This window comes from Hevea brasiliensis, chromosome 1, assembly GCF_030052815.1.
Source record: "Hevea brasiliensis isolate MT/VB/25A 57/8 chromosome 1, ASM3005281v1, whole genome shotgun sequence".
NCBI classification, from domain to species: Eukaryota; Viridiplantae; Streptophyta; class Magnoliopsida; order Malpighiales; family Euphorbiaceae; genus Hevea; species Hevea brasiliensis.
Window position 1 is genome coordinate 20028799 of NC_079493.1, and position 72089 is coordinate 20100887.

Consider the following 72089-nt stretch of genomic DNA (forward strand, 5'->3'; position numbering starts at 1 on the left):
CTATATTACACTTTAGTCCCTGTAATTTTAATATATAGAATAATTTAGCCATTCTATCAATAGATGAAATTGTTATAAATATTAAAATTACAGGGATTAAATTATTCTATATATTAAAATTAAAGGATTAAATAATTTGTAACACCCCAAAAATTTTAAAATTTATTATTTTATGAGTAATATTGGTATTTTAATTATTTAAATTTTAAGAAAATTATTTGAGATTTTTCAGATTTTAAAAATCGGGTTCGATTTTTCGAAAATATAAACTTTGACGATTTTTAAAAATTAATTTAAAGACCACGTGGTAAAACTAAAAATATATTTGGAGTCTACGAATTTTTCTGAGCTTTCTGAAATTTTTTCAGAATTTTTGGACCTCGTTTTCGGTCTCGAGGCAGAGTAAAAATTCAAAATTTTGTATTCTGAATTGAACCGGCTTTCTTCTTCCTTTTTCTTCCTCTCTCGCGCGCGTTTCTCTTCTTCCCTTTCTCTCTCTTTTTCTCTCTCCTCCCTCCTCCCCTTGCCACGCCGCCATCTCCCCTGCCACCCCAGCTCGCCGGCGCGCCGCCTCACCCCTCCTCCACGGCCGGTCGCCGCCTGGAACGCCGGAAAACGGCTCCTGAAGCGACGCGCACGCGACTCTTCGACTTCCCGGCCAAAATTCGGTCGATCCGACCACCAATCGGACCAGGTCTTGTGTCTAAACTCATCTACTCGTCGAGAGCTTTCCATAAACACCAAGAACACCGAAATCCATCGAGCGGTTTGTCCAATTTTTGCTCTGGAAGTTTTAGCCCATTTTGACTTTCGGGCTAGATTTCTCGCAAACCGTGAATCCCACGAGAAAACCAAGAGTACCAGAGCGCTCTACTCGTCGAGAGCTTCGCGGCGACATAAATTTCGAATTTTTCCGACACCGTTTTTCGGTGGGTCCCACGGAACTTCGCAGTATTTTTCCGAGCATTAAATGAGCTTAGAAAATTCTGAAAAATTTATGTGCTAACCCCCGTGTTATGGGCTTCGTGTAGGTATCCTCAATTCGTGGAAATTCGACAGTTGTCCGAGTCTGTGAATTTCCGGCTAGACAAACCCGTTACCGGAAAAGTCTCCGAATTGGATCGAGGTTTTGGCTACCCCCCATTGTCAGACGTCCGAGCGCGTCCTCGAAGTTGGAATCGGCAAAGGTAAACCCGAACCTTGCTTTTTCGTAATTTTCTAGTGCTTAAATAGGATTAAAAATTCATAAAATATTCGTGGTAGCTTAGAAATTTATGATTCTTTTTGCAATAGTTTAGTAATATTGCTAAGGACCGCGGGGCAAAGTTTAAAAATTTTTAGAGCTTATTTGGGAAATTTTTACAAAAATGATCAATTATAAGGACTAAATTGAAATTTTACATATTGTGATGGATGACTGATTTGATGGGCCCAGGAGGGGCTGTGTGATGTGATTGAGTTGTGGATATATGGATTTTGAGTATAGAAGTGTGTTTTGAGCCCTTTTGCAGGTTGGGTAGGTCCTAGGTATAGGGGAGACTCTGCCGGATTTTCGGCACGACTTAGGATGTATTTGGTCTTTTTCTTTGTTTGTATTGAGTCAAATTTATTAAATGATTGTAATAAAATTGTCAGGTGAGCCGGGACAGCCTTCTTCCTCCGCCCAAGACCTCGGTGACCAAGTCAGTGCGTGAATAAAATATTAATTTTAATTGTAATTTCGATATTATTATATGTTCAAGCATGCCCATGCATCACTTATATGCATATATTTATGTAGTTAAACTCTAGGCACGATTTATGTTGCATTCATAACTATTAACGTGCCATGGATGTTGTTGTGGTAATTTGGAGCAGTGTGCGTGCGTTGGCGTGCGTGTGATGTGGTGTGGACTATGGACAGGACGGGTAGTCACGGCTTGAGTTCTTCGCTGGGACCCGATCCTTCGGGGGTAGTCACGGCTTGAGTTCTTCGCTAGGACCCCGATTTGGTTTATTAAGCAAAAGTCCGGCTTGAGTTCTTCGCTGGCACCAGGTTGGATTTAAAAAGGCTGTATAGGGGATCAACTCCCATATATTATGATTGATGTTACAGGTGCGTGAGTGCTCCAAATTACCTTTTTGATGTTGTGATGTGAATCTATTGCTGATGTTACATTTCACTCTATAGGGTGCATTAGTTTTAAATAGTTACAGAGATTATGGTTAAAATTGATATTTTACTCTTTGAGTCGAACGCTCACTCCTGTTCAATATTTTTTTCAGGCTACAGGAAGATTTTATTGTGGTTAACCTGCTTTTCTCCTTCGCAGGTTATTTATCAATATTTGTGTAATTTTATTAACTCCTAGAATTTTCGCAAGTGTTAGGAGTATTTATTTGATTTTGGTCTGTAATATTATTATTATGTTGGACCTGTAAACGTGTAATGATATGCATGTTTGATGGACTGGATGAGGGAGCTGAGCTCCCATATATTTTTATGCTGATATGAGTATGTGGAGGGTGAGCTGAGCTCCCCAATTGATGATATATTTTGTTTACAGGTCGGGTGAGTCAAAAACTCCCCGTTGAAAGGTCCACTTTATGGCCGGACTTTGTCCGGTTGATTTCTTGAAATTGGGCCCAAATGGGCCTTAGAGTTGGGTTAAGGAATAGTTAGGCTTACTACGGGCCTCGGGGGCTTTAGGCTGGCCCAGGTCCTAGTGCCGGTCCGGCCCATAGGTTGGGTCGTGACATAATTGATTTCTAAAAATTCATAGATTAAAGTGTAATATAATACAAAATTCATAAACTAAATAATTAATTGTCCGAAATTCAAGTACTAAAATGTAATATAGGGCAAAGCCTATGAACCAAATTATAAATTCCCTTTCATTTATTAAACAATTATTAATTATTTTTTCCTAAACATTATTTCATAAGAATGCAATAATATAATATCCTCTCAGTAGCCATTATATCAGATGCCACAAAATTGACGATTTTACTAAAAACAAATAGGAATAACTTCGCATTTTATTACAACTATTTATATAATTCTTACTTTTAATGATTGTCTTGTAATAAACTATATTAGAAAATTTTCAAATTTGAGAGTTATGTATTTTAAAAATTTGAAGATAGAAAAAATTTTAAAATAATTTGATTATAAATTAATTTTAAAATTGCATGCCATTTGATGATTTTTTATTAAGTTATATGGCTTAATTTTGTAAACCATTTTTTAAGTTTGTGTCACCTGGTGTTTTTTAAGCATCATTATTAAGCTAGGTGCTTTAATTTTATAAGGCATTTTATATAAGGTAAAGTACATTTTAATACCATGTATTTAGTCTTTTTAGCATTAAGGATATGTATTTTGTTTTATTATAATTAAGGAAAGAAGTTTGACACCATTTGCACTATAAGAATAAATTGTTAATGTTATTAAATAATGTTGACGTGGCATCATGTATGATATGGTGTTGATGTGTGCCATGTATGATTTAACATTGATGTGACATGTTGAAATCAATGTCATGCCATTAATTTTTATGCAATCATTAATTTTGTCACTTAAGTGTAAAAAAGTAAAGTACATGTTCTAAATTGCATAAAAAAAAAAAACTAAAGTTCAAAGGGGTGGTATTGGAGATGGAGAGTGGGTATATATAGATGGAGAGAGAGGCATAGAGAGAGAAATAATGACAAATGTGGAGAGAGATAAAGATAGGTGACTCTCACATGTCTCTTTTCATCTCTTCCTTTCCCTATGTCTCCCTCTCTCTCTCTCCCCTCTGCCTCTCTCTCTCTTCCTATTTGTGTGTGTCTTTCTCTCTCTCTATCTCACTATTTAAAACTTTTGGCCTTTTAAACGTGCATGCAAAAAATAAGAATGGGGGAGAGAGTAATAGAATATGAGACAAAGAGGAAAAAAGAGAGAGAAAAGCATTGGGGGGGGGGGGTTGTGGGGGAGAGAGAGAGAGATATTGACTCTCCCGTGTCTCTCTCTTCATCTCTCACTTGTCTCCCTACCTCTCCATATCTCTCATGTTCCTCTTTCTCTCACTTGTCTCCCTACCTCTCCATATCTCTCCTGTTAATATTAGTACATCACGTTAGCTTCATTTAATATTATTAGTAATTTATTATTATGATGTAAATAAATTCTTAATTATAACAAAATAAAGTATACGTTCTCAATGTTAAAAAGGCTAAAATATAAGGTATTAAAGTATACTTTTCCTTTTTATAAATTTTAATTTTCATAATAATAATAATAATAATAATAATGTAACATATTATTTTTTATTTTTTAAATTTGGTTCAATTTTTAACCAATAATGAGAGATAACCTGAATGGTCCTTTTTTTATATTATAATAAAAAAGGTTTATACTACCTCAACTCGTCAGCTGTTATACATACACTTATTGCATTATTTGCAAATGCATTTTGTACCATTTATCTAATTGAACCGGACAGATTGACTAGCTGAACCGTGATCCAGTCATGAGACCGGTTCGATCTCCGTTCTGGTTTTAAAAAACATTGGTCTGGCGTGCGTTTACGCTCTTAAATGATTCCCTCCTGTGCGTTTACACTCTAGATTCTCACTCTAGCGTCCAGGGCACACCAACAACGGGGAACAAACCCAAACGGCAAGTATTAACTGCTTTTCTTCTTTGTTTCTCTCAGAGGCGCACACGGACCAACATTTCGTTCTGGTCCAATCGAAACGTTTTTATACCTGCAAAGGGCATAGCCAGTCTGGTTTCTTTTTTTTTTTTTTTTTCTAAGTTATAATTTCTTTTTTTTTTTTTATAGTTTCTTACTGTAATTGATATCTTTCTTTCATTATTATCTACAAATTGTTGTGACAATAATTCATTTTTAATTCCCCGTCCAGATTGTTCTTGCACTCGAAATTTCTTGGGAACTGTGTACAAAGTTCTGTCAGAGATGGTAAGTTTTATTTATTTATCTATTTTAATTTTTTCTTGATAAATTGCTGTTTGGGTAAGGGGAAATTGTGGGGGAAAAAAATCAAATGGAAGAAAACGGTAATAAAGGAGTATACTTGCCGATTCAAATTGTTACTATTTTGTTTGATACTGGGTCAGTTGCCTGGTGTGGTAGTTGATTACTCATCGGATGGTGAAGGCTCTCAGGGGTAAGCCCCTGCTTGTCTCCCTTACTTAAGCAAACAGAAAATGAGCAAAACAAATTCACTATTTGTTTAGTTCTTAGGGAAATGAGCTAAAGGGAAGACAAAGCCTTTAAACACATTTGTATTGGCATGCGTATGTTTGAACAACCAAATGGAGGGTTAAGGTTTTATTTGGGTTTTAAATTATTCAACTTTGTAATTGGTACATTGGTTTTTTTTTTTTTTCCCTTCCTTTTGGATTTTAGCAACGAGATATTAGGAAATGGTTAATGAAGGCCCATGACAAAGGAAATAGCAATGCTGCAAAGCCTGCACAACCTGCCCCAACAAATACAGAAAAGAAACCTCCTCTGGCTGAGTTAAAGCCTGAGACACCTGTGAGTACATTGCTCTCAATTTGCATGTGTCTTATGTGTTTAAATTATGGTTGAAATTCATGTTTGGCATCAGGCTTTTGGGGTATGAGGTTCAAAGATGGGATTAAATGTTAGCATCTGCATGCATATGTTGTAATATTAAAAAATTTACTGTAATGTATGTGTTTTGTGATGAGTACTTCCAGTTCTCAATACAAGCAATGAAGCAGCTTTATCAGGTTAAAGTTAGGCCATAGTTTTCTTATTTGAATTCCTTACGCTCTCTGTAACTGGAAAAAGGGAAATAAAACCTTTGATGTTAAGATTTATTCTCTTCTTTCATAAGCAACTGCAATATGAAGAATAAGGCTTTTTGTGAGAACTCTTGAGAAAAGGGGCATTCATAGTTGATTATTGGATTACTACTCTCTGCCAAATGGATGGGAGTGTGGGATGCTTTAGGGACTTAGTATCATCCTTTGAATGTGGTCTCTTGTTGCTTAGACAAACAACTGCCTTTGCTAAGAATAAAGAAACAGTGCATGATCACATGTAAAATTCTATCTCTTGCTCCATATGTAAATATAGTATAATTTATATGATTTTGGAACAAATTCAGATTCAAGGAGACCAAGAAAATTCTGGCAGAAGGAAAACTAGCAAGTATTTTGCCAAGGACAAACAAAAACCAAAAGATGAGAAAGAACTTGAGGAACTTCCAACAAAGAGAAAAACTAAAAAAGATGACCAATCAGTGAAACCGCCACCTTCAAAGAAAGTTCACAAAGTTGATGATAGTGAAGATGATGATGACTTTGTTTTGCTTGATAAGAAGAAGAATTCTGTAGATGTCACTCCCAGTAAGAAATTGAAGACTGGTTCAGGTAGAGCAGTTGCTCAGAAACCTGTAGGTAATGATGCAAGTGATGAAGATGATGTTAAGGATGCTGAATCTCCTCTCAAGTCAAGTGGAAGAGGTCGTGGTGGTAGGGGAGGATCATCAGCATCAGCTGGGAGAAGGGGTGGATCAGCAACACTGGCTGGTGGGAGGGGCAGAGGTAGCGGACGGGGTGGATTTATGAATTTTGGTGAAAGGAAAGATCCTCCGCACAAAGGAGAAAAGGTCATAGACAAATAGTAAATGCCTGATACATTTAGTTAAGAATGATCATATTATTCTGTGTTAACATCGTCTCTCTCTTCTTTTCTTTTTTATTTTTTCCATGTCAGGAAGTTCCTGAAGGAGCTCCTGATTGTTTAGCTGGTTTGACTTTTGTAATTAGCGGAACGCTTGACAGGTATTTTATTTCCTCTTCTTTTTGCTGTCTCAAGCTTTGATTACTTGGCTGTGTATATAAGCACCATTCTATATTCTTCTCGTAGGCATACATTATTTTGTGCTATAGAACATAATAAATTAGCATACTTTCTGGCTTGTACATGTTATGATAATACTTTCTGCTTGTACGTGTTATTATAATTTGGAGATTGTATTAAATGTTTGATGGCTGAGCACCTCTGATAGCGTCCTTTGAAGTGTCTTTAGCATTGGATCATACCAGCTTTATTTTGATTTTCGATCATGCTTGCAGTTTAGAAAGAGAAGAAGCTGAGGATTTGATTAAACGACATGGGGGTCGTGTTACTGGATCTGTTAGCAAGAAAACTGTAATTTCATGCATCTATCTTGTATTTTGCTTGGTTTATTTGGCATTGGTAACATGTTATTAACACCATCTGTATGCAGAATTATCTTTTATGCGATGAGGATATTGAGGGAAGAAAATCTAGCAAAGCAAAAGAGCTTGGGTAGGTTATCTCAAAACCATCCACACACTTCCTGTTCCAGCTTTTATCGCTGATACTGCATTCCTAATTTCATTTTTATTGTTCCTAATTTTATTTTTACCGTGTAGTACTCCCTTCCTTACTGAGGATGGATTGTTTGACATGATACGGTCATCAAATGCAAAAGCCCTTGCACGTGGTGAGGCAACGGACCATGTGAAGAAAGTTGCTTTGGTGCCAAAAAAAAGCCCTCAGAAAGCAGAGGGTAAGATTATGAGTATGTTACAAAAGAATAAGTGTTTTTTTGAAGCATTTTGACTAATTTATTGGTTTCTGACGGGTTTATTGTTTATGTATTTATGAATATGTATTTTTTTTAACTGGTTGGAATAATTAATTAGTTTCTGATTTTTATAAAAAGCTTTTATATGACGATTTTACCCTATGTATATATTTTTCTTGAGTGATATTCGTTATTTTAGTATCGGGCAAAAGCAATAATAGTAGCATAGTAGAAGGGGAATGTTGCATTTCCCCCTCTACATGTAGACATAGCTGGAGATTATGATATATTAAATGTTAATGATGAGAAAAATCCAAATCTGAGGACCATGGAGATCATGATATATTCTGAACATTCCACGTTGGATGCCTATGTTCCTTATTTAAATGTCATTTGATATATCAATTATACTGTAAAAGTTAATAATTATATTTAAACTTGAAAGAAAGAAACACTCATTTCGCCATGTGTGTCTGTCTCTCTCTCTCTCTCTCTCTCTCTCTCTGTGTCTCTCTCTCTCCCCTTTCCCAAATCAAATTTCAGCAAACCTTGAAAACCTAACATTAGGAATCAGATAATGCCAAATCCACCATTATTAATACAATCCATGGTTTCAAATAACGACTGTTACGTTATTTATAGGTTTTTGAAGGCTTTGTTACTCGTTCCTCCGTAATTTATAGGCGAATTTTGAGTTGTATGTGTAATGGCCATTACAACTGTTATGTAATAGTAACGGCCATTACGACCGTTATTTAATGGTAATGACCATTATGTACCGTTACATAACAATAACGGCAGTTGCTTTAATTATGCATCTACTATGAATTGCATGGAAACAATAATTTTTTTCCTTCTCTTTTCATTATCTATGTGCTTTTCTCTTCACAACTGCTGTTTCTTTCCTATTCTCTAAAAATTTTCACTCAAATTTCTCCTTTCTTCTTCAAATCTCTCCCTTATTGTTTTCTAAGCTAAGATCGTCATTAAATATCTCTTCCCTCCAAAGCTACTTCTTACAAAAAGGTGTGTTATTGCCTTTTTTTTTTGCTATTTCTTTTCATTATGTATTATTTTGGTGGTAGTAAGGTTAATTTTGTTACTATATCTACATAATTATTTTAGTTATAAATTGCTTAATGCTAATGATGTAAAAAAATTGATAGATTTAATGTTTTTATTCGATATATTGATGCTTGTTATATAGTAGTATATCTTAATTTTACTTGTATCTACCTATATCTAGTCATTTTTTGAACTTTGCAAATTTTTCAAAAAAATTTGCATAGTGCTAGGCCGTTACCATTATGTTACTGCTATTGCAAACCTATTTCCGTTACTCGCGACTGTGACCGCGAATGCAATCACGACCGCGATTTGAAACCATGATACAATCACTACAGCAACCACCAAACCTAAGCCTGGAAAAGAGATTAGAGAAGATAAGAGAACACATAATATCAGGCAATGTTGAATACACTGGAGCTCAGGTTGCCCTATTATCAAGCTCAAAGAGGTAATCATCACTGCCTACCACTGGCAAGGAAGATGAAGATCCCATTTTCTATTTGGGTGGTCTCTTTTTTTTTTTGAAGAAAATTTATTTTAAGTTGAAATGATTTTCGTTCTCTCTTACTTAAATTTGAGTTACGAAGAGTGCCAAGTGTGTTATTGGCGCACAAGCTTGGCCTATGAAGCTGTTGGATGTAGGTTAAAGGGTAGAAATTGTATATGTATGTGAAGAAAATCAAGAGGAAAAATATGTTCATTGAAGATAAAGAATTATATGTGAAGAAAACCCATAGGAGTGTCTACTCTTGGGCTTCTCGTAACTTTGCTTCCATGAGTTTAAGAGCATGACTGAATATGTACTGATAGCTACTAGAAGTCAAACGATATCCATTCCACTGAATTTTCTTAATTTGATTTGAGAGAGGTGATAACTGATGTAGAACATGCATATTTTTGTTTTCTTTGTTCTTTTAAATTTTTAGAATATATTAATAGTTTCAAGTGGGATCATTCAATTCAAATTTGCTGAATAGCATCTAACGTGGAATTCTTTGGATTGCAACATGAATTATATGGGGGCCTGGTGCAAGCCTGTTCAAATCACAGAAGTGTTAACATTGACCATAACTGAAAATTCAACCAAGTCTTTGGCTTTTCTAGGTCTTTAGGCCTATATTTGATTATGGGTCAATATGGTGTTATTTGCATGTCAGAAGGGAAATCTTATAGTTGTAGCTTTTGTTAATTTGCTATACTTTTGTTGGACTAATGATTTATTCTGTTATCAATTCCTTGACCAAGTGGATGGAGATGCTAAGTATTATAACTTGTGTTGTCTATACCATGGTTTTAAATAACGGCCGTTATGTAACATAATGGCTGTTATTCAAAGGTTTTTTGGCTTACTGCTACCTTTGTTATTTAATTGATTTTTAAATTTGTAACTGTATAGGCCATTATGACCGTTATTTAAAGGTAACTGCTGTTACCGACCGTTATATAACTGTTGCAATGGCCATTATTTTCCGGCTTAGAATTCTTAGTTTTTTTACCTCTTTCATGTGAAATGCAATAGAGGGAACCTTGTTTTGGGCAAAAAAAAAAAAAAAAAAATTATTTGGGTCATTCATTTTAGCACCTTTTCATTCTCTCTAGGCAACTAAGTTATTTTCTCTCAACTTTCTCTCAATTTTCTCTACAACCAACTCAAGTGAAATCATTCATTTCTTTTCAAATTTTTAACTCAAGAGAATAGATCATCAAATAGACAAGGTAGTTTTGAAGTGACGGAGATTGAAGGGTTTGTTATTGTTTTTTTTGCCCTAATTTTTAGCTATTTTTGAATTATTTTTAGGTAAATATATAAATAATTAGAAAATAATATCAAAGAAACTTTTAAGCATTAATAATATTTGCTAAGTGTAAATTTAGATTTTGGCAAGATAAAATTTTAAAAAAATAAATAATCATGAAATTAACTTTTGAAATTGATTTTCTAAATTAAATAATGAGTTTACAACCTAAGCTTATGATGTCCTAGGATCAAAGTCAAGATAATCAAGATCTCCTAGACACTCATTTTGGTAGTAATAAGGTTAGTTATTTATAATCTTCTTAGTTTTTTTAGTTTTAAATCGATTATTACTAATGATGTATAAGAATGGTGGATCTAATATCTTTATTTTGATATATTTGTGCTTATTATTTAGTTGTATATCGTAGTTTTAATTATATTTTTGAATATTTATTCATTTCATGAACTTTGCAAATTTTTCAATAAAATTTGAGTAGCGACAGGCCGTTACTGTTGCGTTACGGCCGTTATGAGCTTGTTTCCGCGACCATGATTTAAAACCATGGTCTATTCTAGTTGTATCTTAATTCCATAATATTTTTTTTTACATTTACTTGATTGGGAATATTTGGCAAAGTTGGAATTGCTGATACTAACATCCTTGTATTGAGTTGTTTATATGGAGGCAATAATTGATCGCCTTTGCCATTTGGACTGTGGATGCTAGCAACTTACCTATATAACTTGGTTTTGCTCTTCTTATGTATTACGTGGTTAAATCTTTTTTTTTTTTTTTTTTTGAAGTTCTTAATTCTCTTGTAAATTTTATAAAGTTGTTTTATGTTTAGGCAACTCTTTAAAAACAAATGTGAATCGGAAAGATTCAACCACTGGTGCCTCTCCTCTGAAGCAGAAAGAACAAACTATCAAGCATTCTTCTCTTCCATGGACCGAAAAATATAGGCCAAAAGCTCCAACTGATATCATTGGGAATCAATCACTGGTATGTTATTTAGTCATTATATTCCCTTGCTTTCTCTAGCTACTTAAATTTTTATCTTTATTATATTAATCATTAGAAGTAGTGTAATAAACTCTCCATGCGATTATATGTAGGTTAACCAACTTCATAGTTGGTTGAAAAATTGGAATCAGCAGTTCCTTGATGCTGGAAATAAGGGAAAGAGCAAGAAACAAAATGATTCTAGTGCCAAGAAAGCTGTGCTATTAAGTGGGACACCAGGTATAGGGAAAACCACATCGGCAAAGCTGGTCAGTCAAATGCTCGGTTTCCAGGCAATTGAGGTTGGCATATTTTACACAAATTGTGTTGAATTATTATTATTATTTTTTAACTAGTTCATTGCGAATTATACTGCTTAATGCTTCTAGCTTTTCTCTTGATACTTTTTTTATGCTTTATGCGTCATCAGGTAAATGCCAGTGACAGTCGGGGAAAAGCAGATGCCAAGATTAGTAAGGGAATTGGTGGAAGTAATGCAAATTGTATAAAGGAACTTGTCAGCAATGAAGCTTTGGCTGTTAACATGGATAGGTTGATTATGCAATTTAATTCTCTACTTTTCAGATGTTTAAAATTTGTAAGATCTATTTTTATAGGTGTATATTTGAAATGAAGGTGGTGGATATGGATTTGTGTTTCAAGTGAAAAATCCTAAAATTCTGAAACCAAATAATGTCAAATTGAACTACACCTTAATGTTTTGGAAAAAAAAAAAAAAACCCCTTAATTTCAAATTCTCATCTATCTAAATGGACCCATAGGATTTTTCCCCATGCAGAATTTGATTATTATGAAATTTTAGGTCGAAGCATCCAAAAACAGTTTTAATCATGGATGAGGTAGATGGGATGTCTGCTGGGGATAGAGGTGGAGTTGCTGATCTTATTGCTAGCATAAAGATGTCCAAAATTCCCATTGTCTGCATTTGTAATGATCGTTATAGTCAGAAACTAAAAAGTCTAGTGAACTACTGCTTGCTTCTCAGTTTCCGGAAACCTACAAAGCAACAGGTTCATATCTTTTTTCCCCTTTACATGGATATATTTCATTTTGATTGGTCAAATCTTTTCTTTTAGTTTTATTATATTTTTCATAGTGGGAACATGTTATTTTTGGAGACTTTGGTGCACTAATGAATATGCTATTATCTTGAACTTTTTCCATCTTTCAACCTTGTATGCTAGCTTCACTAGATTTGCAAATGGAGAAAGTACACTTAGGTGCACAGTTCAAGATTTTAGATTTGGATTTCAGGGCTAGTTAATTCTATTTATTGCTAAAACGCTTCTGCCTGGCTTCGGTTCCACCTAAATATGGCTTTAGGATGGATGTTGGCTAGATGTACTCCTTTGCGTTGTTATGCTATGGGGAATAATGTTGAATAAAAATGAGTTGCTGCAACTCATTTGTGTAGTTGGAGATTTAGAGGGTGTTTGGTTTGGTTACTTTTAACTTGACTTAAAATTTATTTTTTAACTTGTAAGTTAGTTTTAAAATAAGTAGTTAATTGTTTGATAAAATTACTTAAAAGTTATTTTTAAGTAGTTTAAGTGTTTGGTTAAAATGTACTTAAAAGTAATTTGACTTGTCAAAATGACTAAAAAAGATATGTAATTGAGTGTTTTAGTTGTTAAAATAAGGATAGTGTTAATATTTTTAAAGTTATTAGGATAATATAGTGTTTTGCTTGGTCAAATAGTAGTTTTAAAATAAATATATAAGTTATAAGTAAATGGTACCTTAAGACTTTTGACTTATTTTAAGTAGTTTTTTTAACTTATAAATGAAACCAAACACTAATCTGCGTATGACTTCCTACTTATAAGTAGGTTTGCCCAACTCATAAGCCAAACTAAACACTCTCATATTGAGCAGTTAATAAGCCTTTGTATTAATGATGAAAAAAAATCTTTCTAAGTTGTGTTTGTTTCCATTTTATTCTTAAGGCAATGCTATTACTTTAGATCTTTTTAATTAAGAAATTCTGATTTATTGAGTAGTTTGTGTTAAGTAATTCTGATTTTCTGAATATATATATAAAGGTGAAGCCTGTGCTGGGAATGTTTTTTGGAACCCAAAATATATTTGCAACTGGATAGTTTTTTTGAGATTTTGCCACAACTAGGTTAGGATAATTGAGGGAGCTCTTTGAAAGTTGAATGGAACTTTAATCATATTTTGATTAGTTTTAAATTTTACCTTGGAATATATTAAAAAAAGTTATTAAAATTTTGAATTTGGTAAAATTGTAAAATCAAGAGCTGAATAATTCAGTCTGGGTGATGATAGTTGTGCTAGTGCTACGCTAAGTTGCATAGTGAGTCATAAACAGGGAAATGGATGGGTTAGCAAAGGTGATGGCAGCATTGATTTTGGTGGTTGGGCTGATATGTTTAATTGTTTATGGTGGTGGTAATAATTATGACTAGTACGGGTTCTAGTAGGTATTGGTTTTAGATATAGCTACAACAATGGTGGCAGTGATGATAGTGTATGATAGCCATGGTAGTAGTGGTGATGGCATCAATGTATGATGAGAACATGGTGGTAGTGGCAGTGGATGATGGCTGTAGTAGTGACAGTGGTGCTGGTTAGAATGATGATTGTGGGTGATGGCTGTAATGATTCTAGTTTTAGTGGGCTTAATGGTAATTACAGGATGGAGGTGGTCCTGATGGTAGTATTACCATAGTTATTATAGGCTCAAGGTGTACTAAGACGCCAAAGGGTCCTAGAGCCTAGTCGTAAGGCTTAGGCACGCGCCTGAGCGAGATGAGGCGCAAAAATAAAAAATCATAAAAGTTAAATAAATGTCTATATTCCATCAAATTTCAAATAACATAAAACTAAAATAATAATAACTGATAAGCATTCAAGTGCTAATATATTAAAACTTGAATAGTCCTTTTATGTTTCAAAACTAAAGTCAAGCAATTATAAAACAGTTACTCTTCAATCTTCATCAAGAGTAGCATCATAATCTTTTTTCATCTTCTTCTATATCTTCATCCTCTTGATACTCATCTTCAAATTCAATATGTTCATCATCTTCCTTATTTTTAAGAACTAAATATGTATTATTTAGTTCTCAAGTTAGCGGATGATGTTTTTTCTTTTGGCATAGATTTTGAAATAGGTGTAGATGCAATATTTTTTTTTTATTGAAAAAGATAATAAGAGAGTGTTAGTATTGAAAATGGAAATGTGGGAGGTTTGTGATCTTGGATGTGGTGGTTTGATGAGATTTTGGTGACTAGTTATCACTAGCGATACTAATTTCGAAAACTTCTTAGTGTGTCAATATCAGATTTTGATAGATCAATAAATTTCAAGTTGAGTGGTAGTGCTTTTTGTCAATGGAAGTTCTGGCTGAAGGTGAAATAAAGAAGGCGTGCCTTTCTAGAGCCTTGCGCCTAGAACAAGATGCATGCCTAGGCGCATAAGGTGAGGGCCAGTGAATGTCGCCTGCCTTTCTCTTATAGAGGCACTAGGAATGGAGCCAAAGAGAGTCTTGGCATGCCTTTAATAACTATGAGTATTACTAGATTAAAACCATGTTAAAGTTTCTCAGTTATTGGGATTGAGAACTTATTCTTTATGGTTAAATGATTGAAGCGTTGTAGTCTATGCACATCCTCTAGAGTTGATCCTTCTGTTATACCATAATAACATGGCTTGCAAAAGGGTTGTGGCTAGCGCTAATTACCCTATAATCCAACATATCTTGTGTCAATGTTTTGATAACGTCCTTCTACAGTGATGGGTAACGATGAGGGCATATGTTGACAGGTTGAGCCCCATTCTTCAATTTGATCATTTGATTGTGACTTCTTTTGGAGGCAATCCCACTGGCTCACAAGGCACCTATTCATAGTTTTATTGGTGTTTGTTTAACTCCAACCATAATTGTCCCTATTCCATGGAGAAGGAATTCAACTCACCCTTGCCAATTGTCAAATAAGAATTTGTAGAAACTAACAATTGTAGTGAAGCCAACTGACAGGTTTTTGCCATTAGGGAATTCAATTGGCTGTTGTTTGCCACTCCCATATTTTTAGGATCACCCAAATCATTCCACCCTTCCCCGTCCAATGGATGTTCAGTCCCTGCTACCTTAAATCCCATCTTCATCATTTGAAAGTTCCATGTAATCTCCTTGAGAGTGGCTAGGCATTGAATGCTTGAAATTAGATCATAATTCTCCAAGGTTAGAAGTAAGACATTGGCAGTGAAAGATTGCCCTTGCATACCCCCTGAAAACCCTTGCACGCATACCCACAACGTAGTGCTTGACTATTTGCTATTTCAAATAAAATCCCAGAATCCTTCAACAACTCACATCTATTTGTTTGATTATGAAATTGTGACAACTCCTTGTATCAATCAATAATTGCAACTCACATTTCCTTACACAATCCTATCAGCCACATTGTCTGGGTACCCATAATGCCCTAAATAGCATTTAAGGATAATTTAAATCCCTCCAACAATACTTCATCCATATACTCCATCTCAGTCTCCCCTTTATCCCCTGCTCCCACCTTCAATTCCATCATCTATGACCTGCTGTAAATTTTTCATCTCGCCACAAACAGAGCCTTTTAGCATGCTTCTCATTCAACTCCTTGCTGGTCAGGGCCCTACTGGGTTTTAAAGGTGGGTTAGGCAGTTTCAGAACATTGGGTAAAGGTAATAGGCCCTTTGGAAGGGTTAGTTTTTGTGTTTGAAATGTGAGGATGTGTTTGGGTAATTCTCTGGCCAAGGGTTGAGGATGAAGAGCTGTTTGTGGGTAATTTGGTGAATGGTTTAGGCTGATTCTGTAAGGCCACTATAGTCACCTCCTGCAAATGCGGCAGTAAGCCTCTGCCACTGACTTCAGCTTAAATATCCTTATGGGGCATTTTAAGTTCATCTACCAGCCCTGAAAGAAAGAACCCTAAGGCTTGGTCTTCCTTAATTTCAGCCTTAGGATATTAATTGTCATAAGCAACAAGGCAAGTTGTAAAGAGCTTACCAGCTTCAAATTGTGAAAATCAGACAGGGGGTCCTTATATGCATGCTTCCCAAATCAGGAATTTAGGGCTTGAACATACTCAGGCCAACTTGTATATGCTTCCGCTCCTTTGATATTGACAAAGCTTTGATGCCACTATATTGCTTTTCGCTCTAGATGGCATATTTGTTAAAGGCTCAAGACGCACTAAGAAGCCAAGAGGTCTTTGAGTCTAGGCGCAAGGCGCAAGGTGCAGGTGCGCCCCTAAGCGAGCTGAGGAGCAAAAATATAAAAAATTTAATTAAAAATAAAATAAATTTAATATAAGAATATTGGATATTTCATCACTTATTTTTTACTTTATTGTATCACTGTCATGGTGAATTATACGACATATATGAGTAAAAGTTATCATGTTTTAATTTTATTTTTCAATTAAAATGATAATATTAATTTTCTATTACATTATAATTTTATGAACATTAACTTAAAATGATTTGAATTAAATTCTATAAACTCATAAGCAATAACTATGAATTCAGTATAAAGATAATTTACATTTATTTTTAACATGCAAAATAGTTTCTAAACAAAAAACTTAAGCAAAATAGTAATGAAACAGTGTAAAAAAAAATCAGCTATATAACGGCTGATTTTATAACCAAAGTGAATGAAGAATCAGCTCATGGAAGGAAAAGAAAGAGCATGAGGTCAGAAAAGAATAGCTGGTTTTATAACCAAAATAAGGAAGAATCAACTCAGCCACATGAAGGAAAAGAAAGAATAGAAGCATCAATCTGAAATACTGAATGGAGAAAAGAAAACCAAGTGGGTGGGAGAGAGAGCTGAATAAAGAAAAGAAAACCCAAGTTGGGGGGAGAGAGAGGAGGAAGAAGGAAAGAAAAAAAAAACATAAATACCTGTAATTGGACTGGAAGACAAGGAGGAGTGGAGATGGAGGCATGGAGCACTGTACAGCAGCCCAGGTGACTCCTCTTCTTCTTATGATGCCTTGCTGGGTCCCTGTGAATCTCTTCTTCTTCTTCTTCTTCCCTTGACTTTCTTGGGGTTAGCGCAAATTTCTTTTTCTTTTTTCTTTTCTTGTGGGTTTATAAGGCTGAGTGGGCTTGCATGCAGGAAGTGCGCCTGGGGGCGCATTACGACTTGGTGTGCCTCGCGTCGCCTCATGTTGCCTTAGGAAGGTCTCTCGCCTGAAGTGCTCCTAGGCGCTGTGCCAATTGACTCCCTCGCCTTGCGCTTCAGGCGCGCCTTTAATAACACTGCTAGATAGAGGACAACTACTTTACTCAATTTTCAGGCACAGCACCTCTTACTTCGAAAAAATATTCAGCCCTTAATAACCAGCTTTCAAGCCCATCCACATTGAACTTGGGAAATTATAGTTCTGTTGAATGTCCCCAAGTTGGAGCTGCTGTCATTCCTACCGTCTCTACTTGCCTTTCTATCTCTGGTGGGTTCGGAGCATTAGCGACTCCTATGCTGTTTATACTCAATGCCCCTATGAGGTTATGAACCTCTTCCAGCATTTGGTGGTTAAGTTGTTCAGAGGTGGGCAACAGAGCTTTTCCTTCTTCAGATCTTGCGATCTTGTTCCTTTTGCCATGGCTGAGAGTTGGTGGCTCTGATACCAACTGTTGCAGATTTAGGATTTAGAAGTAGGATTAGGATGGAATGATTAATGAGAGGAACACGGAGGAAGAAATCAGAGTAAGAATTTCAGGAGAATTGGAGAGGAAGGCAAAGATAATTCATTACAGTAGCAAAAAAATGCAGGATCAATCGTCGACAACTGTTCTTTGTACAATGGGCCAACTAGGAAAGAGAAGAACCATAACTAGCTAGCAATAATTACGCAACAGTTATAATAGCAGCCTACACTATCCCTTCATAACAAAATGCATATTCCCTGACACCCGTCCCTCCTTCTGCTATAATTGTTTCTCGCTTAGCTTCAGAAAGGCATCATATCTCCCTCCACTTCTACGACACTGTTTGCTCACAAATTCTGGCAGCCTAACGAATTTATTTTTTTAATAATATTTTGTGCAATGTTGAATATCATAGGCTTTTTAACATTACCTTTTTAAACTAAAGAGCAAAGCCAAAATACCCATCACAAATATAGAAGAAAGAAATGAATTTTAAAGGGGCATGCTCTTGCGCCTTGCGCTTCAAAAGAGGCATGTGCTTAAGCGGTTAAAGCAAATGCCCTGTTAAAGTTGCCTTGCCTTAAGTGTCCTAAATTGCTGGACCCATATGTCACTTCACTTTTGCTTCTAGCTGAGTGCTTTGTTCACTTTGAATATACTGGTTAGGGCTGAACAAAAATTTACTAAACTGGATCATTTCAACCCAATCTAAACAAAAAGCTATGGTTTTATGACTTTTATGGTCGATTTTGGTTCTTGGATTATCTATGCTGGATTATTTTGGCTTGAAGATATGGAAATCCAGTAGAACCAAGCCAAAACTATAAAGCTATGCGCTAAATGTCATTCTTTTGGGGCTTTTGTCTTGTTAATTTAATCCATGATATATGAAGTTAACATACAAGGTCATGTTATGATAATATGTTATTACAAAGTTTTAAATGTTAACTAAAAAGCAGTAATGCTCTTGTGATATGTTAGTTTCATTTTATTTAAATTTCCTTATCAATTTCTTTACAAATCATTTTTACCTTGGTAGCTGTTGCACTGTTTTTCAAAAAATAAAGAGTGATCGTGCAATAGTTTTAACTTTGAGAGAGTTGTAATGTGGTGGAGTTTACTTTATGGTACAAACCAACTAATCTGATTGTCCAAATTGAAATTAGATGGCCTTGGTTTGGATTTTCTCAGTCTTGCTTGGTCTGGATACTTTTGGATTATTTAAAAATCGATTTGATCAGTTTGATTTGAAATTATCTACTTCGAACCAACTAAATGAACCATGAATACCTCTGTGTATGCTCACAAAAATATTTGTCAATTATAGTTTAAGCTTGTGAGACAGCTATACAACATTATTGATGCTGAATTTCATTGATGGCAGATGGCAAAGAGGTTAATGCAAGTAGCAAATGCAGAAGGCCTTCAAGTTAACGAGGTAAATACTCCTTTCAAGTTTTAGTATTTCTTAATTTGGGTTTTGTTTTTATCTTGTGAATGTTCTCTGTTAATGAACTGATATTGTACTCTTCTTGCAGCATTACCTCCAAATTTTATTATCTTGTTCCTTTGCAAGAATTTGGTTCTTAATGGCAACCTGTAAGCTGGTCCCATGAGTGCTATGTTAAAAGAAAATTATAAATACATTGAAATTCTAAATGAGATCTGTGGGACTTCTTGGACCCCAGTTTTAATTTCATGGCATTGGTTTAAAGTTCTGGATTATGTTAATTCTGTATTTTAAGATTGTTGAGAATTTGGAATTAATTAAGTTGAAAATTGAGGCTTTTTTTCCCCTTTTATTTTTAAGTGTTCTCTCCTATTCATTAAATTTACTATGTGGATCATTAATAGGTAGTTTTATTGTAACTTTTCCAATTGCTTATGCTTTTCTGGTCTGTCTGCTGTTCATCTTGTTCTGCTGGTTTGTAGGTCACATGTTTCTTATGATTGCATTTTTGTTGAATGTTTATTAACTAATAGCATGAGTTGGTCTTTTTACTTTTTCTTTTTTTGGTTCTGCCTCCAATTTTCTAGCTTGCTTTAGAGGAACTTGCAGAACGAGTGAATGGAGATATGCGCATGGCACTAAATCAATTGCAATATATGAGTCTCTCCATGTCAGTCATTAAGTATGATGATGTCAGACAACGCCTTCTTAGCAGTGCAAAGGATGAAGATATTTCTCCATTCACAGCTGTTGATAAGTATGATTTTGATGATCCCATTTTTTTATATCTACAACTGGATTCTCTTTCTTTCCATTTTATGATGTCATGTAGTTTGTTGAATAGGATCCAATTCCAATATCTTCAGAATAGTAACTAGTTGCATAAGGCATAACATGGATTTATTGTTTGATTATGCAAAAGGACTACATATCCTTGATCAGGCGAAAAGGAGGGGATAAATTATTATTGTGACTTGCATTAGTATCATACCAAAGTTGCATTATCATATACATTATTGGCCGTCATATCTATGCTGAATGATCATTTTTTTTTTATTCATTTTTTATTTTTTTTATATATATTTCTTTTGTCATTTGTATTTTCTTTTGTCTCTTCCTATGGTTCGAAACACCAGGATCTTATGATAGTGACCTTGGTCTCTTTTTTGTCATTTTTCCTTTTCTGCTTTTATAATAAGAATGATAAAGTAATCAATTATCGCTCATTTTATATTTGATGAAGCTCATGAACTTGCCTGAATGTGAAATATTTGAAATTATTCTAAGAGGATATCTCGTACTCACTCATCCTTTGTGTTTTAGGCTTTTTGGCTTTAATGGAGGTAAGCTGAGAATGGATGAGCGGATTGACCTTAGCATGAGTGATCCTGATTTGGTTCCTCTTCTTATTCAGGTTTTTTTTCTTGTTTACCTATATTTATCGCCCTTAACAAAATGTCTCAAAAATTTTAGGCTGTGGTGGTTAAACTTTCTGGGTTGATCATTTTCAACAAAGAGCATAACAACTCTATGATTTGACCATTATTTTAACGTGATATGGAGACAAAAGTTCATGCACTATGAAAGTTGTTAAGGATGACATGGACTTTAGCCTTTTTCAGTAGACACTACAAATCCCTTCAACCTAGTACAGTGTTATTAAGGCGAAAGGCGACACTAAGGCGATAGAGTGTCCTATGGCCTTAAGCGAGAGGCAAGGTAAGGGCCTTTTTGAAGCAAGGCGTCATAACCTTAATTGCCTAAATTATATATATATATATATGTGTGTGTGTGTAATTATAAAATAAAAATTCATACTTTTAAATAGATGATAAATAACAGTAAATTAATAATTCCTATATAAAATAAATAACTAATTAACAAGATAAAAAGCAAAACTAATTAAATTAACAAGAATAACAATTAAAAAGTAAACTAATTACAAATAAATTAACAATACTTATATTAATTAATTAATAAGAACAAAAAGTTAAATTATCAAATTAACAATAAAATAATAATTACTATGTAAAATAAATAACTAATGAGAACTAATGTCTAATTAACAAGATAAAAAGTAAAACTAATCAAACTAACAATAATAAAAAGTAAAAGATAAATTAATTACCATTAAATTAACAATACCTATATTAAATAATCAACCAATCAATAAGTAAAATAATTAATTTAACAGTACCCATGTTAAATAATCAACTAATTAACAAGTAAAATAATTAATTCAATAATATCCATAAATTTAAATAATTAATTAATAAAAATTAAAGGTAAAACAATTAAATTAATAGCAAATAATTAACTAATTAATAAAACCCAACCAAAGTACCAAACCAAGAGAAGGAAAGGAAAAAAAAAATGCAAAATTGCTGCAAGTCTGTAAGTCTGTAACTGAGTACCGACAGCATAACAGGGCAAATAGAGGAGGAAGAAGCCAACCAGGGAGGAGGAGAAGAAGGAAAATGAAAGGGAAAAAAAAAAAAACTGCTGCAGTGCTGCTGCGTTCCAAAGAAAAGAGTGGGAGAGGAGGAAGAAGATAACAGAGGAGGAAGAAAATAACAGAAACAGGGAGGAGGAAGAAGAAGATGAGAGAGAAAGAGAGAGAGACATACCTGGACTGGACAGACTCGACACAGTTCCTCGAGTTGATGCAGCTCTATTTATTTTTTTTGTCGGCAACAGGTAAATCTTTAGGGTTTTATATTTTTGTTTTAAAAAATAAAAAAAGGGGTTCTGCTGCGCTTGAAAGAGGCGACGCCTCTCGCCTGCCTCGTGCCTCGCCAACCTAAGGCGTCGACTCTTCTGGTGCCAAGAGGGGCAACCCAGTCAAGGCGGCAGAGGGGCAACTCGCCTCGCCTGGCACCTCGCCTGGGCGCCTCTCACGCCTTTAATAACACTGACCTAGTACCTTGGAACTTGGCTTCAAAAGATAAGCATTCTCAATTGAATTGAAATTTATGGCGTATCATATAGAAATAAACAATGCATAACAATACATCAAAGTTCGTAATTTCCCTGTAGATCTACTGGGCAGCTTATTTAGTTTATTTGGCTTCCTTCCGACTATAGATTTACAGTTCTGTGCGTCATCCTTTCAACTGCTCTGCCTCTGTCCCTCTCCCTTTTCACATGCTATCTAAAAAAAGACGCGGTTTCTTTCCTTTGTGTGCCTTTTTGCACTGCTCTTTATCTGCATGGATATTCGGCTATTTTGCCAAATGTAGAGAGATGAATTATCCACAGATGAAACTAACAAATCATGTGAAAAGGAGAAAGAAAATTAATTAAGAGAATTAAAGAAATTTAAGACCATGAACAAAAAACAAAGAACTTTCATTTGTATTTGTATGTATTGATTCATCAACACATAATCACCCAAAAAGAATCAAAACCAAAAAAAAAAAAAAAAAATTAAGACTTTAAGAGAACAAGTAAATCAAATTGCAATCGCAGAATCTCACATTTCATCAAATCATCACAGAATAGGACCAAAAATGGTCGATAACGCTTGATTGAAACTGTAGGCTATTTAAATTTAAGGAAGATGGTTGATGGTACTGGGAAAAGGAAGGAGGAAGATGGTTACGACTATTTAGTTTTGGGAAATCAAGGAACGAGGAGGATAAGATGGTTTACGGTACTGGCTCGGAAAAAGGAAGGAGAAGAAATAGGTTGCAGAAACAAGAAGGGAGAAGAGAAAAAGGGCTTTTACCTTATAAGGACCTAGGGCTTTAGGAAGTATTTATAAAATGGGCTTAAAGTTTATATGAAGCTGGTCCTATTTACTTTAAAACATGGGCTGGACAGAAGTGAACAATATTGCCAATGGTACTAAAGTACTAATTGTTATATGATTGAATAATTATCTCATAGTAAAAAAAAAATAATTTAAATTCTTATTTTTCTCTTTTCATCTTATAAAAATAAAAAATCCACGAAAAATGATTCAAAAAGTTCTTCCAGTTAATAAATATGATAATCTCTTTCTATCTTTATTAATTATGATTAAAATTTTTTAAAAAGCACTTGAGAAATAATAATAATAATAATAATAGTAATAATAATAATGGATGCATTGGACTTATGTGAAAAAGGGCACTCTTAAAATCTTCCAATCAAAATAAAATTTGATAAAATGCATTGTGTTAATTTCTTTATTAAATTGAAATTTATATGGAAAGGATATCATCATTTCATTGTTGAGATTTTCATTTTTTAGCATCATATAGAATATGCAACATGCTGAATCTTAAATAAGAGAATATCACCCTCATGTTTTAAAAATTAATAGAATGTTTTGTATATTTACAATAGCGCTTCCATATACGGTCAGTCGTTTACAAGCATGAAAGTTATATGAAATGCACATTTTTAATGATTGGGATTATGCAATCATTAGAGGACAATTGTAACTTTTATTATTACTTGGTTTTAAATAAAATAATTTATTTTATATATAATTTAAAGTTTATGAAATTTATATATTTTATTTCATATTTTTTATGTGAAATAATATTTAATTTTTATAAATAAATAATTAATAAAAATATGTTAAAATAATAAAAATAATGATATATATTCTTAAATTATATAAATATAATATCTTTATAAATTAACATAATAGCATTATAGTGAAACAACTACAGGACTAAAACGATTTAGAATGAAAGAGAAGATCTGCAGAAAGAAAGTCTCAAAAACTTTGGTCTTGACTCTCTTCAACTATAAGCTCACCATTTTTAATCCTATTGTGCTGCTGCTGCGGCAACGCGCAGGCCCCTTTCTAGCGAAGTTACTATAACTGTAAATCATGAGAAAAATCCTCTTGTTGGAATGATAATTTTGACTCTAGCACCAGCATCATACACCTAGTATATTTTTTTTTTACGGCATGACAGTTATTTTAGGAGTTCAAGTGGTGTTTAAAAATATATTATGTGCCATAAAATCTTACCTATCCTGCATAGGTATTGAAATCTTAGCTTAACATCTGCCCACATAAATGATCCAAAGGAGTCTACCACATTATCCCATGGTTTATACCAAGTGATGTTCAATGTAGTGTTCTCAATTGTAGCTAATTGCAAAATCTGGAAATCATATATCATGGAATTGATAATTGGTAGTTAACCTTCAAAAATGAAAAGCTCCAAGTTTATATGGAAATGCCTTTCAGCTGGAAATTGTTTACCTCAGGGACAGCTTAATAGACAAATTTTCTGGGAACCTCTGAGAGTCCTCTTTTAAATTAACAACAATAATAAAGGGCTGATGGTCAAAATAGTGAAAATCAACAATAACAACATGGCCTAAACCAACAGTTTTTTTTTTTTTTTGGTCATGTAATCCATACATGGATTTTATTTCATAATTTGCAGGAAAATTATATTAATTATAGGCCAAGTTCAATTGGTAAGGATGAGAGTGGGATGAAAAGGATGAGCATGATTGCCCGTGCTGCTGAGTCTATTGCCGATGGAGATATAATAAATGTACAGATTCGAAGATATCGACAGTGGCAACTCTCTCAAACTGGTTCCCTTGCTTCCTGTATTATTCCGTATGTATTCCCTTGCACTCCTGAAATGCCAAGAGTTCTTTGCATGACTTTTTTATCTTACACTCTTGTGATATTCTCTGATTTTTGTTGTTTGAATCAGTGCTGCATTGTTGCATGGACAAAGGGAGACACTTGAGCAGGTAATAAATTTGTGTCTTGCATCTCTAATGTGCCCACACCTGCCATCCTTTGTGTCGTTTCATCAAAAGGAAGTTGATGTAGGAAATCCTAGAGATTTTACGACTACCTATTTTAGGAATAATTATAGAAAATAGTTTATTTTATTTCATTTCAGTAGTTTATATTTATTTAGTATTCATAATTAGTGTTGAATTAGGGTTAATGTAATTGGGATTTCTAACTCTATAAATAAGGCTTAGTTTCTATGTTTTATTTACAGAATTATTATGACATTGATTATTGATTTGAGCAATAAAATTGAGAATTAGTTTCTCTTGATGATGTGTGCTTATCTGGAAAAAAAAATCCATGATAAATGAGGACAGTAATGTATGTAATAGGTTCCATAAAGAGCATGAAAATGGGCCCCTCGCAAGACTCATTTTTTCCAATGTACTAGTGATAAATCATCTTAGAACAAAGATTATGTTGATAAATTCACTTACACTACTAATTTTAAAGCAAGAATCATGATTACCTACGACTATATTTGTAGGATAATTTTACTTTAGCATGCCTGTCTAATTACCTGAAAAAACCTTGTATGAAAAGACTTCATACTAGTTAATAATTTGAACTACATTTGTTGGTTACTTGACTTCAGTGTCATCATTTAGCTGAGTCATGTCTATCAATGAAACCATCATGTATTTTTTAATCCATTCATGTCATTATAATTTTGCTGTTTTGACACACGCGACCACTCGTCTTCTTTGGTATTGTTTTTATTTTTCTGCAAATGAGTTAAATCATTTTTCTTATTTTGTCTACTTCTCGTATTTACAATCATCATAACTTCATTTGTGAATCATTACATTTCTCTATATGCAATTGCACCTGTCTACATTTGGTTTTGTAATCATATTTTGCCTCATGGCCTTCAAATGAAATATCCCTTTGTGGAATTCATTCAGAAAGTAAAAAGTGCATTTCAAATATTTTGGTTGAATCCTGCTTAAACTAAAATGTTTAGAAACTGAAGGTGCATGTCTAATTGAAAAGTATTGTGTACTCCCTTTTGTAGTCAAAAGTCATAACTACGAGTAGGAAATGGAACACTCTGTGTAAAATATTCTTGATTATTGTTAATACATTTGTTCTTATCCTTTGCCAGGAACCACTATGCTAGAAGTGAGAGATACCATATACATCTTTAACCCTTTAATCCCCATGCCATTGTGAGAGATGGGTTAATGTTGAGACTTTATGTCTGCCTTAGAAATGAAATTCCCTTCTCTTACTTTTTCTTTTTCTAGTTTTTGCTTCACATATATCTTGTTGACCATGCCAATATATCTGATCAATATTCCTTTTGTTTTGAAAAACAGTTATCGCCAATTATACGTACTTTGGTTATTCTCCCCATAACTTTTAAAGGGTGTGGTGGGTCTCAGTATTCACCAATATGATAGAAGTTTCACCTTTAAGGTCAGAATCATGAAAGGGGAGGGTTACACCCTATTGTGTTAGCCCATGTTGTCTTAACGGCTCATTGGGCCCTCCCTCTAAAGAAGGGAGAAAAAAAGAAGAAAATAGTTGTGAATTTGTTATTTTCTGCTGGACCTTAATATTTGCTCTTGAAGATTGAGAACTTGAGATTTCTTTTCCCCACTTCTTAAACCATTATCATTTCCTCACAACTTTTCTTCACTCATTCAAAGTTGGTAAATCATGAGCTCAATTGATGAGTTGGTGACTTGGTTTGTACAATGAAGTTTTATTTTTATTTTGTTGACGTGTACTTTTCCTAAATTGATATCTTATTTTTGGCTTTATACATGTTTGGTACAAGTTCCTTGAGAACATATAATTCCTCCTTTTGATACTTTGACTTGATTTTTATAGTGCAATTGATTTGAATTGAGTCAAATATAGTGTACTACTCAAATTTGAGTGAAGCATGAGCTCAAATCGACTTAATCAACATAAAAAATATTGATAAATTTATTTACTAATTTTGAGTTAAAGCTTGAATGAACTTGAGTGACTTCGCATTCAAGCTCCAAGTCATATATTATTTAAATATTATATAACTGAAAATATAGTTAAAATTATATAAAAATAAATGCTCAGCTAGAATTTTGAGTCACTTAATCAAGCATTATTTACTTGAACTCAGCTCAAGTCACTACTTGAGTTACTCTAGTCCAAGCTTGACTTGATTAAACCCAAGTTGAATTTGAATAGTTTCAAATCAAATCCAAGTACCTCATGAATAGTTTGGCTTATTTAAATCCCAATCTATGACATTGCTATTTTATCTCACTGCTGTATAGCTTATTAAACGTACTCACATTTTCAGGGAGAAAGGAACTTTAACAGGTTTGGTGGGTGGCTGGGAAAGAATTCGACTATGGGCAAAAATTTGAGGCTTTTGGAGGATTTGCATGTTCATCTTCTTGCTTCTCGTGAGTTTATTTCATGCAGGTAACTGCTTTATACTTGAACTTATAATTATAGATATAAAGCATATCAAGCACATTTAAATGCTTTAATATCTTCCACAGACAGTAAATGTGAAAGCACGCTGGCAAAACTTGTATTTTTTTTCTTTGGTGTTCTGGTCGTATTGGTTCACAAGGGTATAGGATTAGATGGCTCTCTCCCTGCATGGTTGCTGCTTTCTCTATCCATGAAGTGTGACAGGAAGGACCAGGGCTCAAAGTAGTATCCCACTTGGCTTATTGAATGACACTGATAGTATGAATCTTCCTAACTCTTGTGATTTATGGGGGGCTGATGCTGGTGAGCCATTTTGTTAGCCCTAGAATTGTCAAGATGTCGCATGATATTTTAAAGCCAGTTTTAGGTTGGACAATGCTCATAAAGTAGCCAAACCCCAGCCACTACTGAATTTATGATAGCATTCTTGGCCTAGCTGTCAAGCACTGTAAGATGAGTGGACAGTGTGACATGGGTGTAGGGAGAGGTTTTCAATGTGGTAAACTGTCAAGATCCATATTTGATTAAGCATGTTGGAATAATTTTGAACTGCATCTTGTGAAATTTAACATATTGACATGGTTGATGGTGCTATCATACAAAAACTTGGTTGAGAACCATAACAATCTGCATTGTAAGGGACATGATAAAAGTTTAATAATGTGATACAGTTGTAATGTTTGAAATATGTTATATGGAAACTGGATGTAGTAAATAATGCTTTGGGCTCTCTCCCTCTAATGGCTAGCTTTTAGAAGCAATTTCTTTTGACACACTTTTCCTAATGATTTGTGCAACTATCTTGCAATGTTGGGTAACTAAGATACCTTTCCTTAGTGTGATGACTATATGAAGATCTTTTTTTTTTTAAATGTGATGAATTTTTGCTAAAAGAGAGGGGACTGGTAGAAAAAGAACAAATATAGTGCATGATTGTGTACATGAGCACATGAACTTTGTCAAACCTCATTGATTTCTCGCTTTTTGAAGAACTAGTGGGAAATAAGTGATAGAGACATCTATTTTGATCTGTTGGTGTTATGGCCTACTTCTTACATTACCAATTTGAATTATGGAATTTCAATAGGTTTCTTCAATGCTTTTCCTTGAAGCTACTTAGCCTTCTCTTGTTGTAAATCTTACAGGGAGACTCTTCGACTTGAATATCTTACTATTCTTTTAAAACAATTGACTGATCCTCTTCGGCTGCTGCCTAAGGTTTGAAATATACTGTATTCTCCTACTTTTGTTTGTGTTGGAATAGAGTTATTGATGACTATGATGTATATCATTCACATATTCAAACCATACAGAAAATCTTTCATTTTTTATACACTAATCAACTATTTCTGGAAGTTTTTTCTTGACTTCACTTGGCCAAGTGCCTTGGAGCTTGATTTATTAAAGTGAAAAATTATGGGAATGTTCATATATTTGTGTATGAAATGATGACCAGGATGAAGCTGTTGAGAAGGTTGTGGAGTTCATGAATTTTTACTCAATAAGTCAGGGAGACACTGACACTGTTGTGGAGTTGTCAAAATTCCAGGTGGTCACATCTACTATATAAGAAGCATCGGCTTTTTAAAAACTTTCAGATAATGTCATTTTTGTTTTATCCATTAGGGGCATACAAATCCAATGGATGGCATCCCATCTGCTGTCAAAGCAGCCCTGACCAGAGCATATAAAGAGGGAAACAAATTAAGGATGGTACGAGCTGCAGATTTGATCTCACTTCCTGGCGTGAAAAAGGCCCCTAAGAAGCGTATTGCAGCAATCCTAGAACCATCTGAGGATGGTTTAGTGGAGGAAAATGGTGATGCATTAGCAGAAAATGAAGAAGAAGACTCTTCTGACACTGAGGACTTAGGTAAACATTAAAAGTCTGATAAGACAAGATAATTTTTTGCATCTCATAGTAGAGTTGTTTTGTGATTTGATTGCTTGTGATTGTTTGTGGTCGTCTCAGCTTGCAAAATTTTTAAGGATGATCTAATGCATAGTTATTGTGCAACTTTATCCATCTCATTCCCACATAAAACTAGAGAAATGGTAGAGAAAGTAAACGGAAAAGAACTGCTGCTTACACCGACTCTATTCAAGCTGCTACGAGCAGAAACAATAAATTGTGCTGATCTATTCCTTAGAAGTTTCTTTTATATTATTTGGAGATACTTCATTGATAAAATTCTTCTGGGATGTGTGAATCATTGGTCTTATTTATTTTATTTGATTTCATTTTTCTTCCTGATGTGTCAGAAGGAACTGCTGATGGCAAGAAGCTCCAGTCTGAACTTAATAGTTTGAATTCAAAAGGTCAGTTGATATTTTATCAGATGTTGGACACATCACTTCAATCATCGGTGATTCAATTCTTGATTGATTAGTTGTGAGACACTTAGAAACAAAAAGGATTCATACGCTAAATTCTGAGTGCAGTGAAAAGATGATTGATGAATTCTAATATTTATGACAATTTTCAGGAATCCAAGTAGAGGTGGAACTAAAGGGCACAGAAAATTCAAATACTAAGAAGACACCAAGGGGCAGGGGAAAAGGTGGGTCCTCATCTGTGGAAAAGCCTGCAGGCAGGGGAAGAGGGGGTTCTGGATCCTCAGAGAAGGCTGCATCAAAGAGAAAGAGATGAGAATTGATTATTTAGTACTTCGCAATGCCTATGACTGGTGTAAGTGGAGTCCCTTTGTGGACTATGTACTTTTTGTGGGTTAGTTGGAGAATGGTGATAAATTTTGTAAATGGGTTTTCTCATGGGTAAAAATATCTTCTAAGGCAACGGCTTTCTTATAAATTCAGTTTTACTAAAATACTGTATGGACCCTTCTAATTTTCCCTCCTGCATGGATTATGATTTATGTGAATTCAAGTTTCTGGCATTCATAGAGGTTACAAGCTTTTAAACTTCGCTCCACCAAGCACCAACAAATTAAGAATAAGATGGTTTATATGGGGTTTGTATATTTATAAACTGATTTGAGACGGATAGATTAAAAAAATGAATACCCATTTAATGGGGTTTGGATTTGATGCATGAGATCTGTTTATGAAAATTTGTATTTAAATATATAATTAATTGTTCCTTTAGAATTAACAATAACCTTAAAAGGATAAAACCTGAATACAAGACAATGAGTGTAAAGTTAGGATGGATTTTGTAAATATATATATATATAACAACCTGAATTTTAAAAAATAATATAAAATATATAATTTTTAATATTATTCTAATATTATTTTATTGTTAAACATATTTTATAAGATTATTTAAATTTAATGTAATTATAATAATTATTATTATTTGCATTATTGTTATTATTAAATTCAATTAAAGTTAATTAAGACTAAGTTATATTATATTTAAATATAATCAAATATAGTATTATTTTGGAATGAATATTATTATTATTTTGGTATGAATATTATTATTACCTTCAAAATTATTACAAATTATAAACTCTTAAGTGCTATTTTACTTTATCTTGTTTAAATACCATTTTAAATATAAAGCTTTATTCTAATATTGAATTATGAAATTGGAGAATAAAAATAAATTAATTAAAACTAAATTTATTATTATTTGTTGTTCAATTAAAACTTTATTTAAATAAATTAAAGAGAGATGGACTTAGTTGAAAAGAAGCAAAGGGACTTAATTTAATAACTTACAAAATTTAGAGACTAAAGTGTAGTTAAAAGTAAAAAAAAAATTCAAAAATTATTAAATAAATGAAAGAGAAATGGACTTAGTTGAAAAGAAGCAAAGGGACTTAATTGAATAACTTACAAAATTTAGGGACTAAAAAATTTTCAAAAATTAAAACACATAGCGATAGACGCAACCTATCCTCTCTTCCTCTCGATTTCCCTCTTTTCTCTCTCCCTTTCTTTTACTTCTCTGGCAAGGACCCAAGGACGGCCAGCGAGGTTCCCACCTAACTAGCGACCATCGGAGCTACTCTAGATAGTGGTAAGGGTTGGGTTGGTGAAGGAAATTGTTGATTTTGAGAAATAATTTCACAATGATTTTTTTATGTGTTTTGAGTTTTGTGTAAGTGTGATTAGATCGGTGATAGCTCATCGGCGCTTGGGACTAAGTTTTTGGCTTAGTCTAGACGCCCGACAAACTGTCCCAAAAGACGGTTGTGTTTATAATCAATCGTAACATTTTCATATGTTCTGAACACGTTAGAGGTGGTAGAGTTAGCAATATATTCCTGGGTTAGTGAAACTAAATAAAATGAATTTAATTAATACAAGAACAAAGTAGAGGACCTTTAGCAGTATTTTCATAATTTTTGAAGTGTTGAAAATAATTAACTGGATCATAAAGGAGTATGGACCTAAGCTAGAGATTTAACAATTGAACTTAGATTAGGTTTCTTATAAGCTCTGGATGGGCATTGTGATTTGTTATTGTAGGCCTGAGGCCCTGTGTGTTACTGTTGTTGAGAAATTGTTGAGTTTTTCTTGTAGGGGGTTAGAGCTCTTCAGCTTTCTCGAGAAAATTTCTTTCACATCAATGGCTGTCATTACTAGTGATGATATAATGAATCTAGCTAATCCTTACTTTTTGCATCCTAATGAAAATCCAACGTTGGTATTAGTTCTCCAGTTTTTATTAGGTCTAATTACCACTCTTAGGCTAGGGCTATGAGAATGGCTTTAGCTTCAAAGAACAAATTGCAATTTACTGATGGTTCCCTTCGTACATTTGTAAGGACAAATCCAATGTCTTCTATATGGGAGAGGTGCAACACGATGGTTCTTTCTAGGATTATAAGGTCTCTTTCTCCCTTTATAGCACAGAGTGTACTCTGGATTGATAAGCCAATAGGTGTATGGAGTGATTTGAAAGACATGATTTCACAAGGAGATATTATTTGAATCTTTGATATGCACGAAGAGATCTACAATTTCAAATAAGTTGAGCTTTCAGTTACGGAATATTTTACTCAATTGAAGATTTTATGGGATGAACTAGTTAATTTTCATCTAGTTCCTTCTTGTTCATGTGTTACACCATATTCTTGTGGAGCAATTTCAATTGTTCAAAAGTATATGAAGAGTGATTATGTGAAAAGATTCTTGAAGGGATTTAATGAACAATTTGCAAATGTTAAATATCATATTATGTTAATGGAGCCTCAACCTTCAATTAATAAGGTTTTCTCCTTGGTAATTCAACAAGAAAGACAAATGTCTAATCCTGGCATAAAATTTAAGGCATTTTTGAATAAAGCTATCAGATCTGAGAATAGTAGTTTTGGTGGTTTTAGATCTTATGGTAGAGGATATTTTAATTCCAAAAATGTGTAATTTGGTTCAAATAATATGCCTTATACCAGAAGAGGTCAATTTATTGGGACCAATTAAGGTTTGCACATATTGTGGCAAACAAAGACACATTGTCATGGTTTTCCTCCAGGATCTAAATTTTGCAATTCTAATGTTGTTGCACATGCTGTTGTTACTACTGAGAGTGTTGAACCAGTTGTAATTTATGAATCATAACCATTAGATCATATAGAGGGTTCTAGTATGAGTTTTACTCTTGAGCAATACTAAAAGCTATTGAATTTAATTCAAGATCATTCTTTGACAGCATCTCCATCATTTTCTCCATCACCTCAATCTCATTTAGTTAATCATTTTGCCACACATCACAATGGCAACATTTCTTTTCCACCTATTACCACTCTTAACTCTGCCACAAGTAATCATATTGCTCTCTTCACCAATGACAATTCACACATATGGATACTTGATACTCGGGCTATTTACCATATATGTTTTACTCTATTAGCTTTTACAATCTATAAATAAATTAAACCTGTTTCAATCAAGTTACCTAATAGTACTCATGTTTTGGCAACCATTTCTGGAACTGTACATTTTACACTGCATTTTTACTTGTTAGATGTTCTTTATATTTCATCTTTTACTTTTAATCTAATTTCAGTAACTAAACTCATTTCTTCCTTGAGTTGTAGCTTAGTATTTTAGCATAATTCTTGTTTCATTCAGCAGTCGAGTATTAGGAGGATGACTGGTTTAGCTGAAATGAAGGAAGGATTGTATGTCTTGTTCAATCCATCACCCAATTCCACTAATTTAATTTCTTGTGTGATTATTATTGTTCCTTCTTTTCCTCCAGCTAGCCTATGGCACTATAGACTTGATCACCCTTCTCATTCAAGAATTTTAGCTTTGAATAAGCTTTGTTCTTCTGTTCTTTGTAATGTTAATACACATGTTTATGACATTTGTCACTATGCAAAGCACAAGAAATTATCTTTCCCACTTAGTGTTTCTCATACTTCTACTTTATTTCAATTAGTTCTTGTGGATATCTGGGGTGCTTGTTATATCACATCAATACACAGTCATAGATTCTTTTTAACTATAGTGGATGATTTTTCAAGAAATACTTGGACTTTTCTTATGAAAGCAAAATCTAATGTCAGGTCTCTTTTATAGTCTTTTGTTATCATGGTTGAAACTCAGTTTAATACCACAATTAAAGCTATCAGAAGTGACAAAGATCCTAAGTTTTTCATGAATGATTTTTATGCTTCCAAAGGTTTATTCATCAAACAGGCTGTATTGAAACCCCTTAACAACATGGCCTTGGTAGAGAGAAAGCATCAACATATTCTCAATATAGCAAAGACTTTTTTATTCTAGTCCCATTTACCAAAATCATTTTGGTGTTATGCTATTAGATGTTGCCTGAGGTTCTTGGGTCGGATAATGATCAGAATGTTGCCTGTAACAAGAGAAAAAGTGTAACACCCACCATTTTCTAACGTCAGAATTTCTATTGCAGATGGAATATTCTGGCAAATTCGAAGATTTCACAAATGGGAAGGGTGATAGAAGGTGTATATGTTTATGTATATGTGTGTTTGAGGCATTCAAAATGTATTTAGAAAAAATGAAAATGTTTTAAAGGTTTTCTTTCCTAAAAGCTTTTAAGTGTGTGTTTTAGGTAAAATGAACTTCGATAGTCGAGGGATAGACTTTTGGCAGTTGAAGTCCATTTTCCTGTTCAAATACTCTTTTTGGAAAGAATGGACTCTGGCAGCCAAAAGTTGGACTTTCGACAGCTGAAAGTCTCTCGACATTGAGGGTATAAAAGGAACCAAAGTTTTTGTTTCTGTTAAAACACTTGGGGTTTTTTTTCTTTTTTCCTCTCTCTCAACTGCTAGAGCATACAAGGAGGGTTTTGAGGAGATTTCCTTGACTTTTTTTAAAGTTTGAAGGTGGATTCGTCCATTTAGAAGTTTAGAAGAGTAGATTCAAACTTTGGGTCTTTGTTTCTCTCACCTCCAAACTCCAAAAAAAGAGGTAACATTCTTTTCTTCTTGATCTAATAGGTAGATCTAAGCATGTAAATAAATTAGGTTTTTATAACTTCAATTCTAAATTTAATTCTAACCTTAATAACTCCTCATGCATCATGTCATATTTATTTAGGATGTATATATCTAGACCCACTAACTCCTCTCATGTTTTATAATTATGTTATGTTATGTATGTTGTGGATCCATAAAATCTAAGGGGAGATCTTTACGATGCCCCTGGCACATGACACATATCATGTTTTAAGCGAAAACCCTAAGAAGCCTCTGTATAAGCTAGGCACATTGGATTTGAGGAGTCACTAGTGACAAGTCCATCCTACTTGAAATGTTTATGATGTGAAAATCCATTTGGATGATGCATTGCACTGTATGAAATGAATGATATAATTAATGTTGGTTAATTTACTATTGAGCTTGTGTAAGCTTACCCCTTTCCCCTAATCCCTAGGTGCAGATTTGAAGGATTAGAAAAGTTCTTTTGGAGAGAGACAGGGGTAGCTTTAGCGCTCTACTTTATGTATGATATATGGGTAGATAGACATGTAAAATGTGAATGGATAGTACTGTGCTGGTAATTATAGAAAATTGAAGTTATGTAACATTTTAAGTATGAACGATGGTGTTTATGATTATGTTAACTCTTTTGGGAATATATATATGTTGAACCATTATGCTTTAGAGTTTATGTATGTTAAGGTTTAAATTATGAACCACTTTTATGTTAAAGATGTTATGTATAGATGAAAAGACTAAAGTGTAATGATTTGTTATATGTTTGAGTGTTGATAGAACAGGTATTAAAGGTATTTTTATAGTCTTTAGGCTAGCTACGGGTTCCAACAGCCTTAAGCTGACCCGATCCCTAATACTGATAACAGCCTTGGCTTGGGTTATTACAAAAAAGGTGAGGTTGGTGGCCTGGACTAGGTCACTTTGATGCTCAAGTCAGTAAATGCCAAAGAGAGAGAGCAAATAGCAACAAACAGTAGAAGAAGAATAGAATAACGTACCTTAAATATTGATGTGAACTATATTTATAGAGTACATGATAGTACCTTTTTCGTTTTAATTGGGATTTTACCAGCTCATTTCTCTCCACTCTTTGTGGAGGTGTTACCTAATATGTCCTATATTCCCAAAGATAATATGGGGAACACTTTTCTTATGTAGTTGACTCATAACTGATTACTCGTCCTTGTCCAAATATATACCTGTCCTTTGACCAAGCAACCATTTTATCTGAACACATTCTGAACTGTCCGAATGCTTGATTCTTATCAGAACACTTTGTAAACTATCTAAATGCTTGATGTCTTATTTGAACACTTTGTGAACTGTCCGAATGCCTAATGTCTTATCTGAATACTTTATGAACTATCCAAACACTTGATGTTTTATCCGAACAATTTGTGAATTGTTTGAACATCTGATGTCTACTTTGATTTGGTTTTAAAGATCTGAATCCCTTTCCATTTGGATCAGATTTTTATCCATGCTATATTACTATCCTTCATGCTGTTTTTCTTATAAATAGAATTCCCACTCCTCTTCTTTAAGACAAATGTCCTTTTCAAATATTACATAACATTATTCCTGATTATGCTGACATCAATTCAGTTCCTTATATTTTGCTTCTACATTTTCTTCTTATAAATCCAAATTGGATCCAAGAGCAAGGAAGTCAGTTTTTATAAGCCTGAAACAAAAGGCTATGTGTTAATGGATCTTCATTCTAGAGAAATCTTTATTTCCAGAAATGTCCAATTACATGAAAATGCTTTTCCCTTTTCTTCTTCATCTTCTTCTTTTCTTTTTCACAGCTTACTAAACACCATCTATTAAGTATCCTACACCAGAACTTCATCATACTACTTTTATTCATCATATTCAGTCATCTTCTACTAGTGTAAAACACTCTACTAGACCAAGGAAATTACCTACTTATCTACAAGACTATCATTGTAATCTTTCCCAATTAGCTACAGTAACCAATTCCTCAAGTACTAAATATCCACTTTCTTCTGTTATTTCTTATAGCAATCTATCTGCTTCACATCAACATTTTACTCTTAGCATTTCCACTACATCTAAACCCAAAACCTATGCCCAAGCTGTTAAAAGTGAACACTAGAGAGCCAATGAGATTGCTGCTCTTGAGAAAAATCATACTTGGATAATCTCCTGCTGGCAAAACCACAATTAGATGTAAATGGGTGTATAAAATAAAATACGAGTCAGATGGCTCAACTAAGAGGTATACAGCCAGAATTATAGCTAAGGGGTGTACACAAACAGAAGGGGTAGATTATTTTGATACTTTCTCCCCAGTAGCTAAGCTTACCACCATCATATTACTACTTGCATCAACTTCTGTTAACAAATGGCATCTCTACCAATTTGATGTCAACAATGCTTTCTTACATGGGGAGCTTGATGAGGAAGCTTACATGATTCTACCTCCTGGATTTTAGTATTCCACACCTAACAAAGTTTGTAAATTGCAAAAATCTCTTTATGGTCTTAAGCAGGCTAGCAGGCAATGGTAATCCAAATTATCACAGGAGTTTGTCAAGTGTGGTTATGTTCAGTCTAAGGTAGATTACTCTCTGTTTGTTAACAAACAAGGGCACTCTTTTACTGCTGTTTTGGTTTATGTTGATGATGTAATATTGGCAAGGAATGATCTTGCCAAGATTAATAGAATTAAAAAGTTTTTGGATGACTCTTTTAAAATCAAGGACCTTGGTGACTTGAAATTTTTCTTAGGGCTTGAAATTGCAAGATCTCAAAAAGGAATCTCTATTTGCCAAAGAAAATATGCCTTGGAAATTCTTTTTGAACCATAAAAAATAGAAATCGAAATCGCTTTAAAATTGAACCGGAATAGTAATTGAACTACAACTAGTTCAAACCATCTGAATCTGGGCTGGTTTCACTTCAAGTCGCTAAGAATCAAGAAATCAACAATTATGATATGAAACTAGACCTTGACTAGGTCTAATAGGAGCTACACCTAAACTCAACACCATTACAACTTTTACTTGAGACTGAAGGCAATAACAATTATGGTTATACATTTGGTGATTAATAAGAAAAGGCATATACTTAAAATAAAAAATTCACCCAAACAACTAATTTGTTAAGGTGTGACCACAATCAATGCACTTTTGATGGCACCCTTCTAATGGTACGATAAATTGATGCAAGCGATTGAATTAGCTTTTAGTTAACTGAAATAGTTCTCAATGATAAAGTAAAAAAATTGAAAGTTAAAACTCTTAACTATTTTATATATATAAAGTAGGCAAGTATTCTTTTAAATTGAAAGTTAAAACTCTTAACTAGTAAAATTAAAATTAAAAGTAGGCACTTCCCTCAAAAAAATTTGTCACATGTCATCTTCCATAAATAAGTGTATAACTTTTTTTATACTAATTGTTTAATTCTTTTTTATTTTTCTTTTAATTATCATTAGTATTAGCATTACTACCTTAATTTGTATGATTTAAATTATTAATTCCTTTAAAAATTTCATTTTTAAAAATTAAGGCCTCTGTGATTAAATGCATCATTTAAAAATTTTTTATATTAATATTTTTTTTATAAATTCATTTACACAAAAATATAATTTGTCATATCTTACCATCTATAAAAAATGAGTGTATAACTCTATTTGTGCTAATTATTTGATTTTTTTATTTTTCTTTTAATTAGTATTATTATTGACATTATTACATTAATTTTTATGATTTAAATTATTATTTTCCTCGAAATTTGATTTTTGAAAACTAATGACTAGTGATTAAATGCATTATTTAAAAATTTTTTATATTGCTTTTTCTTTATAAATTTATTTATGTAAAAATATTATTTACCATATGTCACTTTTTATAAAAAAAATGAATATATAACTCTTTTTTATACTAATTATTTATTTATTTTTATATGTCATTATTATTATTCACATTACTATTCTAATTTTTCTTATTTAAATTATTATTTTCTTTAAAAATTAATTTTTAAAAACTAGGCCTTTGTGAGTAATACATTATTAAAACATTTTTTATATTACTTTTTATATAAATTTTAATTTATTTATGAAAAACATTATATGTTAATTTATGTTTCATTTTTTTATTTTATTTTTAATTAATGAAATATCTTTCCTTTTACAAAAAAAATACATTATTGTAATTTATTTTATATTAATTAAATAATAAATATGAACTTTATATCATTATTACCATTTCAAATCTACATTTACTTTTGGAGAGAATTTTGCATCATTATTATAACATTATCTCCTTAAATATCTTCTGTATTAAACTTATTTATATATAATTAATGTATAATATACATAATATTATTTAAATAATTTCATATTATTGCACCCCGAAAATATTATTTAATTGCATATTCAACTCTCAAAATTTTTACAATGAACTTTAAATATTACAAATGAAAAAATAATAAAATGTTTTAATTGGTAATATTATATTTAAAATGAATTGATTGCAATTCTTTAAATGCAAGTATATTTTTTATGTTTTATTTTGCTTTGTATTTATAATTTTTTTTAATTATCTGGGATATTAATGTAAGTTTATACTATTAATTATTTCTTTTAACATTTTATATATTTTTAATACATTTTAGAGATATGCCTTTTATTAATTTATATAATATTAAATTTATATTTATTATATTATAATTAATTAATATTAATTATAAATATAAATATATTAGTAATTTAAATACTAAACATAAAAAATTAATAAATTTACGTGCAAAAGCATGAGCATTTAACTAGTTTTCTATAAAACTAAAAAAGTTATATAACTGTCATTGAATTTATATAAGTTGTATATATGATAAGTTTTATTAAAAAAATTGATTTCAGATAGTAATTCATCACCAATACTTTTAAGAATTAATAATATCTTAAAAGTTAGGGAAATAGCAAAGACTAATTTTTATAATTAAGTCTTAAATTAAAAATTTTTACAATTACATTCTATATTTTGACTCATATACTAAGTGTACCCTAGCATTAGTGTCAACCGTTAGCCAAGAAGTTGCTACGTTAGACTGACACCTCATACTAATGATAGAGTGCAACTTGTTTGTTAGTTGAAGTACATAGGGTATTTGTAAAATTTTTAGTTTAAAGTGTAATTGTAAATAGTGCAAATTTCAGGTTTTTTCGGGGAAATTACCTAGTTGATGTAATGAAAAAAAAATACCCAAAGGGGTTGCCTTACACTTATTTACTAAAAGGGGATGGGAAGTGCTAAGTTGGAGGAGAGAGATAGTTAGACTCTAGTATAGATAGCGACTTGGGGGTTAAAAAGACAAAAAAAAATTTAATGAGAACTGAAATGAAAAAATAAAAATAAAAAATAAAGTTGTCAGCCAGTTTCTACCTAGAGTAGCGACTATCTGCCACTCTGAAATAAAAATATTATGTTATGGACTTATTTATAAAAAGAAAAAAAAGTGACGAGGCGTCAGTGAGTGGCTAATCATGGCAGCTAGGTGTTACCATGGGTGGTACCCAACTGACATAGTTGGGCGCAACCCATTGGTCTACACTTAGTCACCGCACACTCAACATCCCAGCCCCTTTTATATATTCTCTCCCTCTCCCTGTCTCCCTTTCCCTTTCAGTGTTCTCTCCCTCTTAGTGTTCTCTCTCTGTTGAAGATTAAAGGTCTATTTTTTTCTGTAGTTATATTTAGTGATAAATTTAATGTTAAAAGAAATAATATTTATAGTAGTAAAATATTTTTAAAGTTTAATAGTGAAATAAAATATTATATTATAGTTGAAATAGTGTGGTTAAGAATTTGAATCCATAAAAATGAAAAAAAAAATACTATTAGTAAGAATTAAATATTTTGTTGTAAAATTTAAGTTAGAAAAAATTATTAGCTATAAAATATGATATTATGTATAAAGAAGGAAATAAAATATTTGAAAATAGAAAAAAAATATTATTATTAGTTTTAATACGTATTGATAAATTTTTTGAGGGAAAAAAAAGGTGAAAGTAATATAAAATGAAATTTTTTAGTTAAAAATAATGAATATATATTAAAAGTATAATAAGTGGAAAAAAATGGAGATAATTTTATTTTTATTGTATAATATATTTTTTTGGTAAAAGCAATTTGTAAATTTATAGACAATATATTACATATTTTTTAAGAAAAATGATATAATATTTTCATAATATATTTAAAATAAACATGGGATAAATTGATTTTCTTTTTGGTGTAGATGTAAATTGATTCTAGAAGAAGTGAAGTTGGTGGATTTAAGAGACTTTCGAGTTTAAGAGAATTGCAATTGATCGCCTTTTTTGTGGAAAAAAAGATCAGTAATTAGTTAAATTTTTATAATGTATTTATATTTATTGCTTAGTTAATAGTTGATTTATATCTATGTGAATCAATAAAAAAAATGTTGCAAATAATAATATTAAATTATATATTATTGAGCATATTGGTCCGATTGGTTTAATCGAAAAATAAAATATATTATGTTTAAGTGATACAATTATCTGAAATGGTATTGAATTTTTCATTTTTAATATTTATGTTGTGTTAACGAAATATTTTTAATGTACATTAAAAATTGTAAGAAATGTTATTTTTACATGTGAAGATGTCAATTCCATGTTATGGTACTGTGTACTGGGATGGCAACATTATTATGGGTGATGATGGATACGATTATTGTGGGGGTAGATCAGTTGTGCTTAGTATTGGTTGTAGATTAAAATTTGCAAATCTCGCGATGGGCATAGTACGTACAATTTCCCTGGTAGAAGGACGCGAATTCACTGAGCGTATCATTTTTAGGAAACCCAAACTAAGTAGAGGTGTTTTGAATTAGGGTTGTATGGAATTGAGAAATGATGATGACGTATCAATAATGTTTAATTTCATTGAGCAAATAGGAGGTATAAAATCGATAGAATTGTATGTTGACATTTACCGACCCGATGGTAGTGTAAATGTTGTAGATGAAGCCGAACCATCGAATGTTATTACATCAGAAAATCCTGAGGGTTTGGATGATGTCAATAACTATGCAAGTGATGTTCGAATTGAATTTCATGGTGTTGATTCAAGTCAACTGGATATCGATAATGAATCAGACAACAGTGATTATTACGTCAATCAGGTGGATGATAAAGATTCAAAAGACGAAGATGAAATTTTTGGTTACGATGATGACATAGATAATGATGATTATGGTGCTAATTTCAATTTGGTTAATTATTACAACACTAGTGTGTCAAACCCAAATGTTCCAATTGTGGCTCCTCCACCTTATTCGGAAATTGATTTTTTGTTGTTAATTGTTGACACTTTTTCAAAACTGCCATCTTCTTCACTTTGGGATGAGTCAAGCGAGTTTAAAGTTTGTATGTTGTTCCCATCAAAAGAGGCTATTAAAAATGCTATACAGAAATATCACATGTTAAGACACCATGACTTTTGCAAGGAAGAGAGCAAAAGTAGAACATATGCTATGTCACACTCTACTCCTCCGTAAGATGTAACATGATCCCGTAGTACACCTAATGAATTATCGTACTTCGCCCACCGGTAACCCATTAAATATACTACAAGGGATTTTAAATCAATTTTCGTAAAATTTAAATCATTGATTAAAATCTGGTGTTATAAAAATTTTTTAAAATTTCGACAGAGTGCCAACTGTATTTTGAGAAAACATTTCTTCAAATCTGAAAAGGAAAACACTCCTAATATGATTTCTCAAATACAACTCCAACAAACTTCATTTCATCTCACAATTCAAATCTCAATAATCAAATCAATTTATTTTCAAACCAACCTCATCATAAAAGAAACATTTCATTGATTACAAGATTCAAGAATTAATATTGCAAAACTATACAAGTAAATGAAATCTCAAATTTATATTACAATAATTTACATTGTAACACCCTCCCTGTAGCAACTCCGTACATTCTACTGTTCCGGTGACCAGTGTCGGTCCAGACAGCTAGAACTCCCGGAAAAATATTTAAACTAAAGAGAGGAACCATAATTAACTCAAATATTAATAAGAAAAATTTAGGAAAAATTTTAGAAAAAAAATACAACCAAGTTAAATGAGCCGGTGCCCTAGCGATGGATAACCTAGTGGAAGTTGCGGTTCTCGCAACTAGGAGCCCTATACCCAGGGGAAAATTCATAAAATAATTTTTAGAACTCCAGAGAAGGGTCATTGAGGTTCCTATGGCATTAGAATTCCAAGAAAATGCTTAGAAAAATTTTTCAATCGGTACAGATAATTTTAGTCTATTAAGCCAAACAGAGGGCATTTTAGTCAATTTGCCTTCAGAGGTATTTTTGGCCGACTTGTCCAGTTAAGTAAATAATTATTATGACATAAAATGTGAATAAATATTGCTAAAAATTGAATTGAAAATGAGTAGAGAAGAAAAAGGAAAGAAAATGGAATAAATTGGAATTTTGACATCATTATGATGTCATTAAAACCCCAATGACCAATCACATTGTGACACATGTTCTTAACCCATTTAAAATGAATAAAATGGGTAGAAAATGAAAGAAAAAAACAGATTTCTTCTTCTTTCCCATTTCCACCCGAACCTATCTCTCTCTTTCCCCCCATGGATGCTTTTCTTCTCACTAAATTCTCCTTGTAAATACACCATAAACCTTCTACTATCCTTCATTAAAACTTGATATTACATCTTGAGCAAGTGTTTCGCTGCCAAGAAAGCCAAAGAAAGTGAAGGAATTTTGAGTGGAAAAATTCTGCTCACAAGGTTAGCGACCAATCTCTCTTCCTTTCTTTCAATATATGTTTAAGGACTTGATTGAGCTTAGAAATTGCGAGGAATTGGAAAGAAAACTATAAGTATGCACTCTTTAAAATTTTGGCAGCCTTAGAGTATGTTAGGATTTCATTGATTAGTTTAATGTATAATGGTCCATGGCTGCCATTGAACATGAATTAAATGTCTCAATTCATTGATTGTATGTATAAGAAGAATTGAAGTTGATGGAGTTAGGGTTTGGGCAAAACCTAGGGTTTTACTCATGTTTTGGTGAATGAAAGTTTAAATGGTCAACTAGTGACTATTTGGCTATGTATGATGAGAAAATGAAGTGAGTTGAGGCTTGGCAATTGAGTGTGGGTGAGCTGCCTTGGTTGACCTGCAGGACTGAGCACGAGTCCAGCAGGTTTGGATAGTTATAAATGGAGTTGTAGAGGTTCAATTGGTGCAAGGCCAATTGGACATGAAACTAGACACATAATGACACAACTTTGATATAGAAACCCTACCCAGAAAACCAAACCAAGTTGACCTAAAAATTGCCCTAATCCGGGTGACTTGCATTCTGCCTGGGCAAAATGACCAAATAAATAGTATTTATTTATTTGGTTATAACTCAGTGTAGAAAGGTCCAATTGACCTGAAATTTTACCAGCAGAAAGGTGAGATATAGACCTACAACTTTCATCAAGAAACCAAACCCAAATTTTGATCATAACATGTTCAAAAACTGACCTGAATCCAGTGCACAAAACCTGCAGAATTAGTTCTGCCCAGAAAATTCTAGAAATTTGTAATCTGGCCAGTTATGGTTTTTAGGCCATAACTTGAGTTACAAAACTCCAAATGGAGTGATTCAAAAAAATAAATGTAACTAGACGCAATAAGGAATAACTTTCATGAAGACAACTTTATCAAATTCCTACTGTACAAATGACCAATGGAATAGTAAACATAATGCTTGAAATCTGAAAATTTTGAATAACTAGCACCAAGCTTAGAAATGGTATTGGCAACCAATACCAAAATGAAAAATGTGGTATGTTGGGAATATTAGAACTAATGTACCTATTGTCTATGCAAAAGTCAACATTTTAGTTGACTAATGAAATGAATAGTAACACTTAAACTTCAATTTTAAGAATTGTGAAATTTAAAAGTGTAACATGCCCTAGTACACCTAGCAAGATTGGTTTGGATAGGTTGGCATACTAATAGGGTTCAGTTAGCAGTACTGCACATGGCATTATGCCATTCTGTGATTTTATAGCTTTTAGCCATTCTGACATTGTGATGATACTTGGCCTTGTGCCTAATATTTATTACAGCTCATTAGCTATTCTGTTGCACACCAATAAATACATATGTAACCAATGGTGTGACGGCCTGAGGTACTTGATACCCAGTGCCAGTTTACCCGTTTATCTAGTCCAGTCATTCAGTATAGGTTACTTAGGCAACAAAAAATGAAAGTTAATAAATTTAATGAAATAATGAATATAGCAAGTACCAAATAAATACGACCACAAATAATTATCAAAAATTTGTCCGCATAAGACATCAACATATTCATTGCATATTTATTTTCTGTTATTTCTTTTTATTCTATTATTGGCACCACTAAGCATTATTGCTTAGCGTGTTGCTTTTTGCCACGCGTAGGTTCTGGAAAGACCGATAGAGAGCCCAGTAAACCACAAACTGGGTGAGACCATCTGCAGCTCTGCATAGTGTCTGTGTCACCTCACCGTCTTCAGTGCATTGGTAGGACACTAGGTTTCATTTTGGTATTTTGTAATTAACTTTTATTTTCTCATATGTAATTGAGACTTATGTAATGTATTTTGGTATTAATGTAAATAGTGAAAATTGTGTTTATGAATGGAAATTGAGTATTTATTTATGATTTGTATATGAATATCATGAGGAATGAATGAATGAGAAATGGAATTGTTGTTGAAAAATATCGAGACTTTGTTGATGAAATGAAGTTTGGGAATGATTGAAAATATATTGGAAGTGTTTTTCATAGGTTCCGAAGAACTGTTTTCTCCGTTTTTAACCAGTACTCTGCCGAATTTTCTATAAAATTTGTGGAACCTCAAATGAATTTATGTTTGAATAAATGACTTAAATGAATGATATCTCACAAATTGTACTTCATAACTAATAAAAAAAATAAATAAGGAAAAATAAAAATAATTAAAATAAAATAGGGTGTTCCGGTACACGGTGTGGCATATCTTACTCAGCTATACTGTAGATGGGTAAGGGGTGTCACATACATTTAATTACATACCAAAATATTTTACAAGAGTTTTATACAACTGCTCAAATAATTTACATACATATTATTACATGCATACATTAAACCTGTGTATATGGGTATACCTATGATATACCTGGAGCTGATTTGAATATGTCTTCAAGGCGCAGCTACAGGAATCACTCAGTTGCTCTATCCTTACTTTCACCTGCGACAGCATGCAAAGCTATCGCTGAGTGGTGAACTCAGTGGTGCACAACTATAACTTAAAACATAGTACAATATACCTTAGTAAAATTACAGCAAATAATTTGGAAATCTGGATACTCATTAAATTCCAAAAATCAAAATATTCATTGCCAATAATATAAATCATTTGTATAAAATGACTTTGATCACGAAATTCAATTTATCAAATCACAACTAAACATTTAAGGTAATTCCAGGAATTTATGGAAATAAAGATTAATTCCAATAAAATCAATTATGCATAAATCCCATTTGAAATCAAAATTCTTTACTATTCAAAAACCATTCTTTATCTCACTAACTATGCAAGACTAATCTGCAAGGGCCATCTCCGAGGTGATTCTAACTCCCTATGGTCGAGGAGACCGAATCGGATTCTAACTCCCTATGGTCGGGGAGGTCGAATCATCGTGCACAGTATACATCATAATAATGAAACTTCCGAAAGGGCCATGAAAAACTTAGATCTAACCTCTAATAAGAGGAGAATCTAAGCCTGTGCATGTACCTTGGTAATCAAAACAAAGCTAACTCCATTGTCTCCTCAACAAATGAGAGAGACGGGTAATAACCTAGTCAAGCATCAATAGTGAGATACAAAACAATATCATAAATCTCTTTATCCTTTTTGTGAGCATAAATCACAACACAATTCGATTCAAAGTTAATTCTAATATCCAATAATTTTTATGCTCATCACAATTCAAAGCATATTTTATCACAATTTTTCCAAAACTAATTTATTCAATCCGCAACAATGGTCAATAATTGTTGAAATACCATTTCACAAAGCTAAATTCATGCATACTATAACAATTTCAATAATCATTGAGATAAATCCAATACTTGATAAATATAATACATAAGGAAAATAACGTCATTTAATCATATGAAATATTCTGAACAAAAGCAATTAAAAACTAGTTGTACACAAACCTCTAATGAGTCACCTCTTGGCCTTGACTCAGTGGGTCTTTTCCCTTTCCAGTGTCTTTTTTAACTGAAACACATAATTTAAAGTGTTTCAGTACTCATTTAAATTGTTTCTAATAATAAGGTTCAATAATTAAATTTTATAAATATTATTCCTTTCATTAGTCAACCTATAATGTTGACCTTTTATCCACACTAGGTGAATTAGTTTTAATGTCACTAATATGTTCCATTTTACATTCCTCACATGTTGACATATGTTGCCAATTTCATTTCAAAGCTTATTGCATTTTATTGCAATTATTCAGATTTCATGGCCAATGTTTACTGTCTATTGGACCAAGCTACAATGTAAATTTAATAGATTTTTCTTCATTAAATTGTTTCTCATTATGTCTTCTTTAATTTCTTTTTTGAATCACTCCATTTGGAGTTGTATAACTTAAGTTATGGTCATTTAACCATAACTAGGTCAAAGTTAAATTTTGACTTCCTTATTAGGCATTTTCGATTCTGATTTTTCTAATTTATTTGGACTGTTTGTTTCACATTGAGGTCTAGTATTCTTCATAAGTATTGTTGCCCTATGTCTTAGGGTCAATAAGAAATTTTACTTATAATTTGTCAAGTCTTATAGAATTATTTATAGCCAAATTGTTGACTTAGACTCAAAGGTCTTATATTGGCATGGTCCTTAATTAGGTCAATGGCTTTAACCTTAAATTCTGACCTTATACATTTATAATTTGAGAAAGTTGTCTAAAATAAAGTTTTAGGTCTCTTTCTTAGCTTTTCAAATTGGTATGGCTCATTACATTGGGAGATTTCTTGTGGGAGAAATGCCTATTTGAATTTTCTAGACTTAATGATCAATTGTACCAATTCCAGATTTTATACATCAACTTGATCAAACTAATTGACTTGTTTCTCTTGGTTTCTGGGTTTTGGTCCAATTACCAATTTTGTAGGTCTATGTCTTATTGAATTTTTGACACTGATTTCAGGTCATTTGGAGTTTTCTGGACCAAGTTATGGTCATGTTACTAATGCTGGTCAAGTTGCACTTATTTGATAATTCTGCGTCACTTTTAGGTCAAAGTCAATTCAGCCAGTTTTTGTAACGCAAATTTGGTGATCATTTTGACTTGGTAATTGGCATTTCTGGGCTTGGTGGTCTTCACCAAAGTTGTAGCCCTATGTCTAAGCTTTCCAACGGTATAAATTTTAGGTTATTTGGATAAGCTTTGAGTGAGTTATGGTCATTTTAATAACTACTGTTCATATGGTCAATTTCTGGGTTACCAATGTTGCAATTCCGGATTAGGTCAATTTTATGGCTAGTTTTCGGATAGAATTTTGAAAACATTTCTACATAAAAGTTGGCCTATTTTATGTCTAGTTTTGCCTCCAATTGGCCTCATACCAATTGGAGTCACACAATTAGGGTTATAAGCTCATTTACATACTGCCCTTAAACATATTGCTTAAACACTCATCAATTGCACATTCACCTAGTTATAAGTCCATTTCTCATACCCAATTCTGAATTGGTATCAAACCACAACCACTCAACACATCACATTATGGTCAATTTGGGCAGAATATACAAACCCTCAATGCCCCAATTAGAATTCAAAATTACAAAGTTCAAATTCAACAATTTACATACATAAACATACCTAATTACCACTTATCATTCCCAACAATTTTTACATACACATTCTGCCATCCTTGGCACCAGAATTCACCAAGCTATTTTCATGAAATTAAACACTTTTCCATGCATCACAAAGCTACCAAATTGGTCAATTTATAAGCCCTCACAATTTCTTCCAAAAACCCCCAAAATTTCAATTGTTTAATTACATAATTCAAACACCTACATGCAAGTACACTCTTATACATTTAAACACCTTAATCAACCCCTTAATCACCATTTACATGACAAATTACATCATACTCCCATGGACATGAAACTGCCAAAAATTGGACAGCACCATAACTCATCAAATCCCACAATTTCTTCCATAATCTAACTTCCCATAACCTCTACTACAACTTTAGTGAAGCAAGAATTGAAAACAAGCACTTACCTCTTTTGGAGCTTGACCAAACTTCACCAAAACTTCTTGAATTTACTACCAACTTCTTTCTTGCAAGGTGGAGATCAACTTTAATGAAGACAAGTTATGGAAATGATGGCTTGATCATGGTGTTTAGAGCTTGTGAAGTGAGGCGGCCATGAATGGACTTTGGAAGCTTTTGTTTCGGCCAAAGTGAATTAGAAGGAAGAAGAAAGTGATGCGGAAGTTAGTGGAAGAAATCTGATTTCTTAAGCTTTTATATGGTCCATAGTGGTCCACTAATATTAAGATAATATTAGAAGGAAGAAGAAAGTGATGCGGAAGTTAGTGGAAGAAATCTGATTTCTTAAGCTTTTATATGGTCCATAGTGGTCCACTAATATTAAGATAATATTAGTTTAATTAAACTTTTAATTATTCAAAATCTTACCCCATTATTTTTCTTATTTATACATTTCAGTTTCAATTTCATTTTTCATGTGATTTTCAAAATTTAAGATCACTTTATTTTTCATGGGCATTTAGGTCAAAAGTCAACTCTAGCTGTTAATTGACCAAAATGCCCCTCTTTGGGTTGTATTCTCGATTTTTCGGTAACACCGATTTTTATCGGTTTCTTGATTTTTTATTTTTCTTTGTACTAATTCATTAATTTTTTTTTGACATTTCTAATGTTAATTACACCTTAATAGGCCTTTAATTATGTTCCGAAAATTATTTCTGAGGGTTTCCCGCGGTCCTAGGGTCGACAATTGCCTTCGCCGTAACTTCCCAGTGCGGTCACCCATCGCTACGGTGCCGACTTGTTTAACCTAGTTTCATTTCCTCTCTTTTATTTTTCCTTAATTTATCTTGTATTTTCTTTTTATTTGTTTCATCATTTTATGCCTGTTTATTATCACTGAAGTGTAGTTCCAGACATCCTGACTTGTCCGGACCGATATTAGGTCACCGGAGTAGTCGAATGTACGAACTACGTAAAGTGAGGGCGTTACATGCTATTAGATGCAGTGATAAGAATAGTAATATTCAGTGGAGAATGCGTGTGTCCTGGTAGTAAGGTTCAAATGTAAGAAAAATTACTCGTTACACAGACCCCATACGTGTTCAAATCTAGCCATGTCAAAGGATCATTGCAAATTGGATTCAAAATTCATTTGTCATTTCATTATGCTTATAGTTCAAGAACAATCGAGTGTAAAGATTTCAGCTTTACAAGCTGAATTAAAAGACAAGATCGATTATGAACCGAGTTATAGAAAAACTTGGAAGGCAAGGTATATGGCAATTGTAAAGATTTTTGGAGGTTAGGAAGAATCTTATGGTCGGTTGAGACGATTCATGACAACATTGTGTCAATAAAACCCTGAATCTCCTGTAGTCATTGAAGATGAGGAATTATTTATCAATAATTGTTTAGTTTTGGGCTACAAGGTTTTTGACAGAATGTTTTAGTCATTCAAATAATTAATTGAGGGTTTTAAGCATTGTCGACCTGTTATACGCATTGACTCAACATTTCTGTATGGGAAGTATAAGGGGTGTTTATTTTGTGCAACAGCCCTAGATGGAAATAACCATATATTTCTCATTACGTGGGCTATTGTTGATTGTGAAGATGGAAGGAATTGGGACTGGTTTATGAAATGTTTAAGAGTGTTTATCACTGATTAGGAAGATATATGTGTCATATTGGATAAACACAAAAGGATTATAAAGGTAATGCAAGACGATTGGTGGTAAACTTCTGCAGCTCATCACTGATTTTGCATCCGACACATCTTAAGCAATTATAATACCACGTTCAAGAATTCAGTAATGAAAGAAGTGCTATGTATGTCAGGTTAGTAGAAAAAGTGTTATGTAAACATTTAATCATAGTGAAAATATTGCTTAATAATTGATTACAAAATTCATTGTTATTTATTATTACAGCATATCAAAACCAAAAGAAGAAATTTTACAAATCAATTAATACAATTCAACAAATGCATCAAGAAACATATGATTGGGCAGTGAAGATAGATTTGCAAAAGTGGACTCGATCTCACGACGGAGGCAAAAGGTATGGCTCAATGACGACAAACACTGTGGAGTCGGTGAATGGACTATTTAAAGGATTACGTGCATTACCAATAACTGCAATGATAGAAAATTTTTTTTACTAATGCATGGAGTATTTTGATGCATGGCGCACAATGTTTCAGGGACAAGAACAAATGGGTTTTAAGTTCACACAATTGTGTAGCAAAATTTTGTAAGAAAATGTACAAAAAGCAAATGGACATCATGTCCGTGTGTTCAACACCAATTCTGGTGAATTTGAAGTGAGGACTGGTAGACAAGGTCATAAGCAGGTGGTCAAGCTAAATGATCGAACTTGCAGCTGTGGATGCGAATCCTATGCTCTCATGTCATTGCAGCATGCCTTTACAGAGCAATAGATTATGAGCAATTTGTGTCTGATTATTATAAGTTGGAATGAACATTGAAATCTTATGAGTTAATGTTCCATGCTCTTGGAGATCCAGCTTATTGGCCAGATGTAGATGGCAATCCCTTTGTTCCTGACTCAACAAGAATAAGGTAGAAAGGCAGGTCAAAGTCCACTAGAAGGAAGAACGAAATGGACTGGAGGCTTTAGGGAAAATTGCGAGAGAGATCAATGAGCCATTGCTGAATTTGTCGTGAAGTAAGACATAATAAAAAGAGTTATCTTATGAAGAATGTAGATCACTAATAAATTTTGTCATTTTCATATTTCATCAATTTATGTATTTTTGTAAGTCATTAATGAAATTGAATTTTTACAAGATAAAATGAATTTTCATCTTGAATATTTTCATAATCAGACTAGTCCATACAAAAAAGTTGGTGAAAAATAAAGTCTAACTACGTCACAATTAGTTGAAAATAAAGTCTAACTATGTCATAATTAGTTGTTGATTGTGATGAAATTTCTGATTTTAGTGATAGTGATGATAGTGATTTTGTAAGATTTATTCCATCTTGTTTATCACCATGTTGTTAGTTATACGATATTCTTGTACTAATTTTAGAATACATTTTTTTCTAAGATATTTCTTTTGGTGTTTCAAAGACATTTTTATTATGTATTGTCATGCATCTATATTGGACTTTATTAAGTGTTGTCAATTTTTCTACTTTATTCATGACTATGTGTTATTAATCTTATCTGTCCTTAACAGCCCACTCAATTTTTTTTAGATGGTAATTATCAAATTCACTCCCAGCATTTTAAGAGGTCAAACTGCAATACAAAATGTAAAGTGTAGGCTGCATAACATTGATGAACTCAAATGGAAGTTAGGACGTTGCATAAGTAAGCATATTGTTGAGGTTAATAATTTTTTTACAAAAAATTATTAATACTAGCTATCAGATACAAGAGAATGAAAAAGTCAATGTCTTGATTGAAACTATTCAACTTCGATATTTTTATATGTTATCCCAAATTTGGGGAGAATAAGGCGTTCACTCTTATGATGAACTGGTTTTAATATTTTTTCTTGAAGAATTCATCTCAAGTCTAGAACATTCTTTAACATGGATGAAAACTCTACCTGTTCCACAAGAACTATATTGTCATAGAGAAAATAACAAAAGATCAGGTATATTTATAACTATATTGTTACTTAAAATGCCTTCCCAATTAATTTATATTGTCATAGTTATATTATTTTTGAATATGTGGATGTAGTCCGTGCAAGGGAAGAAAGTGGGAATTACTATTTCCAATTATATAAATATATGAGACAATTGAAAAGTCATCACAATTTCAAAATTGCCAAGCACACCATGGAAGGTGAAAAATATGGCCATTGTAAGAAAATTGCCTAGTAATAATATTCATATATATGCACTGTACAAATTATTGTATGGATTCATGTTTTTTAATATGTTGTAGTATGTACTTCATGGAGATTTTAACTTAGAGAACTTTTACTATTGTATGGATTAATATTGTTTCAAAATATGAACTATGTACTTGATGGATAACTTAGTTTTTAAGAATAAATTGTTGTATAAACATTGTTCACTATTCAAAAATTAATGGCATCATTAAAAAATTAATTTCATATAACATAATAAATGTGAATATCATTTATGTAACGTATTTTAATACATGTAAAAACTAAAATACAATATAATTTACGCAACGCATTTCAATACATGTAAAAAATAAAATACAATATCATTTACACAATGTATTTCAATACATGTAAAAAATAAAATATAATAACATAAACTAATTTAGGTCACGTGCCATAACCTGGACACCTCCTCTGTGGTGCATTGCGCAATGCACCGGCCCACCTCCCTTATCTGTGATGTTCTCCTTCATGTTCAGGTTCATGAACATCCTATGTGGACATTAGTTGAAGTTTTGGTTTCATTTATTGCATGCTTGAAGATGGACCTGGCTCATTTTGCATGGAACCAGAATCATAATGCCCAAATAGTCCGACCCCCTGATGCAAAAGTCCCTAGGCCAGAATCATGAGGTGCAAAATACATCTTAGAAGCTTCTGTACCACCAAAACCATATTGTGATGTCGAAGGTACATCTGTATATGATCAAGAGAAAGGGCTAAACATTGCATCAAATGGTGTCCTCTCATATTGAGTCTCAATAAAGTCAAATGATGTCCTTTCTTATTGCATTGCATGATGTGAGGATGATGGCATCCACTGTCCATAAGGGCCTGCCATGGATGGACTAGGGGTCCAATCTGTGTACTGGCTCTGTGAAAATTCAGTGAATGTCAGAATGGATGTTGATGGACCAGCTTCAGGAATTTGGGTTGGAGGTTGAATCCCTGCATCATAGCTCTCAAACGGATGGTAAAAGATAGGATGCGGCATCGCTTCAGTGACTAGCGTTGTAGACGGATGCGATGGCTCCCTTCGTCTTCTTTGACCACCCCTATGCTTTCTCTTTTATTGTGCAATAGGTGGATCTTCTAATAACTCTCCAAAAACATGCATTGGTGGGGTTGGATTTGGATACGGTGCTCGTCGATTAATAAGATGCATTTCCTCCTCCAGGGCCCGTAGCATGTTTAGCACCAATCTTTTGCTATATGTAATATTATGTGGGGATGGGTCTTCCAATGTAATCAGCAATTCTTCTAGACCATCCTTCTATAAAACACCATGTTTCATATAACAAAATTACACACTTAATTTATTACATAATAAACAAATAAATATTTAATAAAAAGAATGTGGGAATGAGACTTTACTACATAACCAATATCAGCTCCTGTTACTGAGATCCATTGTCTAGACATTCGACAATACCACTCCATGTACTGTGAATGATGGTGCAGTGGCCTCGTAGCAGCTTCTCCTAGCATAATGAATTGGTGCCGTCTATTCCACCTATTAATAAATTAGGCATGAAATGATGCCCAGTCACCATCACCTTGTCGCAGGGAAGTTTGATGCAGATCGTCTGTTTGATGAGGGGGTCGAGGGATTGGCTGTTGCAACCCAAACTGGGGTAATACCCTATCAGGTTGATGCCACTCAATAATGTAAAGGCATATTAGTAGCACTATCGCCCACCACACACCCTCTCCTTGCATGCAATACTTAGGCATAACATTTAGTACGTCTTGAGTGTATGGTTCCCAAATAAACTAAAAATAATAAACCAATAGAAAAATAGTTGTTAAATGCAAATAATAAAAATAATATTACATTAATAAATAATTTAGTACAAATATGTTATGATGCATCTTACATAATGATTTGCCATTTTGTCAATGTTATCTCTCATTTGAATTAGTACATGTGTGGTTACCTGCGTAACCTGTCGCATGTTACTCCACCTGCAAAGTAAGCCAATAATTTATTTTATAAGTTATATATGTTTGAATTTTGTATTAGATATGAAAAGAAATATTAACATACGTACCTACTACCCAATGGAGCATCATCATGTAGTGCTGGATCTGGTAATGATGGAGCAACCATTTTAATTCTCTCCCATGCCCAAATCGGTAAGATGAAAAGGGCACCAAAGATGTCTTTAGTTTCAAGATCTACTCCATGGCAAAGCTCCCTGTATAGATATGAAAGGCATGCAGAACCCCAACTACATTGTCCAACCTGTCTCATGTCCTCAAGTAGTGGGAGAAACATTAAGTTAACATGAGAATTAGACTTATTATTGAAAAGCGAACCTCCAATTAGACGCAATATATATGCCCGTGCATGTATAAGCAAAGTGGCCTCATCCGCTCCTTCAAGAATGGCTTCAAATTATCCCATAAGCCATGGCATATATAGTTCACATCCTTTAAATACATTATAAGGTGGCCTAATGCCTAAATATTCTTCACAAATAGATGGCCAATCCAACCTTGAATTGCCAGTTACTGCTGTAACACCCTCACTTTAGGTAGTCCGAACATTCTACTGTTCTGACGACTGATGTCTGTCCGGACAATCAAAATGTCTAGAACTACACTTCAACTAGAGTGAGGAGGCATAAATTGACTGAATAAAGATTAACAAAAATCAAGAAAAAATAAAAAAAGAAAAGTGCAACTCGGTTAAACGAGCTGGGGTCACAGCGATGGGTGACCTTACCGGGAAGCGATTGCAGAGACAGTTGCCAATTTCAGACTCATGAGGAAACCCTGTGAGACAAATAATAGGATTAAATTGAAGGCTTTAAGAAGTTTAAAAGGCAGTAAAAATGCTAAGAAAAAATTAAGAAAATTTAATCAATTAGTACAGACAAATATAAACCGATAAACTCAATAAGGGACATTTTGGTCATTTTAACTCTAGAGTTGAATTTTGACCTAAATGTCAGCTAAAATAAGAGAGATTAAAATATATAAAATAAATTAAAATCATGAAATTATGTATGGGAAAATGAAGAAAAAGAAAAGGAAAAAGAAAGAATTGAAAATATAAATACTAATTAAATTATGACATCATAAATAAAGTGTTTAACCAATGGAAACTTAACAAACACATTAAGGGATAAGAAGAGGAGTTAAAATAAGACAAGTTTGACCAAGTAAATCATTTTCTTCACCTCCTTCTTCCTCTTGCCGTCCACCATGGTCATGGTGCTCTCTCCCTTTTCAAGCTTTTGAGCTTGAAATTTTCCCCTTTCTCACCATAATTTTCCTAAGTCCTTTCATTAAAAACTTACCCTACACCATTAGCAAGACTTTGGCTGCCAAGAAATTGAAGGATTTTAAAGTTTCTACAAGAGCAAGAAAATGGTCATTAAGAGTTTAGTGCCTAAACATGTCTCTTCCTTCTTTAACTAGCTTAGGCATGCTAATTCAAGTGTAAATTTCAAGAAATTAAAAGAAAACTTGGAGTGTGTAGTAACTTAATTTTCGGTAGCCATGAAAATGGTGTGAAATTAATGATTTTAATAGTTTTATAATGGTTAGTGATAACATGTGATGAGGTTTTATGTGCTAGAAATTAAATTGGATGAGAATTTTATGGTGTTGGGAATATTGAGTTAGGGTTTTGACCTAATTTGGTACTTTTGCATTATGGCTTGAAATTGAGCATGTTGAGATGAATTGTTGATCATTTGAAGTGCTATGAATGACAAATTGTAGTTTGGGAGTAAGGAGGAATGAATATTGGGAGTGCATGTTCTTTGCAAGAAATTCAGACCTATGAGTCCAGTGTGAAAAATTGTCTATAACTGAAATTGTGTGGCTCTAATTAGTATGAGGCTAATTGGAGATGAAACTAGACCCAAAATACCTCATTTTTCATGAAGAAACCTTGCTCAAATTCTACCCATAAGTTGACCAATTTATTGTCCCAACCCGGATATCCTAACACTAAACCTAGAAAAATGACCAAATGAAGTACATGTTCATTTGGCCATAACTTCCTTTAGACAGGTCCAAATGACCTGATTTTTATGTCATTGGAAAGCTTAGACATAGAAATATAACTTTTATTAAGAACACCAAGCCCAGAAATGCCCCTAACTAAATGAAATTGCTAGCCCAAGTGAGGTCACCAAACTGACCAGAACCATTCTGCCCAGAATTTTCTGGACATAAGCCTACCCGACCAGTTTGGTAAAATGGCCATAACTTGGTCTATAAAGATTCAAATGCAATGAAACAAATGGAAAACTTTTTATAAGACATAGGTCTATAATATTGGTCTTTTGACCAAAACCCGGAACCCAAAGGAACTAGGTCAAATGGTTAGAAGAAGTTAACACATCAAAATCTAGAGTTTGACCAAATTACACTTGACCCCAGAATAGTGTTTATTGTATATCTTCCACTAGGAAACTCTAATTGGGATGAGCCATATTGATCTGAAACCCTAAGAAATAGGACTCCAACTTTGCTTTAGACATTGTTCTCAAATTATGAACATAAGGACCCTAAAAGTTTAGTCAAAGCTACTGACCTGAACTTAGACCCTGAAGACACAGGGTACCTGAGTCCAGGCCAGTGATTTGGTCATAATTAATTCTATAAAACTTAGAAAATTGTAATTTAAATATCTGAGTGACCATAAGACATAGGGTAACAATTTCTATGAAGAACACTAGGCCTATTTTTGGCTGTAACATGTAACTCTAAAATCTACCTATTTAAGGAACCAGAATTAGGAAATGAACCAGTTATGGTTATTTAACCATAACTTGAGTTTTAAAACTTCAAATGACATGATTCAAAAGGAAAAACAAATATAAGACATAGAGGAACAACTTCCATGAAGGAAGTGTAGCCACATAAGGGCCACATCTTGGCCAAATTGCTAGGTGAATCTAAGATACTAAACCTGGACCTTGAGAAAGGTTCCTAATATGATTTGGCATATGAGATGAAATAAATTACAATAACTTGCTAAGCATGAAAATGACATGAATCAATGAAACTATGAGTATTAAATAACATTATTTTGCCTAGAGTACACCTAGACTCATTTGTATAGCTTAGATCGATTGGTATACCAATTAGGGACTACAGATTGCAGTACTGCCCACATGAATGATCATTGATAGACAACATATATCTAAGATGATTGTTCTACTTTTATGCCTGCTTATTGGCCATAGTGCCTATTATTATTACTGGCTTATGCTTGCCCGCTAGCCTAGTGCCTAACATGACCGTTGTATACTGGATAGACATACGGATGTCTAATTAGTATACTCCCGTGTATCCAGTCTTTATAATCTGTCATAGGTTACTTGGGCATAGATATGAGTAACACATCTTAAATTTAAATAAGTACATGAAGAGATTACTGTCATGGATTTAATAAGACTAAATATGAATAAAAAGATCTCGATAATCTGTTGCTTCCAAAGTTTCATAAATATGTAATTAATTCAAAAAAAATTAGTAAATTTTATTCGGACAATTATTTTAATTATTTTATTATTTTTATTTCAAATTATTGCACCACTAAGCAGAAATGCTTAGCGCGTTGGTTTTCCCATCGCGTAGGTACAGGAGAGCACCAGCAGCCACAGCAGTAGTAGGAGAGTACAGATAGAGAGGATCAGATCTGCTACAGGGTCGGTGTCACCTCACTAGTTCATTTTGGGTAGGGCTCATGTGTATTTAAATTTTGCATTTTGGATCATTGTACATAAGTAAATGGTGTAAATTATTTTAAGACACGTAATTAAAATTTTGGATTGTGTATAAATTGTAAATATTGTACTTAATTATATATGAATGAAATGTAGTATTTTATTTACTTGAAATGAGTATAAGCATTATGATGACATGACATGATTTATGGAAAATGATATGGATGTGTATTTTTAATAGGTAAAATAGTAAACCCGCCATGCACTAGTAAACTAGAAGAGACTCTGTCGAGTCTCCATTAAAATGAAATGGGATAAAAAAAAAATTCTACACGTAAGATAATACGATTAAATAGAAAATAAAATAATTTTGTACCCGACAAGACAGGATAGGTGCTCTGGCACCGAATAGAGCTCACCTTGCTCGGCTACACTGTAGATGGGTGAAGCGTGTTACAACTGCATCACCATCTATGGGCAATCTAGTAATTATGCTGATATCTTCTAGAGTGATAGCGCACTCTCCTATCGGCAACATAAATGTGTGCGTCTCTGGCCTCCACCTTTCAACTAGAGCTAATATGAGATGCCAATCTAATGCAAAAAACTTCATTTGGGATACTCTAATAAAACCACTATCCCTTAAATGAGGAACGATCAATTCTGGAGGGGCATCCAGGTGAAGAACATCCGCATGTCTTCTGCAGGTTAACACCTCTTCTTGCATTGTACGAATAGACTCCGATCAATGAAGTCTTTGGTGTCTGAGTATTGAAGGATCTGATGGACTTGACTGGAGGAAATTTCTACTATGCATTTATTGTCCTTCCATTCCTATCAAGGCTAATACTTGACTTATTAATCACTTCACTATATTATTATTGTTACTCTTTTATTGTGAAAAAAAAAAGCAAACGTTCATTTTCAAATATCACTCTTCTAATGAAATAATATCCATTATGTTACCATTTTTTTAAATATTACCAACCATTACCACCCACTACTAACCTAACACCATATATGTACAACTAGCCCAAAAAAATTGTATTTCAATGTACTATAATATTTGAAACTCATGAAATAATTTTCTTCACCTTTCCTCTATTATCAAAAAAAAAAAAAAAGAACAAACATTCATTTTAATCTAATAATATCCATGATATTATTACTCTTCTAATCTAATAAACTCTATGATATTACCAATTTTTAAAAAATTACTAATCACTCACAACATAACCTCACACCATATATCTACAACTCTAAAAATAATTTTCTATATTTAAATGTTCTACATCAATTTATATATAAATTTTCATATATGAATAATAATAAACAACAAAACTTATATCAAAATAAAAATTAGCTCAAAATACTCTATACCTGACTTCCTGTACAGGAAGAGAGAGAGAGAGAGAGAGAGAGAGAGAGAGAGAGAGAGATTGTTAGAGTGTTATAAATAAAATATACAAAAATTTACTACATCAATTTGTATATTAAAATTTTTATATCACATCAATAACCAAAAAAAAAATTACCTCAAAATCTATATTTTGTGTCTTCTGGGACAGATGGAGAGAGAGAGAGAGAGAGAGAGAGAGAGAGAGAGAGATTGGTATACTGTTAAAAAATTTATTCTACATCAATATGTATTTTAAAAACCTATCTCACATCAATAATAAAAAAATTATCTCCAAATAAAAATTACCTCAAAATGTTCTGCACCTTGCTTCCTCTATAGGCACGAAGAGAGAGAGAGAGAGAGAGAGAGAGAGAGAGATTGTTACAGCATTAAAAAAAAGTTTACTACATAAATTTCTATTTTATGTATTTTATATCATATCAATAATAAAAAAGAAATATTTCAAAATAAAAATTACTTGAAAATGCTTTGCACCTTACTTCCTCTATAGGCACAATGAGAGAGAGAGAGAGAGAGATTGTTACAGCATTCAAAAAAATTTTAGTACATGAATTTCTATTTTAAATATTTTATATCATATCAATAATAAAATAAATATTTCAAAATAAAAATTACCTAAAAATACTCTGCACCTTACTTCCTCTAGATGCAGAGAGAGAGAGAGAGAGAGAGAGAGAGAGAGAGAGAGAGAGTTGGGGGGGGGGGAGGGAGAGGGAGAGAGAGAGAGAGAGATTGTTAGACTATTCAAAAAATTTTACAACATTAATTCTTATTTTGTAATTTTTATATCACATTAATAATAAAAAAAAAATTATCTCAACATGAAATTTACCTCAAAATATTATGCACTTCACTTTATATACAAATAGAGAGAAAGAGAGACACACAGAGAGGGAGAGGGATAGACAGAGAGAGATAAACATTATTAGTGGATAAAAAAAATTTAAATCACAACTTATATTATCAACATGTTTACATAACATGAATAATAATAAAAAAAATATACCAAATATTTTCTTTACCTTTTTTTTGTCTACAACTAAAGAGACACAATAGAGTAATCAAGTGCTACAAATTTTTCTCCTAAATACCCTACAACAATTTAGAGGAAGAGAAAACACAGAGAAATATTTTTTCCCTGAAGAGAAAATGAGAGAGGTGAAGAGGTTTGTCTCAATTTAAACATCTATATGTACAAAATTCGACAATTTGACACAGCTTGGTACGGCAGGCGAGGAGGAATCAGGTCAGACAGCTAGACGACAAGACACAGCTTGGTATGGCAGGCGAGGAGGAATCATGTCAGACAGCCAGACAACAAGACAAGGTATGTAGGTGGTTGAACAAGGCAGCTGGTCACTACTTTGGGTAGCGCCTGTTGCTACGTTGGTAGCTAGTCACTACCTAAGGTAGCGCCCTGCTGCTTGCAAATTTTTTTTTTCCAGTCCGGCCAAATTACATTTCAATCCTTTTTTTTTTTCCATTTCAGTTAATGACAGGACAAGATTCAGTCCATGAGAGGACAAGCACTGGCAGCTAGTCGCTACCTTGGGTAGCGACCTACTGCCATTGTCCTGCTATAATTTCTTTTTTCATTTCAGTCTCTCAAAATTACATTTCAGTCCAATCATGCCTTTTGCTATATATTTTTTTTCATTTCAGTCCAATTACACTTTTTTGCAGTCTACCGCTAATTTAGATAGAGTCTGACTGACAACTTCGTTTTTTATTATTATTTTTTTATTTCAGTCCTCATAATTTTTTTTTTATCTTTTTTACCCCCAAGTCGCTACCCATACTAGAGTCTCGCTATCTCTCTCCTCCAACTCAACACTTCCCACCCCCTTTTGGTAAATAAGTGTAAGGTAATCCCCTTTTGGTATTTTTTTTTTAATTACATCCTCTGGGTAATTTTCTCGATTTTTTTTTCAAAGGTAAATTATAAAGTGATCCATTGCCATTAAAAAAATGGTAGAGATTTCGAGCTAATCATAACCCATTTTTGTGTATCTAAGGTAATTCTAAGCTCCTCGTAGCGCCTGACGGTGGTTGTGTCATCCACCTCTCCTAATAGCAGTGAGTGAGGCTACATGCAATGAGCTGAAATTTTATTTTTAAGATTTTTGCTAAATTATACATATTATTTTAAGCATCTTTAATTCTTGAATTATCTTCAAATAATTTATTCATTAATTTTTATGAAATTTTGAAGTTAAATAACATGATTTTAAAATTTTATTTTAATTTAAAGGTTTATTTTTCATGATAGTCAAAATGGTAATAGCGTAAAAATAGACTACAGAGCAATAGAAAAGAATATGAATTATACTAGAAGGATTAGATCTTTAGAAGTAAAGGAACCTACTGCCATTGTCTTGCTATAATTTCTTTTTTCATTTCAGTCTCGCAAAATTACATTTCAGTCCAATCATGCCTTTTGCTATATATTTTTTTTCATTTCAGTCCAATTACACTTTTTTGCAGTCTACCGCTAATTTAGATAGAGTCTGACTGACAACTTCGTTTTTTATTATTATTATTTTTTTATCTTTTTTACCCCCAAGTCGCTACCCATACTAGAGTCTCGCTATCTCTCTCCTCCAACTCAACACTTCCCACCCCCTTTTGGTAAATAAGTGTAAGGTAATCCCCTTTTGGTATTTTTTTTTTAATTACATCCTCTGGGTAATTTTCCCGATTTTTTTTTCAAAGGTAAATTATAAAGTGATCCATTGCCATTAAAAAAATGGTAGAGATTTCGAGCTAATCATAACCCATTTTTGTGTATCTAAGGTAATTCTAAGCTCCTCGTAGCACCTGACGGTGGTTGTGTCATCCACCTCTCCTAATAGCAGTGAGTGAGGCTACATGCAATGAGCTGAAATTTTATTTTTAAGATTTTTGCTAAATTATACATATTATTTTAAGCATCTTTAATTCTTGAATTATCTTCAAATAATTTATTTATTAATTTTTATGAAATTTTGAAGTTAAATAACATGATTTTAAAATTTTATTTTAATTTAAAGGTTTATTTTTCATGATAGTCAAAATGGTAATAGCGTAAAAATAGACTACAGAGCAATAGAAGAGAATATGAATTATACTAGAAGGATTAGATCTTTAGAAGTAAAGGAAGCACTTAAGAGAATAAAAGTGGGTAAAGCCTGAGAACCCGATGGAATACCAATTAAAGGGTGGAAGTGTTTGGAAGATATGGGAGTGGCATGGTTAAGTAAATTGTTTAATAAGATTCTAAACTCAAAAAAAATGTCTGATGAATAGAGAAAGAGTATTTTAGTATCCATTTTTAAAAATAAGGGAGACACACAGAGTTGCTCAAACTATACGGAAATTAAACTTATGAGCCATACTATGAAGTTGTGGGAGAGAGTTGTGGAACATCGTATGTGTGTCAATGGAAAGCTAGAGCTTTGGAGAAGTACTCTAGAGTCAAAGGGCTTTAAGTTAAGTAGAACAAGGACATAATACATGCATTGTAAGTTCAGTGAAGGCCAAACTAGTGATAGAGAAGGAGTTAGTTTGAATGGAATGGTACTGTCCCAAAGTAATCACTTTAAATATCTCTGCTCAGTCCTTCAAATAAATGGGGGATGTGAGGAGGATGTTATCATAGAATTAAAGCTGGATGGTTGAAGTGGAGACGTGCCATAGGAGTTTTATGTGATCGCAAGATTCCCAATAAGTTGAAAGGAAAATTTTATTATACAACCATACGATCGGCCATGTTATATGGTAGTGAGTGTTGAGCACTGAAGAAGTTGTATGTGTCTAAGATAAGATTTGTAGAGATGAAATGTTAAGGTGAATGAATGGCCATACTAGACTAGATAAAGTCCGTAATGAGAGTATTAGAGAAAAGGTAAGAGTGGTGCTAATTGAGGATAAATTGAGAGAAGGGAGATTGAGGTGGTTTGGTCATGTGAAGCGTAGATATATGAAGGCTCCAGTTAGACTAGTAGAGCACATTAGGTTGGAGGATAGAAAGAAAAGAAGGGCTAGACCTAAACTGACTTGGAGGAGAGTAGTACAACATGACCTAGAAGCATTACACATTTTCGAGGATTTAACTCAAAATCGTTTAAAGTGGATAAAGAGAATCCATATAGCTGACCCCAAATTTTAGGATAAAGGCTTAGTTGAGTTGAGTTTATTTTTCATGAACTAAAAAAATATTCTTGGACATCTGTAGGCTAAGAAATATTCAAAATAACAATTTTGAAATGATTGTAAAATGTTAGGAATTATTTCGTGAAATATTATATTATGTGAAATGAGTTAAAAGAAAAGGGACTTATATAATGAAAACATTTTTATTACTTTTCATATTTTGTTTTGGCTAAGAATTCAAAGGTTACAGAAAGGGGAGAAACATAGAAGATGAACAAAGAAAAAACATTGCTTTGATCAAGATAACGTTCAGAATAAGTTACAATTGTTCCGTAGATAATTCTTACAGCTAATTAGATATGATTACACATGTATAGCCAGTAACTAATAGCCCACATTCTTATTGTAATGGCAACATTTCTACAACATCGTATCAATATCCGCCCCCTTAAGAAAATCCTTGTCCTCAAGGATTTGAAAGGGGGAAACCGAAGCTGAATGCCATTAGCATACTCCTACGTAGCATCAACTAGAGATGAATTTGCCAGTGAATAAGTCATTGTGTAGTTGCCTGATTACCACGCTTAACAATCCTTCTATCTGATACAGCTTGTGGAAATGGGGCTTATAATGGGAGGCAAAGTAGGAGAAGTTGTAATGGTGGAATCAGCTAGTTTTAACAGAGAGACATGAAAAATATCATGGATTTGAGCCTCAGGTAGCAGCTACAATTTATAGGCCACCACAACAATTTTACCAATAATTTTATAAGGCCCATAATAATGAGGCTGAAGTTTAGATTGCTACCTAGCAATTGAATGTTGCATAAAGGACCTCAGTTTAAGATAAAGGAAGTCACTTATTTGGAACTCCCTCTCAGTATGATGCTTATTAGCTTGCACTTTCATGCGGCGCACAACTGACTATAATTTTGATTTCAGCACAGCAATTGCTTATTCCCTATCCCTCATATAAAGATCAACAGTAGCAACATTTGAGTCACTAGGAAAATATGGCAAATGAACTAGAGGAGGCACACCATAAAGTGCTTCAAAAGGTGTTTGTTGAATAAAAAAATGGTATGATGTGTTGTATCAGAACTCAGCTAGTGACAATCACTTGAACCATGTTTGAGGAAGTTGACCTGCCATGCATCTGATATAGTTTTCAAGGCACCTATTAACCACTTTAGTCTGACCATCTGTTTGGGGATGGTAGGCTGTAGAAAGATGTAAAGAAACCCTTTGTAGCTTTAAAAACTCTTGCCAAAATTGGCTTGTAAAAATTGCATCTCATTCTGTCACAATAGTATTAGGGAGACCATGTAATTTAAAAATATTACCCAAGAAAGCTTGAGCCACCATTTTAGCTGTATGAGGTGAGAAAGACCCACAAAGTGAGCATATTTAGTAAGTCTGTCCACAATCAACATGATAATAGTCTTACCATTAGATTTGGGCAAAGCATCAATGAAATCCATAGATATGTCTGTAAAAAGACCCAATGGCACAGGTAATGGTTGCAAGGACCCAGGAATTGCCACTGTTTCATATTTATTCTGCTGACATACTCTACAATTTCTAATGTATCTCCTGACCTCTATTCTTAAGCCCTTCCAATACAGTAAATTAGTCAACCTTTTAGTGGTTATAGTAATTACACCCCATTAAAAAGCCCCTTTTTTTAGTAAGTCACTATGAGGTTTTGTAATTTTTCCATACCTTGTAACAAATCTTCTATAATACCCAGCTAAACCCAAGAAACTTTTAAGCTGCTTAATATTTTGAGGAACAGGCCATTCCCTTACTACTTGATCCTTTTTTGGGTCAATATGAACACCATCACTTGCAATAACATGTCCCGAATACTCCACATGGCCTTCTTCAAATTGGCACTTACTGAGTTTTGCAAATAATTGATGCTCCCTCATAATGTGCAAAACTTGTTCTAGATGTTGTAAATGAAGTTCTTTTGACTGACTATAGATTAAAATATCATCAAAAAAGACTAACACAAACTTCCTTAAAAAAGGTCTAAACACAGAATTCATAAGGGATTGGAAGGTTGCAGGGGTATAAATTAGCCCAAAAGGCATAACTAAAAACTCATAGTGGCCCTTATGAGTTTTAAAGGTTGTTTTGCAAACATCTTCTGGGTGCATCCTAACTTGCCAATACCCAGACCTCAAATCAATTTTAGAAAAAAATCATTGCTCCCTTTAACTCCTTTAATAATTCTTCAATTAAAGGAATTGAGAATTTATCCTTAATTTTAATGTTGTTCAACCCTCTATAGTCTATGCACATCATCTAAAAATTGTCCTTTTTTTTTTATCACTAACACTACAGGTGCTGAATAACTCTAGATTTCAACATATCTTTAACCATGTCTTTTGTCACATTCTTTTGGACAGAGGCATACCTATAAGGCCTTGAATTGATAGGCTGAGATCGGTTTAATAGGAATTTTGTGATCATATTGCCTCTGAGGTGGCAAGTTTTTAGGCTGTTGGAAAATGTCATCATATTGACTAAACAAGTGAGCTAACTCCTTCCAAGCAATTTGTTGAGCAACTTGAGCAGCATATAATTGAATTGATTGCCCTTCATCTGCAAGTATCATTGTAGACCACTCCTCATTTTTAACATTAAGAGTTTTAAGTAATGAATTGACAATAGGGAATTATTCTCCTTTCAAAACATGTGCCCTGCCCTGTAATTCAAAACTCATTGTTAGTAATTCAAAATTCCACTTTATGTCTCCCAAGGTTCTTAGCCACTAAATACCTAGAATAAGATTATATCGTTCTAATGCCAAAATATAAACATCAGCTTGGAATGCCTACTGCTGCATATGCCATTGGAATGCCTTACACATAGAGTCACATTTTAGCTCTTGGCCATTGGCAACTTCAACCTATATACCCTTCACCTTATTAACATCACAGTAAATTTTATTAACAAGTTTCTCACTTAGAAAATTATGTGTACTTCCTGTGTCAATAAGGATATGTAATCTCCTTTTACCATGATACCCTTTCACCATCATGGTTTGAATACTACCCTTTCCCCACATAGCATTAAGGGGAATCTCCACTATCCTCTTCAATTCCTTCTTCCACCATCACCTCTAACTCTTCTTCGTCAATCATCTCTTTCAATTGAAGGACATACAACTGTTTTTTCTTACATTTATGGCTAGGAATATATCGCTCATCACACCCAAAAATAAAATTCTCTGCCCGTTTCTCATCCATTTCCTTACTAGTTAGGGTCCTTGGGAATTTTTTAGTATTGGTTGGTAATTTGGGTATATTTGGGGTTAGTAATAATCCAACCGTATCTTTTTGAGTTTGGACAGACTTATTCTGGTTTAGGGTACTAGTCACAGTCATGGGTTTGTTATAAGTGGTATGAGTGATATTGGATAAGGGATTCTTGGTTGCAGTTATGGTTTTGGGTTTTTGTTGAATGGCAGACTTAGTTAGTTCTTGTAACTTGGCTAGAAATTAAGCTTCAGCAAGTGTTCTTGGTTTTAACACGTGAATGGGTATTTGTAATTCATCACCAAGACCCAAAAGGAAAAAACTCAAAGCTTGTTCTTCAATGATACTTGCCTTAGGGTATAGTTCATCAAATCCATCAAGATAAGATTGCAAAGAATCTACTTGCCTCAAATTTCTTAGCTCCGCTATGGGATCATCAAATGCGTGACTTCCAAACCTAGCCCCCAATGCTTGAACATAATTTTCCTAATTAACATATGCTTCGCCCTTAACCTTGACATACCTTTGATACCATTGAATAGCTCTACCCTCCAAATGCAACGCTACAATCTTGACACAGTTCTCTAGAGCAACCTTTCCCACTTTGAAGAAATATTCAAATCTTAATAGCCAACCTTCTAAGCCTTCCCCACTAAAACAAGGAAATTCTAGCTTAGTATTATGACCTCACGGATTGTATGGACTACTGTTTCCCATTTCTAAATCATGAGATGTACTTGCCCTATTTATGTTCTCCACCACTTCAGTGTTTTGTCTACTCAATCTTGCAATTAGGTATTTAAGCTTGTAAACCATATCTTGAAGCCTCATCTCCTACCTATGTTCCGCCTCCAAAACCAACCAGGTTAGCTCCTTTATCAAGTCTTGCAATTGAGTACCTTCCGCCATGGCTGAGAATTGATATTCTAATACCACTTGTTAAGATCTAAGAATTCAAAAGTTACAGAAGGGGGAGAAACGGGGAGAAACACAGAAGATGAATAGAGAAAAAGGATTGCTTTGATCAAGATAATATTCAAAATAAGTTATAATTGTTCCGCAAATAATTCTTATAGTTAATCAGATATGATTACATGTGTACAACCAGCAACTAATAGCCCGCGTTTTTCTTGTAACGGCAACATTTCCACGATATCATATCAATTGCAAAAATTGAAAAAGAAAATTACACTTTTTTATATATATATTTTATATTTATATTCTAAATTAAAAATTTTATAATTAGATCTTATATTTTTGTTCAAAGACTAATTGCACTCTATTGTTAATTTGACATGATATCTTTTATTTGGTGTGATAATTTTTATTAGTGATTAATGATTGAAACAATATTATGTGGGAAGATTATAGAATATTATCTATGTATATAAAAGTAGGATTCTCTTACTCATAAAAAAATCCTCTTTGTGAAATAAATTTATATTATTATGAGAGATATTATATATGCATTGAATACATCTAATAATTTATTCAACACGAATTGATGTGTTATTTAGAGTGTAATTATAAAAAAAATTACAATTTTTTTTCTTTTTTGTGTTTTCTCCGAAAATTTTTGTCATTTCTCTCTAATAGTTTTAAATAGAGATATATTTAAGTGGGTGTCATTGTGTGCGTTTTTTTACTTCAAATTTTAAGGGTCAAATTGTAATTTAACTTTAAATGAATACATATTACTGAGAATAATCTTGATTCAAGGAGAAAAAGGAGAAGATGGCAGATGGTTCAGAGTCATTCTTTAGGAAGCACTGGGAAGGATACAAGGAGTTTTGGGGTGAGAGGTTTTCCATTCTAGAGAATTATTCAAGGTTCATCAAGCGCGATAAACCTCTTCCTTCTTGGTCTGCCTCTGATGTTGAAGAGTTTATTGCTTCAGATCCCGTTAATGGCCCCACTGTAATCTTCTCTTTCCTTCTCTACATACATTAGATGCCTTTTCGACTACAATTTCATATTCATTTGGGCTTTCTTTGATTAGACTTTGTTTGGATCCCTACCCTTTTTATTTTCTTCTTGTTGATTTAGACTCATTTCTGTTATCGTTTTGTAATATCTTCATTTGGGTATCTCATATTGCGTGGCTTACCCTTTTTTGCTGTTTGTGTTGCCCTATCTTTTGATTTTTTTTTTCCCAATTTATTTCGGCTTATTTTATCTACTGGATTGGATTGTCTTCAACTTTTATTTTTGATGCTTTTTTTTTTCTTTTTTTGGTTTTTGTTAGTATTCTTGATTTAGGTTCATTGGGTATCCTCATTATTGGCTTTTTTTCTTATTTTGTTAAATTACTTCTTGTGTTTGACTCTTAACTGTTGTAATATTTTCTTTGTAATGGGTTGCATATGCTGTCGTACTTGGTAGGATGTCATATCTTTCCTAATTGGCTTCTAAGTCTAATTCCTAATTAGTTTGTATTGTATTCACTGTAGTACTTGTGAATTCTACTAGCTAATATATTTGTACACTGTTTGCATGAGATGAGATAGAACTTCATTCTCTTCTTAACAAGAATATGCACATGCAAGTAGAAGGCTATTTTCAGGCTTATTATTATGTTATTATATTATATAATGAGTGTTCTTCTAAAGGATAATGTTTAGTTTAACCAAATAATGAAAGAGACATGAGCAATTACTTGGTAGTCTTCATGGCAAAGAGTTAGGAAATCTGAAGAGTCTCAGAAGTTGAGATGTAGCCATTTAGGAAGGCTCACAATATATGAAAAGACTGCAACTTTTGAAGCCTGGTCTGCTTTACCATTCATTAACGTTCAAATTTTAAATCTCAGATCTTTCAAATCTCTATGAAAGCCTGTTTTTATCTTACTTTCTCTGTTAGTTTGGGACTCTTTTCAGAGGGAGCAAGACTCAGGGAGGATACAGTGCTCTTAAAAGCACCAGTTCTGAAATATTTGCTAAGAATTATATGAAATCCTTCTCTGGTAGAATGCCAATTGTGGGACATATCTATAAAGATTCAGACACGGACCAGATTTCACTTCTAACCTAGCTTTTGTGACTATAATACAAATACCCTACAAATACCCATTTGGCTTGGTTAGGAATCATAATTAACTCCTTGCCTAGAAGGTTTAAGAATACAATCTAGGCCAAAGGCCCATTTTTTCCTTTCAACTTATGGCCAATAGATATGTTAGCTCCTGAGAAAAATTTACTGTCAGGCAGGTCCTTCACTTTTGGAGTCAAATTAAACCTGCACATTTAAATTTTTACCCAATTTTCATCGCTTTCTATCGTGTGATGAAACAGACATTTTCTTCCTGTCATTCGCCTACATCTTCTTATCCTCAATAGCAGAACAACAGTAGCTTAGCCTGGTCCAGCAACTGAATACCAATGATGGCAGAAAGGGATGTTGCTGGAGTGAAGGAGCACTCAGAAGGGTCCTCAAATCAATTACTTCTTATTTCCTTGTCTCTGAGCCTGACATTTGCCACCGCCATTAGAATTAGATCCATTTGTTTTCCCTTTCTTATGCAATGTTTTTCTTGATCCACTCTTCTATGTTACTTGGACTTGGGTACAGGTGTTGGCAATGGGTGCATATTCATGTGTCAAACTTGAACTTTCTAAATAGAAAATACTGGGGTGTGGATTTAAATTTAGACACTAGTGCTTGGATACGTAATGTAGACCGAAAGGGTTGAAGTAATCTGTGCAAAAGGGGCTATCCACAATTAATTGTCATCTACAACCATTGGATTCTCGAAATATTCAATATTTTTTAACTTGTTATGTACCTATCCTTTAATGCAAAATTGCATTCTCTTTTTAACTTATTTTTTTACCTATCCTTAATTCAATATGCTTTTCATCTTGAGAGATGTTTGTCACTTGAGTGTCCAACTGCATGAATATGTGTCGGACACATATTCCATGTCGTGTCCCTGTCATGTCGACTCAGGTACAACAAGGCAAAATGAAGAGTCAGAGTATTAGAGCCACTCTGTGAAGTGTCAATAGGGATACATGCAGGAGGTCCACATTCTTCCCTAGTACATACTATACACTTTATCAAACATCTCTTCTGGCTTGCTTTCATCTGCATAAACTGCAGACCGTTTGTTACTACATTCTTCCTGCATATCTTCAATCTTTTGAACGTGATTCTTCTTTCCTTTAAATTAAATTAGGCAAATACTCCGTCTCTTCCTTCTCTACCTTCACTACCA

General features: G+C 33.2%; 2 protein-coding genes across 5 annotated transcripts in view; both read left to right on the forward strand.

Annotated features, from left to right (window-relative positions):
- The first annotated feature begins 4531 nt into the window (after nt 1–4531).
- On the forward strand, nt 4532–30615 carry LOC110668429 (replication factor C subunit 1). Of its 4 annotated transcripts, none has more exons than XM_021829640.2 (23): nt 4532–4642; nt 4891–4946; nt 5397–5528; nt 6127–6630; nt 6738–6805; nt 7100–7175; nt 7255–7316; nt 7424–7572; nt 11233–11387; nt 11501–11689; nt 11818–11939; nt 12211–12418; nt 19456–19509; nt 20109–20278; nt 20845–20935; nt 24915–25096; nt 25197–25236; nt 27579–27703; nt 28864–28936; nt 29175–29267; nt 29345–29591; nt 29981–30037; nt 30205–30615. In XM_021829640.2, the coding sequence occupies exons 2-23, from the start codon at nt 4944–4946 to the stop codon at nt 30366–30368; spliced, it is 2964 nt and encodes a 987-aa protein (XP_021685332.1). In that variant the 5' UTR covers nt 4532–4642; nt 4891–4943; the 3' UTR covers nt 30369–30615. The 4 variants fall into 4 exon arrangements, with proteins under 4 accessions (XP_021685332.1, XP_021685335.1, XP_021685333.1 ...); XM_021829643.2 differs by having other exon boundaries at nt 7424–7560; XM_021829641.2 differs by having other exon boundaries at nt 4533–4749.
- A 38942-nt stretch (nt 30616–69557) lies between these two features.
- Nucleotides 69558–72089, forward strand: part of LOC110668431 (succinate dehydrogenase subunit 6, mitochondrial) — a 9733-nt gene continuing 7201 nt past the window's right edge. Inside the window, exon 1 of the mRNA XM_021829646.2 lies at nt 69558–69793. Within this exon, the coding sequence (XP_021685338.1) occupies nt 69611–69793 (183 nt within the window). The 5' untranslated portion in view covers nt 69558–69610. The remainder of the gene's footprint in view (nt 69794–72089) is intronic.

Bases quoted from the DNA above. Each gene is read 5' to 3' on its own strand.
- LOC110668429 (XM_021829640.2), top strand. The intron at 6,631-6,737 runs GTCATAGACAAA...TTTCCATGTCAG, and splicing joins CTCCGCACAAAGGAGAAAAG to GAAGTTCCTGAAGGAGCTCC. The intron at 7,573-11,232 runs GTATGTTACAAA...TTTTATGTTTAG, and splicing joins AGCAGAGGGTAAGATTATGA to GCAACTCTTTAAAAACAAAT.